This window comes from Ursus maritimus, unplaced genomic scaffold, assembly GCF_017311325.1.
Source record: "Ursus maritimus isolate PB19 unplaced genomic scaffold, ASM1731132v1 scaffold_11, whole genome shotgun sequence".
Lineage (NCBI taxonomy): Eukaryota > Metazoa > Chordata > Mammalia > Carnivora > Ursidae > Ursus > Ursus maritimus.
Genome location: NW_024423453.1, coordinates 6,007,019 through 6,078,935, shown reverse-complemented (window position 1 = coordinate 6,078,935; position 71,917 = coordinate 6,007,019). Strand labels below are relative to the sequence as shown.

The 71,917-nt window shown below is 44.7% G+C and overlaps 1 protein-coding gene across 2 annotated transcripts; it reads left to right on the top strand.

Annotated features, from left to right (window-relative positions):
- Positions 1 to 53,625: 53,625 nt before the first annotated feature.
- On the top strand, positions 53,626 to 68,625 carry PITX2 (paired like homeodomain 2). Of its 2 annotated transcripts, XM_040625830.1 has the most exons (4): positions 53,626 to 53,671; positions 54,153 to 54,290; positions 65,362 to 65,567; positions 68,055 to 68,625. In XM_040625830.1, exons 1-4 carry the CDS (start codon positions 53,626 to 53,628, stop codon positions 68,616 to 68,618), a joined length of 954 nt encoding a protein of 317 aa, XP_040481764.1. In that variant the 3' UTR covers positions 68,619 to 68,625. The 2 variants fall into 2 exon arrangements, with proteins under 2 accessions (XP_040481764.1, XP_008687655.1); XM_008689433.1 differs by lacking the exons at positions 53,626 to 53,671; positions 54,153 to 54,290 and adding an exon at positions 64,294 to 64,501.
- Positions 68,626 to 71,917: the final 3,292 nt, after the last annotated feature.

Sequence of the window (71,917 nt, the reverse complement as noted above, 5' to 3'; positions counted from 1 at the left end):
AATCACCAATAAAAAGTATAAAAATGTGGCATTAAAAGGACATTTGTTTACAGTATGAGAACTGGAAACAAGAAGGCAGTGTCGCTTTGTTCAAACTCAACTGGGAGCATGCATGTAAGGCAAACGACTCTCTACAAGTCCACGAATGACCACAAAAGTGCCACAAGTATTGATTGGGAGTTTCCAAAAAGAATGAACAAGTAAGCAAATTCATATATATGGAATCTTAATAATGAGGATCAACCGAGGATAAGCCTCATACATTCTTGAGCCTGTGGCCTTTTCTGTGCAGAGAAAAATAGAAGGGAAAAGGCCACAGGCTCAAGAACAAAATCTATGGAGAAAGAACTCTAGTACCTTAGGCTAAGGTGGCAGAAAGTTCACTCATAAAGACTTCCAGAGAACCTTCTGTTTCAGAGTTAATTTAGAAGACTGATAAATATATATATAATATATATATATATATATATATATATATATACTCTTTTATATAGTTATATAGAATATTACTTCTATAGCAGACACAAACCTGAGTGGGCTTTCCAAAACATACAAAAGCCAATAAAAAGACCAAAATTAGTTTAGGAATAACTTCAATACCAAATGAAATATGAAATGCAGTTCTAAGGCCAATAGGGAGCCAAGAAAGGCTAATTCTCTTCCATTCTGTTGGAAGAAGTTGGAAAGAGTTCAGGAAGGAAGCAGCATCTGGCATGAAATTTGGTAAGCTGGAGGGAGGCTGCTTCACACTGAAGACAGAACATGAACCAAAGCATGAAAGCAGGAAAGCACAGACATGAGAAATATTCCATTTTAGCTGGGAAATGTAACGTTAAAGCCAGAAGTTGGGGCAATCTTTATGACCTGGCCCGTGATAATAGACTTCGTGGTTGGCACCTAATTCAGCAAGAAATTGGCAATCCTCCAGATGACCTGAGCATCGGATTCAGCTGTCGGTGAAGTAGGAGGGAAGACTGGAGCTGAAGAGGCCATTATAATAGTCTAGGTAAGAAGCAGTGAATTTCTAAACTAGGATACAGGCAGTGAAAGGAAAGAAAAAAAAAAACAGTGTGAATTTATTGTGGATATACAAATGTGAGAACTGACTTAATTGGCAGAAGTAGGGTATTGTGGGACAGGCAAGAATAAAAGGAGACTCTCGGGGAAGATGGTGGGGTTTCATTCTGGGGGACTGGGAAGGTGGTGCCATTGAAATATACATTAAACTTGAGGGAGACGCTGCTGGAGAGAGGTGAAGGGTTAGGTTTCAGACAAGGTGAATTCTAAAATGCTCCCAATCCATCCCAATAAAGATTAGAGAGAGAAGAAAGAGGTCTGTAATTGGAGATGAAATATAAATTTAGGAGAGGGTAGAGAGAAAGGAAGAATGTTGGGAATAAGACTTGGGTTTATCTACATTTAAGGAGAAAGAAAATAAATTAGCGAAGACAGGCAAGGATGGTCCAGTACTAGGGATTTTCCATTAGACACAAAGTTTTTTTATTATTACACTGTGCACTCACACATGAGCACTTCAGCTATTTCTCTACACAAACAAAAATAAAAACTCATTTCCTTTGCTGTGATAGAACAGGATATAAAGACATTATTATGATCCATCAATTCAGGTTCACGACTTGCTAAATACATGGCTAGAATACAATCCACTAGAAAATTTTAAATTGCTCCACCACATATCATTTTTACATATAAGTTTAGTAGAATATTTTCTTTTGAATATCACTTATGATCACTCAATTATAAGAGTCGAAGGAGAGGGCCCTTTAGAAATAGTGTTGTTGAATATTGGAATAAAGATCCTTGAGCTCCTTGTCTTATGAAATAAGTCCTTTTGTGTGCATAAAATATAGTTCAACATTAAACATTTTCTACAAAATGGGGGACAAATCCCAGAGTAATCTTCATACAAAGTTATTTTAGGTGCCTAATGCCTGTAAAATTATAGTCGTACATTGTCCTAAAGTTGAGAGTCTTTCAACATTTTCATCCTAAACCCCGTTTTTCAGGGGCTTAGAGCTCAACTATAGAAATTTGCTTCAGGATGAAACCTGGAATACCCAATTTCAATCTGATCTAGTTATAACCATTGAAATAAAGACAAGAAAGTTTGCCTTATATCTTTCTCATTTGGCTATCTGTAGTTTGAAGCTTAAAAAAAATGTTTTCAGGCATTTCCACAACTTTTCATATTTCAAAAATTTTTATCTTTGGAATTTTGGGAACATTGCAAAAAGGATAAAAAGAAAATTTAATGAGTAATTAATGTCTCAAGAGAAGGATAAAGATGTGCTGAATCTTACACGGCTAACTCACCCTCTGAAATCCAAGTAAGGCCAGGAGATATTGAAACTCATTACAACCTAACATTTATTTTCAGTGAAGAGCTTTTATTGAATGAGAATAGAACACCCAACTGAGGCCTATGGCATGGAAAGACACGGGAAAATTTAACCCTAAACAGTTCCATGTACAGTGAGGTAATAGTCTAGATTTTTTTTTTTTAGTGTGGAGGGAAAAAACTCTACTCCAAAACAATGGCAGTAGCTTGTATCTCAAATATTTGTTTATTTATTTACAAAGGAAAGGTTATATAAGAAACTAGCTTTCTCTAGGGAGAAGGAAAACTATTTAAATATGAGTAATTATAAACCATTGTTATAATTAAGTCCTGGAGAAGGAGTGCCTAAGAGAGTGTTTTAACCACCTAAGAGTTATCCTACTTCCATAGCAACTAAATTAGTGTTTGGCAAGATGAGCCACAACACATGGGATCATTGCTGGCTTTAGTCATTCCTACTACACGCAGCCATATTCCTTCAGAGCAATCTGTGTTGGTTTGCATGTGATCCGGTGTCTCCCATCTTTTGCACACTCCACCTTCATTGATCGTACATACCACCTCAGCACCACCTAAAGTGTGTCCAGAGTAGTCTCCTCATGTCTGGCCAATAGCAGGGACCCTCAGCTGCTCCATGTTGCCTGGGCACTCCTTCCCTCATTCCCTCCCTCAAGTACCTCCATGCTCTAGAGGGGTCTTCAAACTCTATGTGCATCATGCATTTTGACTGCCTTCCATAATGTACCTGGGCCAGATCTAATAGGTTTAAGGTCAAGAGACAAGAAAGAAAATGAGGCCTTGAGAACTAAGATGTGTAAACTGACAGACAATAAGTTGTGTTGAAAGGTAACAAGACAAAAATCATTCCAGATTTTAATCTCCGTGCTGCTACCAGCCAGGTATTCTTCACCTGTCTGAGCCTGACTTTTCTCATGTGCGGGATAAAAACACTGGATCAGAAGATTTTTAACATTTTTTCTATCTCTAAGTTCTGGAATTCTAGTGGAAATAAGTATTTAGTTCAGTCAGGTACATTTTTCTCTTATGTAATCCAATTAAACTGACGCAGATACCGGTTTTCTGCGCCCCCCAAAGCATTTTACTGTCCTGACTAAACAGGATACTGTATTGCAAAAAATCAGACCTACTACTGAAGTTTTATGTCTTACTAATTCGTGCATGCCGAGACATTGGAGGGTTTCCTTCCCAGTACTAGGCAGCTGACCATTTGACCATTGCCTGACCACACAGCCAAACCTATAGGAGAAAATAAGGTCAGAGATCCTTGCTGAAATCCCTCATTCTTAAAGACTGGAAACTAACCCATTGGAAACTCCAGTAGCTTTTGTGGGTTAGCTGTGCATGTGAGATGCAAGCTTGTTAAGAACTTAAACCAAATCCATAATTTGATGTCAGCCAGATTCTTTTCCTTCCCATCCTTTGTGAAGTATGAACGAAGGGAATAAAGATGAGAGAAGGAAGAAAAAGAACCTGTGGAAGTTTGACTTGATCTTCAGCTCACTGTGAAAATGTACAAGGAATTTTAAAGTACCAGAATCTGACAGTGCTGTCTAAGAGAATTTGGCCACTCAGTTTGCTTATCTCAGTAGCTACCCAACCAGAATATGGTAAAAATTTAAAGACACACAATTAAAACAGATCCAGACCTTCCCCACCTTCAGAAACAGGTCTTTTTCTGCTGCCACCAGTTTATCTGGGAACCATGGTTCTGCTCCTACTTTGCGTAATTCCTGAGGTAGACTGCGGATACCCCTTCACACCAGGGAGGAAGGTTATGCCGTAAAGTGCTGAAATAATTCCAAGTGGGACAAAAGCAAGGATAGCATAGCAACATGTAAGGATGGGGCTTTTTCAGGAAGTGGGGGCAATCAGATCCCCAAACGAACCTCTGACCCCCTTCAGTGAAGGCCCATTTTGGAGACTGCAATGTGAACAAAGATCCCAGGCAACCATGTGCCTCTAGAACACATGGCAATTTCTTCTCTATTAAGCAGCTTTGAGGAAGTATAATTTCAACTGTGCATTGCGTTAGAGTATTTGGACACACCGTAAATATTGAAAACAGAGGGAATTTAATGCAAGGAATGGGTTACGCAGGTAATGAAATTGCCAAGAAAACAAACCAGAGAAAGAGAAGCAACCCAGAAATTAGGAAAAGCAGGAAGCCACTCCTTATGCTAGGAAAACAAAAGATGGCGGCGGTATGATCAGAATCCAGAGAATGGTGTCGCCCCAAAGAAGCTGGAATCACTGCAGCCTGTCCAGGAGAGGCTGGGGTCACAAAGGTCATGGAGCCAGCCAATGCAGACAGAGCAGAGAAATACCCTGGTTGCTCCTTTTCTCCAGCCCTTCGGTCTCCCCTAGCTGCCTCCTCTTGCGCAAACCCAGAAGGAAGATAGTTGCGGGGGAGTCTGAGAAATGCAGCCTGCTGGGAACAGCTTCCCTGAGGAACGGAGCAGAGCTGAGGAAGGGGGAGGAATGAATCTGCAAGCACAGTAGTAGTCAAGAACCAGAATGAGTAGTTTCATCTGTTTATTAACATGCATACAAAATGAGCACCTGCTGGACGCCTGGGTGGCTCAGTCGGTTAAGGGTCTGCCTTCAGCTCAGGTCATGATCCCAGGGTCCTGGGATTGAGTCCTGCCTTGGGCTCCCTGCTCAGTGGGAAGTCTGCTTCTCCCTCTGCCCCCTCCCCCACTGCTCGTGCGCTCTCTCTTTCTCTCTCTCTCTCAAATTACATAAATAAAAATACATTTTTTAAAAATCTTTAAAAAAAAAAAATGAGCACCTATGAGCCAGTCTCACTGGGACAGATACTACTAACGCAACAGGTCCCAAAGAAGTTAACAGGCTGTGAAGAGACAGATACGTAAGCACGTAAGCACGTAATTCTGACCCTACCTGTGAGAAGTGATAAGGTACATCAGAACTCAGAGAAGGGAGCAGCAGTCTGGGAAAGGGTGCTTTTCATTTGCTGAGAGTGCTTATTGAATTAATTCCCTTAGGAAAAATGTTAAAATGATGTATCTTGAATGGGAAACCCAGACTGTATTCTTATCGAAGAATCTTTTCCTTTAAAAACCCACGAAAAACTCCTGAAGAATTATTGTTGCTCTTTTTGTTTCTTGTTTCCCATGATCAAATGACTTCTGTCATCCTTGAAGGATTTCGACTGTCTCTGGAAAATGATGGCTAGAGTAACCCAACCAAAATGAGTATTGCGGTAAGGAGGCCATTAGGCTGGAAAGACACACAGCCAAATTGCCTTCGTAGACTACAAGTCAAGTAGGGGGTGGGGGGAGAAGAACCAATTCAGCCTTTGCAAATGTAAGGAGATTTTCCAGGAAAGCGACAATAATTTAATTACAAAAATGCTTCTGATACTGCTACCCATGAAATCTTTTTTGGCAAAAAGACTGACAGAATAAGTAGAGCAGGCTAAGTGACTACTGATTGGTTTGAGTTAGAGCCAGATTAAAGGTACTATTGTGGCTTTCCGTGTAGGGTGCTTGAAGCAGCAGCCAAATGTTCAAGCCTGAACCCTTCCTCTAGCATATAATCCAGGGCCACCATGTTCTGTCAAGACACATTAACAAGTTTTAAGTCAGCGGGCTGAACACCAACATTTTTCTCTCCTGATTTATTTATCATCAGTACAAAATATTAACATGAGTCTGACTGATTTCTAGGGCAAAAATCAAATGCGACCGCAATCACACTAGATGACATGAGTACAGAATGATCATGTTTAAAGAGCAAATCATACCCACCATAAAAAGCCGCAGTAGCATTGCAATCCCTCATTGCCCCTCAGTGCTCGGTGTTCTGTAGCCAGAGTCTTTAACGGCCCGTGAAGGCTGATAAACACCTCGTATTTAATAGCAGACTAAGAATGGCATCATCATTAAGTGATTTTTCAGCCCAAGTGTGGCTCCATTTATATTCAATTGCTTTAAAAAAATGATGCTTTGTATTTTACTGGGAACCATCCAGGTTTTTATTTAAAACAGAAATACTGAAGAAAAAAAAAACTAAAAAAAAAAAAAATACTACACAGTTTCTGTTCTGGGCCATTAATTTTTCAGTCAGATCTAACTATCATTTAATTGGTTCCTGATGCGAAAACTTGGATTCCGCTTTAAACGCTTGAAACGAGAGCATATAGAATAATTTGTTATGCTGAGCTATTCATCCCAAATGTCCAGGGAAAATAAACCAATCTCAAAATAAAACTGGGCTACCTTCTGTGATGACACAAAATTAATAACATAGTCTAAGAAAGAAATCTTGCATCTACGTTTGCCAAAAAAAAATCATTAGGGTCTCGACGACAAAGTAATATTTAATTCATATTAATGTTTAATGTAAAAAGAGGTCTGTTAACTAAAAAAACAAACTTTGTGAATATAAAAAAACAAACTTTGTGAAAAAAACAAACTTGAGAAAGCCTGACTAACTTAGACTCAAAATAATAATTCAGATAAATCTGCTTTCCTTGGGTATGTAAATGAATTTTTAGTACTTCTTATTTTTTTGTATTTATAGATGGATTGAAATTAGTGCTGACAGTATTTTATCCAGTGACGAATTTCCAAAAGGAAACTTAAACTTTCCAACGATTTCAAAGTAATCTATACATCGTCACTTTACAATGTGAAACCTAGAAAGGAAAATACTTTGTAGCTGTGACTTTTTCTTTGGTAAGCACAGAAAAATACCTATATATTGGATAAGCTGGGAATTTAAGCAGAAAAGTGGCCTGGGAGATCTGCATTGTAAGGTTTCTGTTCACAACAGAGTCAATTTGTAATCTGGCTAAACTAACCAGCTCAGAAAACAACCTCTGAACAGGAATGCCACACGTGCAGATAAGCACTGGTGAAAGAACTGCTGGTTCAGCATGAACCCAGGGCAACTTGGTAACCAGTCCGCGGGAGAGGGGCCAAATTAGTCAGAAAATGGCTCTGGCCTGAACGTAGCCCTAGAGGTGCTAAAATTCAAAATTCTTCCAGCTTCTCCCTCTTCTTTTTTTTTTTTTTTTAAGATTTTATTTATTTATTTGACACAGAAAAAAAGAGAGCGCACACAAGCAGGGGGAGCTGCAGGCAGTGGGAGAGGGAGAAGCAGACTCCCCACTGAGCGGGGAGCCCGACATGGGGCTCAATCCCAGGACCCTGGGACCATGCCATGAGGGGAAGGCGGATGCTTAACCCACTGAGCCACCCAGGTGCCCTCTTCCCAGCTTGTTAAGGATAGCTGGGAAGTCCTCGGCTAGTGACATGCAACAGTGCTAGCGATGTTTCTGTAGCTTCAAAAATCACAAAGTACTTTGTGGGTGAGGAACTCTCTTTACCACTGAAATAAAGTTTAAAGACAATATGGCTGAGCTGTTTGCCCGCCATTGAAACTGCCAGAGAAAAAGGAGACATCGTATACACAGTATCTTTCATTTAGAGAAGGTGGGTGTCAAGTTTCCTAGTCCTCCAAAAATGTTTTAGGAATACATTAGTAAAATTTATCCTTATTATTTTAACTGGAACTCCCCCCACCCAAGTCAATACTTTCTTCCAGGTGCAAAGTGCTAGTTGCATATGTATTTTTACAATTTTTTCTTCTGTCCAGCTCTGGATGGGTCATTTTCTGTGGTTTTCTGTTAGAGTTTTACATAGCAGTATCAGAAAGGTTTAGCAGTATTCGAAGCACTTTTTGTAATTAAATTATTGTCGTTTTCCTGGAAAATCTCCTTACATTTGTAAAGACTGAATTTGTTCTCATTCTTCTCTCCGCAGTTGACTGATAGTCTAAGAGGGCACTTTCGGCCCTGTGCCTTTCCAGCCTCATGACCTCCCCACCGACCCATCAGAATATTCGTTGACTTAACTATTTGTCCTGGTTCTTGACAGCAGCAGCTTCCAGTGGCAAGACGGTTTGTTAGCTTCACAACAGAGTCAGACTTAGTGCCAAGAATTTATCACCTGGCCTTCCCCCCAGACCTCTTCCACCTCCCGTGCTACCTAGATCGATGAAAGTGCCAGGTCACAAGGTAGGAAATTGGCTTGACTCAGAGACTCCTCTTACTTCCTCAACCCCCACATCTCATTGTCTGTTAAGTCCTGCCTGGTGGATCCCTAAATGCACCCCAGCTTCATTTCCTCATTTTCATCCTTTGCCAAGTGCCTTAAATGAGGCCCTTGTAATTTTTTATCTGGAGTATGGCAATCCTCCATTATTTTGTCTCCCTCCTTCCCTCTCTTCCTTTCCCTCTTCTGTTTTAACACTCATCCAGGCAGGTCCCTCTACTTGACAAAATCATCAATGGCTCCAATGCCGGCGGTCTCAATTCAAAACTCCTTGCAGGCCTTACAAGACCTTCTGGGCTCCGTCTCTGACCAAGCCACATATTGATTCCAGTTTGCATTTTCCCAAATATCTCATTTCCTTTTTCTCTTTGAGTCTGCTGCTTCCTCTGCATGAAACATCCTTCCCATCCTACCCCGTAGAATCTGCATAGAGAATTCCTTACAGACTCGGGTTCTCCTACCTCCTGTGGGCAACTTCCCATGCCCACCCATGGCAGGACGGCTTCCCCCGCCTTCTTTCTTGAGCTCCATTCCACACTTCCTTAGGACACTCACCCACTGCTAGGCCATTCGCAGTTATGGACAGCTGTGAGTTCCCTGAGGGCTGGGATTTTTTTTCTGATCTGTTTTTGTCTTCCTAGCCCCAAATCCAATCCTGAGAATTGAAGAGGGGAGGGCAGTTGAGGAAGGAAAGGAGGAAGAGAGAAAGGGAAGGGCGAAGAAAGGAAAGAAGGAAGAAAGGAAGGAAGGAGTTGGGAGGGGGGCAGAACCGCTTCCATACCCCTGTTAGAATAAATACTTTTAGCCCAGTGAGACAACCTACTACTGAAAAACTGACGCAGTAAAACACACAAAGAAAGGAACACACCCTTCGCTTACCCTGGAAGCTTGTGTGCGAGGCCTGAAAGAGACCTAAAAAGACATAGTGCAGTCCTTTCTAACAGAACTGAATCATATGCCGAGCTTGGTTTCTGAAACCAATGGTATCTAAAAGTAAGGAAAATAATGAGTGCCAGAACGGTGTGTGGGGGTAGATTTTTCTCCAAAATACACCCTAGAGATTGGAAAGGGAGAGGGAGAGGATCAAGGTTGACTAGACGTGAGGGGAGCCAAAAATCACCTTTCCCCCCTTCAAAAGGCAACAGAGAAAGGAAGGGGGGATTGTACCTTAATGGAAAAAAATTAACCACTCTGATTACATGTTACATATTTTTTCCTCGCTCAAATTTCAGAAGGCCAGGGGAGGGGCTGAAGGGTGTGTTTTTACTAATGATTAATCTCTCTCTCCCTATGTGGTTTTCAACCTGGCGACATTGTTAGACTTGGGGCAGGGGAGAGAAGAATTAAGTAGCCAAAAGTAAGTCTTCTCGGTCTCTACTAGAACATTATCCTTCATGAAAGTTTCCCTTGATTGTTCACTTTTACGTACCCAGTGAGACCCCTGCGCGCGAGGAGTTTTTTTCCTTTATGATTTGGCACCTAAACATTTTGTCTACTTACGGTGAAAAGTCATCAAATAAAGGAAGTTACAGAAAAGCATTATTATCCCCAAAGCAATTTATAATAGATAAGGCATCCGAAGTTTTGTCTGGTTTAAAAAAAAAAAAAAAACATGTTTCTGAGATGACCACTTATTAAAACATTTGAGAAAGCTACGAAAGTCTTATTCTAAAGGAGTCTGCTCTTCCTATATGGCGGAAAAAAAAAAAAAAAAAGCCTAAAGACGCAGCAGGAATAAATAATCCACAGTGATTTATTTACAGAGCCTGAAGTGTATGGTTCTGAACAAGATATTTCCCAGGGCTGCAGCAGCAAGCCTGACACAGCACCAGCCCCGTTTCAAGCTCCCAAACTACTTTTCACAGCCGTTTGCCTCTGTTGTCCTGCTACATTTCCTGCTCCAAGGTCAGTAACACTTCGTTTACTTCTTTCTCAGACCCGTATGTCTATCCTATCACACTAAACCTCTGAAATCTTCGTTTCAGTGATGTGGGTGAGACTGACCCCGTGTCGTCTAATCACCGGTCAATCCAAACGCTAATCTGTATTTTATCACTGACTGCCCCAAGTAAGCAATATACCTGCCTTCATTCATTCGCTCATTCATTCGTTCCACATATACGTCATGAGAAACTAGTATATGCCTGGCAGGGTGCTGAGTCCTGGTGGGCAAAGGTTAACAAAGGCTACCCTTCAATGTGAACCCACAGTGACAATACTGGGTTCCAAAGGCTATAAAAGAGGAAAACAGGAAGTAAGGACGCACAGAGGAAGAAGCAACCGACATGAATTCCTTTTTCCAAAAAGAAGTTTGCCTTCAAAGGCAAACCTTTAACTTTTAACTCCAGAAATGACTAGAATATTCTTATGTGCCATTGGATTAACGTTTATACTTCTTAAGACCTAGGTCTGTAAGATCATCTTCTATAGACAAAACTAAGAAGTAACTTAAAGAAATCATCTATATACCTGTTTGGAGGGGGACAGGAGGGAGGGGATTACCTAGGGAAGAGTGTAAACATGTATAAATTATTGAGAGATTTGCTTAGAGTGCCTGTGGAAATGTGATCCAAGTTCACATATGTGGTTGAGAATTAACAAAATGCCTTTACCGGAGGCCCTGCCAGAGCAAATTCGTGGAGACTCGTCCTAACTTACAGTGATAGAGGACTTAATGGGTTTTAAAGCTCTTTCATCCTCATTATCTCCATGCACCTAAGGGTTCATCCCAGGGTATGTATACTGAGGCACTCAGGGAAAGTAATAAATTCCCAGTGTGACTGGGGAAATTGAGGATCAGAGAGCCATGCTTGCAAATAACACATCCAGAATGAGCTCTCCTGTCTTCTGAGTCCTGACCAGTGTTCTTCTACCAGTATGACGCCTCCTACACTTCCCTGTAGGGCAGGGAGACTAATGAAATACAAAAACAAGCTTTCGGGTCAGGTCAATGGGATAGATGGGATTGTATCACAAAGATACGATGCAAATAAACTTGATTACTAACGCCCCCAGTGCTCCACTAAACAGCTGGAGTAGGTTTTTCCCCACGCTAGATCTCGTGCTGACAAAGAATAAACTTGAGAAACGGGAGTGGGAGCAGGGCATCTTCTTTAAAGACCTTAGAGATTTTGGAGATCAGTATTTCCTACTGTGGACTAAAGGAAGTCGGGGAATCACAGGGTGGTAAAAGTCAGTCTTGGAAGTGACTGTGATCAGTCCCAAGGATTCTGACCTCGTAAGTCTACTCACTCTTTCAAAACACCGGAGAGGGTTTGGTGTAGACCAGGATTCAGCCTGACCCATGACTCCGGGGAGAGATGCCTCCCTGGAGAGGGGTGGAGGGGAGTCCGGTGGTGATGAGGCGGAAGTGAGTAAGCTCAGCTGTAGTGCCGGTTACTGAATCTGGGACTGGACCAGAGGCTTGCGGACTGCATCAAAGGAAGGATTAACCCCGCTGATGCCGTGTGTGGGCTTGGCTTTTGTAATCGGCAGACCTAAAATGCCAGTGTCTTAAACAAGATGGAAGTTTCTTTCTCTCTCACGTGTCAGTCCAAGCAGTCCGGAGGGTGTGGCAGCTCCACGTGCCGGGAACCCAAGTTCCTCTGGCTGGTTGCTCGGTCGCGCCGGTGCCAGCCCCAGCTGCAGTCCTCCCAGCGCGCCAGGCTGTAGGCCGCAGAGAGAGGAGGGCACCAGGACGCGATCCAGAAGCTGCACACACGCTCTTGTTGACGTCTCATGGCTAAAATACCGTCCCTTGTGCACACCTGGTTTCGTGGACGGCCCAGCTAACAACTCCGCGACTATCGAAGCACGGACAAGCAGATGTGAGAGGACAACCAGTTGTTTCTGCCACGGACCCAAACCTGAAAAGCCATTTCTGACAAGGCTCCCTCTTTTCCTTCAATTCAGCAGCAATTATTTTCTAGCTCTTCCCTGTCATGAGGGGGCTCCTGTCCCATCTGAAGTGGGACCCCCTGTCTGAGGCGCTATGTCACCGGCTGCTCCCTAGAGTGGGAGCCACAAGCTTAAACATTGCTTGCAAAGACTCTGCTCCAAAGTGATCAGCCTCATGAATATATTACTGATATTTTTCAGTGCTTGCTCTTGAGACAGTCTAAGAATTAATTTGTAACCAGGAGAAATAATATCTGCTTGCATGTGACGGCGGTCTGGTTGCGACATCTGTCACCCCACCGATAGCCAGAGTTGATTCTGCGGCTGTGGCTGGCTTGACAGGTGTCCCCTTCCTCCCTCCCCGCTCCGTGTCTGTCCCTCCCGAAGCTGCGCGCTTGGTGGAAGAGGACGACCTTTGCCGATAGAGGCGGACCGTTCCTCCAGGAAGGGTATACCAGTAGAGTAGCTGCGTTCCCCTGCTAGAACCTCCAAACAAGTTCTCAAGGCCCGTTTGTAGGAGAACGTAGGGTAGTCAAGCTTCCAAGACTGCAGACACACCCAAACGAGGTGCTGCATGTGGCAGTCGGCCTTTTAAAAAGCTTCTTAGGGAACATCAATCCATGAGAAATAAATGGTCTCTGCTGCCTAATGGAGAAAGCATGTACTGTTCGTCATGTCAACGTTATCGTATCACTTTAATACTTGAGATATGAAAAAAATGATGGAAGTGTTACAGCTATTTTACGATAGTTTTAAAGTGATGGTGAAAACACATTTCCTCAATTCTCTGCCCATGTAACTATCTCAATAGGTCACTACATTAACAAAGGGAGAGAGCACTAAATCCGAGGTTAAGATGAATCATACCCAGTTCCAATGAAAATTGTGTTGGATGCATGTATGGAATGTATTTGGATTAATATTACTCACAGCTAAGATACCAAAGATACTATGTGACGGGAAATTTGAGGTTCTCACCAGTGTCCAGAGCGTGTATACATACCATCCAGTAGTTATGTTACATTGTAAGGGTGCTGTCAAATATCTCGTATGGCAACATTAAATATGGGTCTGGAAGCCAGTGAGAAAATCCCTAAACTGAATTTAGTTGAGAGCTTAACAATATAAATTGCAGAAGAAGAGAGAACCTCCTAGAGAAACTTCTCTACAATATAACACTACAAACAGCCATGCAGAAACATATTTCATGAACTGAGTGAGATCCCCTTGGCAGGCCATCTCCCAGGGTAAGCTGCAACATCTGTAACGTCTCCAACTCTGGGGGGAAGATGACATTCTCTGAATCCTGGAGGAACTGTGTTTTCCCCTTAGAACAAAAAGCATCATCCTAGAGCGTGGGCCCTGTCAGCTTTTTTACCACCGCCAAACCCCACATCTCCCTTCCTCCAAATACATATACTGTCACATACACACACACACACACACACACACACACACACACGCACACACACACAGCAGTCACCATGAAGGGAGGAATGTCTTTTTTTTTTTTTGAAAGCATAATTTTTAATGGGACAATCATATTACTCATTAACGCTTTTTGGAGTCAAATAATTAAGGTTATCTAACCACCTACTGGGGTGGTTAGACTCTTCCCCATTTATCTTTCCACTGGAAAAAGAACAAGGCATCTGTGACAGAGCCTGGCAGCTGCTTAACCTTGATGTCTTTCTTGGGAACAGAACTCTGATTTTACTTGGGCATATCATCCCCCCAAAATAAAAGATGATGTTTCCTGGCCTCTTTTCAGCTAGGTGTGACCATGGACCATGGACCAAAGTTCTGCCCACGAACACGAAAAGGTTCAGTGGATGATATCCAACAAGCCTGTTGAAAGGGTCTGACTCAGATGGGAGAGCTCTTCCTCCTTCTACTTTACCCTCCTCCTGATTTGCAGCATGGATATGATCATGGGGATTGGCGCACACAAATGGCTCAAGTGGCCATCTTGGACCATGAGGTGAGTCTGAGAATGTAAATCACACCTGCGATGGTATCTTAGGTAAAGCAGGCTTAGCTGCTGCAACAAAGGAACTCGAGACTGGGTGACGTGGGAGACAGATGATTCCTCTCTCGTGTAAAGTGAGGGCTCCCAGCAATGGGCAGGTTTGCTCCAGTCATTCAGGGACTTAGGCTCCTGGTGACTTCGTCATCTTTGTTGTGTGGCTTCCTAGCTATTACCATCGAGCCAAAGTCAATCAGAGGCCTCCTCTTAGGCAGACAAGGAGGAAACTGCTTACATCGTTGCTCCTCACATCCCATTGGCAAGAGCTTTAGCACACGGCCAAATCGAGCTAGAAGGGAGACTGGGAAATTCAGTGAACCTAACTGGAGAGCCGCGCCTCTGCTACAATTCCATTACTATGGGAAAAGAGAAGAAAAGAAACAGACTTTAATAAACAGATACCAGTCTCTGGACAGAAGGTAGGGTGGAATGATCCAGAGTCTGGGCCCTGATGACACCATGAGGCTGTACTCTATACTGATTACATCGACATTTCTTTTAGTTGAAAGAAAAATCAAGGTTTATGTTGTGAAGCCACTTTTATTTTGAAGGGGTTTTTTTTTTCCCCTTCTTTACAACCAAACATAATCTTAAATGGTACAAATGATCAGATTTTACCTTTAAACATAGAAACATTTTGGTTTATGAGTACAAAATACATACTGGTCAGTTAAACAATTACAGAATTCAAACTATAAAGGACTACTCTAATGAGACATTGGGGGCGATGGCGACAATTTTGAGTTAGCACTTAAAATGGAACTTTTTCTTATCTTGGCCAATATTACTTGTCCTTTACCTTGCAATACACCATGTGATTTCTCTGTGGCCTAAATATTAATAATTTTGATGTAAAAACTAAGATTCATTTTTATGTTTTTGTGATTTCAGAGTGAGGTATGTATATTTGTTCTAAGCATATCCCGCAAGAGAGCACATGTACAATAAAACTTGCACTTGGGGGACCACAAGCCTCATAAATAAAAAATTCAATCAGATTTTCCTCAATGCCTCAGTCAGCATGTTAACCCTTTAAGTGATTAGGGCTGCATTTAGCACCCCTCCCCACAAGATAAAATTGAAATGACTTAGAAAATGACTTCGAAATCTGCTTGTTAACTTCAACGGAGACTTTTAGGTATGGGAACCAGAAGACATAGGTTCAGGTCCAACCTACCAGAACTCAGATCTCTGATCTTGAGCAGGTCCCTCAAATGCCTTTGATCTCATTTTTCCGATTTATTAAGGCGAGCATTCAAATTAAACAATCTCTATAATCTTGCTCTACTTTACCAATTATTTTCCCAGTTCTCAAGATCCCCCGACACTGTGACGACAAGGCCAGGCTTGGAGCAGGGACAGCAAATGGCACAACCTCACAATAAAAACCCTTAGGAACATGGGAGTCGCCGTCGTGTTAGTCAGAAACGGTTACACAATTGTGTAAGTCATAGGGCTGTGTTTTCCACCCTCCATGACAACTTTTAGTAACACTGATAGTTACCTTTTACTGGAGTTTATTATTTGCCGGGTGCGGTGCCAAGTGAATTACATGCAGTATCTCATTTAATCCTCCTGACAATCCCATGAGGGTATTGATATGATCCCCATTGCACAGATGAGGAATCAGAGGCTTAGAGCAATTAAATAATTTGCCCAAACTACGCAGAGGGTTGACTAGAACTCAGGGCTGCCTGGCTCCTGAGGACCGGCCCTCCAGCGCTGTGAAGAGACGCCTGCAGGAGGTCAGGTGGTCCTGGCAAACTGCTCTCCTGACCCCACTCCTAGGCATGCCGTTTGAGTCACTCATATTTAATTACACCATGATGCCTCCGTAGTAAACATTCTTTGTGTCCCTCCGGACTCCATTCCCTTACTTCTCCTAATAATAGATGCGAACATTAATTGAGCACTTGCCACTGAGCTCTGCTCTTTAAATAGATTGTCTCATTTGTCTTCAGAACAATCCTCTGAGGTAGATACTATTATTTCCTCCATTTCACAGGGAAGGACACTGAGGTACAGAAAAGTTAAGTACGTTGCCCAGGCTACCCAGCTAATAAGTGAAAAATAAATGTTTGAACCTGGTTCTAATTCCTAAGTAAATAAAAATTGATAAATTCTGGTAATATTCTAAAATAACACACATTGAGCCTTAACAATGTGCTGGGCCCTGGGCTAATAATTCACATAAACCATCACGTTTAATCCTGTAAGGAGGCATTTCTGTTTTTGATGTTATTTGAAAGATAACGAAACCCAGGCAGTCTTGGGTAAGTCATGAGAGAAAGTCAAGCAGAGGCTGTAGAACAAAATGGTTACGAGACCAGGCTTTCTGCATCAGACACACAGCCGGTTAGGACTCCCGGTTGTGTGCTCTCAACTAACTACCTAATTTTGCTCTGCCTCAGTTTCCCCATATGTGAAATGGGTGTGTTACAAAGATTAAATGTGTTAATATAAGTCAAGCTTTCGAAAGAGTCCCTGGCACAGAGTAAGGGCATGTGACTATGAAGGCAAAATGAGTAAGAGCCCAGATATCGCCTTTTACCAACGAAGTTGCTTTATTTTTCTGTGCCACGGTCTTGGCATTCGCGGAAGAGGAACAACACCGGTACTGACCTCGCAGTGTTGTTCTGAGGAGGAAATGAGTAGCTATGGATTAGACCAGTGCATGGCACTGAAATGTTCTTTCACAGTAGTTGTTATTAGGATTATAGCGTTATTACCATTTTGATCCTTTTCTCAGTGACACACACAAAAAACCCGTCCTCTGCTTCAGCAGTGATGAAGCCGGCCCTGCCTGAATTCTTTTTCCTCAAGGGAGCACAAGTGATGTCTGTGGTGGTCAGCAATTTGAGTCCTTTCTCATGAGCAAAACATGCAGGTCCCAGAACGCCTTTGTCCTTAGCGATCACCCCAGGAGGACCAGAGTGCCTCTCGGTACCCGGGCATGAATGATACTCCCCACGCCACGCCGATAAGCACATAATTATACCCTGCCCTGAAATGTTTTCTAAGAACGTGCCTGACCTGCAGGACTGCAAATGTCTCAGGGCCAGGCCTTGACGTCCACTGTTTTGACGACTCCCGCGGCAGCCAGCTGTAGTCCGAAGTATTGACTGATCACTGGGTTGACTCACTGATACAAAGCCCGGCCATCCCAGCTGCTCAGCTGAGCGCAGGCGGTCCTGCTCCGGAGAGGCGGGACTGCGGGCGGGTTACAGGTTGCCAGGGCCTGACTGCCTGGGTTCGAGAACTGCCTCCTCCATTTTCAGAACATAGGTAATTTATCTCACTTCTTTGTGCCTTAAAAATCTCTGAAATAGGAATCACACTAATCTCTATTCGGAAGATTGGCTGAATTCATAATGTAAGTACTTAAAAAGGTATCTGGATATAATAAGCGCTGGATACATGTTAGCGTTATTGACTGGCTGGCACAACTAACTTCAACTAGTCTGGGCTGTCCAGTTACCTCACAGTCACGTGGTGTGTCCCGATCTGAATGTGGACTAGAAGGGAGCTTCCCTCCTTTTGTGGGTATAGGCTGTCTGTCCAGCAGGGAGAAAGCTTCCACCGCAGCTGTGCCCTGCCCATCACTCGAGCAGTGAATGTGTGCCAAGCGTACATACCTCCATGAATCATTTTGGCTGTTAAGAATCATTCACCAACATGACCTTCTCTTTTCTTCTTGAGCCATGCTAATAAGGCTATATCACTTACCACCCACACTTACATACACATGCAAAATAAAATTTAATCTTGCAACAATTATGTCATATAGACTTGTCCTTGGGCACTAAGAATAAGATCTGTTCTCTCTCTCCCTTATTCTGTCCATAAATATTTACTCAGTGTCCCACTGCCTAGACACAGGGCTAGGCACTATAATTATAACGGTGAAAATCATTTTAGACCAGAGTTTATAATCTGGAGGGATGAGGGACAGAGGAGATGAAGTATAAAGAGAAGAAAATAAGCAAACATAGGGGCGCCTCGGTGGCTCAGTCGTTGGGCGTCTGCCTTCGGATCAGGGCATGATCCCAGCGTTCTGGGATCAAGCCCCACATCAGGCTCCTCTGCTGGAAGCCTGCTTCTTCCTCTCCCACTCCCCCTGCTTGTGTTCCCTCTCTCGCTGGCTGTCTCTATCTCTGTCAAATGAATAAATAAAATTTAAAAAAAAAAAGAAAGAAAGAAAATAAGCAAACATAAAATCATGTGACAAGAAAGCATAGAGTTTCAGGCAGGATATGTGGGCGGGGAGGGGAGGCGTGGGGAGTTAAATAATTAGGTATCAAACTAAAAATCAGGATTTCAAAGAAGCCTTCCCCAAAGAAAACAGCATCTAAGCTGGACCTTAAGCAAAGGTATATTAATTCTCCCAAGTATTCCATTATGTGGGTAGAAAAACTGAGGCAGGACGACACCAAAATACAGTTGTAAAAATGCCCAAGAGTCTTAGGAATAAAACATTGTCCTGAAGACGTGGAGTTCTTTATTTCCACCATCACACCATGCTCCCTCCCTCCAAAAGATCTAAACATTTTAAGTTTATGAGTCTGACAACTTCAATGGCATTCCTTACCCAGGCTATAAAATTCTAGCCCTGCCACCACAGAGCTGTTTTTTTCTGAATTTCACAAACTTAGAGATAACACTGACTCTAGTTTTCTGGCTAGCAACAGTAATGGAGCCCAGGAGCTCAGTTTATATTTGAAGACTAACTTTACAACTGGAAAAAAAGCTGCTGCTTGTGAAATTCAGGCCAGGGGCTGAAGGTAGAGGAAGGAGCTTTCTCTGAGTTTCCCTACTTTGGGAAAGCTAGAACTTTCCACTTATTTTGTAAATCTTGAATTTCCCTTCAAAGTTGTGTTTTTGGAGACTTTTGTTTGTTTGGAAAGTGTCATGTCATAGCAATATCCACAAAAATAATAATAGAAATACTCTCATTTCAAAAATAAATACTCCGTGTGAAAAAAAAATTAAGGAATGATGGTGTAATTATTTTTCATGGATATTGACTATACAGTAAAATAAAGAGGTTGGATCAAGAGGTCGGCTTTGCACAAAGACATCAATACATAGCCCGCCTCATAAAATAGAGTTTATAAGTAAGATGTTTCCTATATTTCACACATATGCCTGTGTCCATCCTCTTGGCTCAGGTGACATTGTACCGGCATTCATTAACGGAGACACTTTACATGCCATGGTAAAAATGGGTCAACCAAAATAGTTAATGAAGATCCTTCGCCAAGCATGTGAAGGCTATTGCTTTTAGAGCCAAATCTGGTTGACTTCCACTCTTACGATCGTGTAATCTGACACATGAGACGTCCCTGCTCGCACCCTAATCCATTCCGTCAGACTGATCCTATTGGATCAGTCCAAGTGTATAAAGAAACAGAGAAATTATGATCAGAAGAGAGAAAGCCGTTATTTTGGCATAATTATAATCGGTAACCTGAGGCGTGCCAAAGTTAAGTCAATAAAGGTTATTTATAAAGCATGAGGTACCACAGTACTGTTAGGAATAAATAGAACCCAGGACTTCAATCCCTAACTTCAGCTAACAACTTTCTCAACTGAAAGAAAGAATGATTTCTGAAGTTCAAGAAAAGGAATGATGAGAAGAAGATCAGCGAGACCTGTATTTTACATTCTTTATTGAAAGGAAATTTTAGAAATGAAATGTGATGATAATAATCAGATGCTCACTCCTACAAGGAAGAACGGATTCAGGTCAACTTCTGCTTTCACCACCGGATGGTAAACACTGCCCGTAGAGCTGAATATAGACCCACGTGCATGGGAAGTACAGAGAAAGCTGAAGGTTAGAAAGCAAGTTCACTGAGGGGGATTCTTCTCTTTATTGAACACTTTACAGTTCACAAAGTTTCTTTTAATTTCACCAAAATTCATCAGGTGTCTTCTGTGTGCTGGCATTATTGTAGGCCTTCTGTTGTCAGTGGCCAACAAGGAAATCAAAGTCCTGTCCTGGCTGTCTTATTTAATCCTTGAAACAAACTCACAAGAGGTAGACATTATCCCTATTTTATGGTTAAGAAAAGTGAAATTTAACAGGATTAAGTGATTTTCCTAAGATCACAGAGCCATCAGGCTGAGAAAGTGGTAAGAATCTAAACACAGGTCATTTGACTCCTAGACCTGTGCCCTGTACAATAAATCACTCCACCTCCAGGGGGTGTCCTCGAGCCCTCTTGTGGCCCTTCTTGGAGCTTTTTCTGTCCAGACCACCTTTTGTCTAGAGGACCGCTCCCGCAGTCAACCAATTGACCTTTGAACAAAAGGTTGGACCAAAGGAAGAAAGCTCAGAAACTGGAGTTAAGGGTGGGGTAGAAGGGGGTGATGTAAAGAAAAGGGGGTAAGACTCCAGTCTCAACCCTTCTCTCATCCCCATGCCCGAATTAAGGGAAAATTGTCATTTTCCTAAAGTAGCTACTAATTGTGACATTAACGTATTAACACCTAGTTTTAAAGTAAGTTTGGCTTCCACCAAATCTGACAGTTGCCCAAAAAGCATTTAGCTGCTTATGTGCAGAATGCAAAAGTTACTCCTAGACTCAAAATAATTTAATATTCAGCCAAAAATCATCCAATAACAAATCCCATACTAGTGACTAATCTTTATGCTGAACATTAGGCTGGAGAGTTTTCAAACATTACCAAATCCCTAGGACCTTCCACAGACTCATTAAATTGGAAGTTCTGGGGATGGAGCCCCAGCTTGAGTTTTGTTTCAAAGCTCTCCATGTGATCCTGTGGTACCGGGAAGTTTGATAACCCCTGCCTTTCAGTGGTTCTCAAAGTGTGGTCCTGGAGGCCACGGCAGCACAGCAGGAGCAGCATTGCCTGAGAACATGGTAGAGATGCAAATTCTCGGGCCCCACCCTAGATCCAAGAGCCAAAACTCAGAGGGTGAGGCCCAGCCAGCTGCTTTACAAAGCTCCCAGGTAATTCTGGCACAGGCTCGAGTTTGAGAACCAGTGCCTTCAACTATTTTGTTAGTCAAGGAACTATATGATCGATCTAGCTGGACATCCAAAACACCTCCTAAGCCATTTCGTTTCCTAACATTAGAAGCAATGAACTTGAAAAAACTTGAAAAAAAACTTGAAAAAAAAACATACTTCGCACTTGAAAAAATGAGGGCCATAGTAGATAAATTTAAGCTAACTGAAAAAACACCTTATTTTTTTTTCTGAGTTTTCCTCGTATTTTTCATTGATTTTCCTTTCCTTCTGTGTCTAGTGATCAAATGCAGAAGCTTCCAGAGTGCTGGCCTGATGTAAATGAGTTCCCTTTCTCTTTAATTGCATGAGACACATGCGAGCACGGAAATATGACTTACAGATTTATATGTATTAATCTTTGCGAGAGCAGCATTCTCCGAGTATCATGCAAGCCTCACGTGACAGTGTTGGGTGCCACAGGCAGGCACGAGTTGTTTACATTAGCAAATACATTTCAATAAAAACACATGTTGGCAGTTAGCGCTCTCTCAGCTCCTCGCACAAGCCCTTCTGTGGGGAGCTAGACTTTGTTAGAAGAATTTTAAAAGTCCTTTTTTTTTTTTATATTTGGTTCCTAACAACCATCTGAAGATCTCAAAGCATTTAGGATATGTCAGATTTTCAATTCTCTGTCAAGACAAAGAGTTAATATGACTGATCCAAAACCATACAGCAAAGTAAGGCCATGCTTTGAATGAACATCTTAATATGAATGCTTTTTGGGGGAAGGCATAGGGGTAACTTCCCATTCAGAAGCCAACAAAAACAGCCCATGCTGTGGAAACTGGGACATAAATACTGTCGTTAAATGCAATTCTAAAGAGCTGAGGAATGTCATTAAAATGACGTAGGATGAGAACAAGAAGCCATTTCCATAGGCGGGACTGATACTCAGCTCGTGGGGCCAACCTGCTGGTACAGGATACAAATACTTCTATCTTGATTGGTAAAGAGTTGATGCTCTGAGCCCCCACGGTGGCATCTCCCTGCCGCAGCCAGCCTGACGCTTCCTCTCCCTTCCAGGCACTCCTGCCCTCCCCACCCCGATCCTGCAGCAGCAGAGGCATGGCCGGACAGCCCAGGGAGCTCCTGGGCCCTGCTGAAGCCCTGTGGCCAATCAGTGCCCACACCATAGAGTCTGTTGAGTGTTTCGAACATCACCCTGTGCCCGTCTAGGTCTCAAAATGACTCAAAGGAATGAAATCAGTGTCGGGTGATTGTAACAAATCACTCCTGTATTTAACTTCACACCATGTATCTTTGTACTTGAATGAAATGCCCTTAAGCATGTATACATAAAGTGGGGGTAGGTTCCTGCACACGAGGCCCTGTTACTAACAATAGCATTGGCATCGGCAGTGTTCGCCGTGCTCATCGCGGTGGCAGTCACGGTCACAGTTGTACTGACATTCCACCTGAGTGGCTTCTCTCAATGTGCACATCTTCTAACCAGAGAGCACTGTGGGCCACCAAACGCAGAAGAAGGCTGTTCTCCCATCAGACCAAACATATAAAGGGGCATACAACGGGTTGGGGGGGGGGAAATGCATCAAAATCTCAAACTTTAGATCTCGAATGTGAACACTTTTTTTTCCCCTTTCATTTCAAAACACTTGTTTCTGGGGCGCCTAGGTGGCTCAGTCGTTAAGCATCTGACTTCGGCTCAGGGCGTGATCCCAGAGTCCTGGGATCGAGCCCCGCATCAGGCTCCTCCGCTATGAGCCTGCTTCTTCCTCTCCCGCTCTCCCTGCTTGTGCTCCCTCTCTCGTTGGCTGTCTCTCTCTCTCTGTCAAATGAATAAATAAAATCTTTAAAAAAAACAAAACATTTCTTTCCACTGTATTGTAAGGAAGGGTCTCCCGGTGGACGTGTCCCGGCAGGCTGTGGGTGAGCTCTGTTGCACAGTCACAAAACAGGAGGGCCCCCCGATTGACCATCCCCACCCTTCTCTTTGGAGACTTTCTGGCTACTCAGGAGAGGGGGAAGGTGTGAAGAAGCACACGGTTCTATGCAGGCCAGCACAGTGTATAAACTCCTGCTTGACAGGACCTAACTGTCTGACGCAGGCTCCAACACAGTCACGCAGCCTCAGAAACTTTGTCAAGCCCCCGCCTCCCAAACCTGCTCATTCAGTTTTGCCTGTTGTCTGATCCACACCCAACAATTCTCTCCAGCTCTCCGTTTCCATTCTCTGCCAGCTCCCTTAGCTGGAGGCCTTACCGGTTCCCTTACTTCCCCCGTTCCATCCTTGACCCCAGTGTCCCGTGGCTTCACGTTCTGCAAGCTCGGGACAGTTGCTCCTATGCACACAGCCAAAGTTCCCGGAAGCCCAGCCTGAGCCAAGCCCCCAGACCTGCTTGCTGGGCAGGGGAGCCTGGTGCTGTGTGCGTCACTGGGACCTTTTCCCAAGAGGAACTGCTGACCTCAGGATCATGCCCTCCCCTCCACCTTGTGGTGCCGTGTAGTAGGCTAACCCCCTCCAAGCACCAGCTCTTTCTAAGTTCCCTTCTCAGCGCTGCGGAATCCGTGCCTTACCAGGGCCTAAATCATTCAGGGCCGTAGCGGTGAGTCAGAATAAGCATAAAAGAAAAGAGAGATTTTAAGATCTACGCAGCGGGGGGGAAAAACTATTTAAATAAATGTAAATATCCATAGTTTTCAGCATGGAAAAAGTCCACTTTACATACCCCTTTCTTACATAGCTGCAAATAAAGAATTCCTAGTCAAAAGAAGCCCCAAAGACATATATCCTATGGAAAGTTCTTTTTCTCCTTTTTAGGTTGCTCATTTATGAGAAATTCTAGGAAACGATATTAATTTAGTGCCCAAGACTTTACTTTAGCCTTAAGTCCTCTCATCCAAATTCTGATGAGGTTTACTGTGTAAAGAAGATTAACTTTAACATTTAATTTAAGTGCTCTAGGATTATATTATCCATAAATGTCAGTAAATAAGTATTATCTCTCTCCTTTGGTATATAAGATGTAACACTCCTGTACCACACTTGTTTTCCAATAACGGCTGGCAAGTTTGGTGTGGGGTGGGGCTTTTTTAAAAATGGGTGTGGAACCAACAATAGAGGTCTAAGATGCATCTGGCACTTAATTTCTTTTATTGTCTCCCATTTATTCTAGGCTTATATAAGCTTCGGGTTTTAGTAATCAGCCCCATAGTGACATCATTAATATTTCTCAAAGTAGGTATCTTTGTCCTTTAGATTTTAGTATTTCAAGTACTTTCTTTTTCTAAATCCCTGTTGGTGAGAAACACTAAATTAGATTTACCTGACCAGCAGGACATTGGGTCTAAAAAAGGTTGCTTATCAATTTATTTACCACGAATATCTTCTTTTTGCTTCTTACTATCACATTCCCTGTTGCTATGACTCTGCTAACAGATCTGGTTATAAATTCATCAAAACTAGTGCTTTCAAGAAATTTCCTGTGGTGCCTGGGTGGCTCAGCTGTTAAGCATCTGCCTTCAGCTCAGGTCATGATCCCAGGATCTTGGGATCGAGCCCCGCATCAGGCTCTCTGCTCAGTGGGGAGCCTGCTTCTCCCTCTCCCTCTGCCTGTCGCTCCCCCTACTTGTGATCTCTCTCTATCTCTGTCAAACAAATAGATAAAATCTTTTTTAAAAATTCCTATAAAATCATTATCTCCAACCACTGTCTTAAATCTCACCTCTACTAAAATTATTAAAACATTTGATTTCCAACATGACCCGAATTTCTCATTTTCTTTATTTGTCACTTATGTCATTTTGGAGTTCTGGTACAATATACACATCAAGGCTTTACTTCACTTATGAAATGCTTGCAGAACCTCCAGCAATCTTATTTAGTAGAAATATATTTGCAAAATAACATGTTGAAGATGTTACAAGGCAAAGAACTGGAATACCTAAAAACAAAAGAAAAGAGAGAGGAAATAACCAGTACTCACTTGATTTCTAACCAAAGCTTCACTTTTGAAAATGGTAAAACATAAAAGACCTGCTTTTTCATGGATTATCTTTAAAACTGAAATCGAGGGGTACCTGGGTGGCTCAGTCTGTTAAGCATCTGCCTTTGGCTCAGGTCATGATCCCAGGGTCCTGAAATCGAGTCCCGCATCGGGCCCTCTGCTCAGCGAGGAGCCTGCTTCCCCCTCTCTCTCTACCTCTCCACCCTGCTTGTGGGCTCTCTCTCTCTCTCTGACAAATAAATAAATAAAATCTTTTACAAAATAAAAAATAAAATAAAACTGAAATCAATTTCAATCAGTTGCCCCAAAGTGTATGAATAATAGCTACCGTTAATTAAAGCACAGTTTCAGCCACCTTTTATATGGCACTTCTGAGTGTCAGCTGCCTCTGGGACCCCAGGCCGCTGGTGGCTTCAGCTGCCTCCTCCTGGCCCTCTCGCTGCCGACCCCTCCCCCGGGGATCCTCCCAGCCACCTGGCCCCCCCACGCCTCAGCGCCACTCACAGCGCCTTGCCTCTCTCCCCCTGCACACCTCTCACCCCTCATCCCGTGCCCAGGACTCGTTCTCCACCCTCACAGGAGCAACACGGAAGTGAAAGGGGGTGAATACCCATGGAGTAAGCATGTGACCAATGCAGGCTAGGAAACAGGAAACTAGGAAAACGAAATTGTTTTCCCATCCCCACAGCCTTCCTACGATGCAACAGTTGCAATGTGTCCTTTCAGAAGATGAAGTTACGAGAGTGTCTGCACACCAAGTAGACACAGGCTGGGTAGTGTCCCCTTGTATTTGTCCTGCCTCCTTCCTCACCCCTTTCCCCTCCCTCCTGTTTGCCCAGGATGGCACTCCTTTATCACAGCTCTGTGTAAGAGGGGTGGCACAGGGCTCTGCTTGCTGGGAAACTTGGGCACACTAGTTAACTCTTCCTGCATAACCCAAGGACCGCACCTCAGTGGCGTGGGACAAGCGGCGCTTCATTGTCACCCACGACTTTGCCCGGGGGCTGGGCAGCTTTGCGTCAGGCTGTGACTGCGGGGCCGGCTCTGCTGCGAGCAGTGGGTCCGACGGGCCTGAGCTCCTTGCTGCAGGCTGGGCTCAGATCCGCTCCACGTGTACTGTGTATTACTCACGGAGCTCAGACTTCAGGATCAGTGTGGGGGTTCTTCCTACATCGGTGACAGAAGTGCGAGAAGGCAGGACCACAGCCCCTGCTTGAGTCACATCAACGAACATCTCCTAGACCAAAGCAAGCCACATGACTGAATCCAAGAGGGGAAGAAGCGTGCCTAGGGAGAAACTGCCAAGTTACATGGCAAAGGAACTGGGTACAGGTCACAGGTGAAGAAATTAGGCCAATGATGCAATCTACCGTATCTGGCGAGGACAAGCAGTTTTGTAACAAATTGAAAAGCGATCTACAGTTTACAGATGAAGAAACTACCATCCCAAGATACAAAGGAACATTCTCCAAGTTACCAGTTATGACTGAGCCAGGATACTAACACAGGTCAAGTCTCTCCGGCTCAGGAGTTCATTTACTCAGAAATCGCAATTGAGCACCGTGCGCCAGGAAGTCTGTAAAGTATTGGGGATACCGAAATTAATCAGAAGTATCATTCTGACTTCAAAGAGCTTACAGACTAGTGGCCAGACACACTGACATACAAGGACAACGTAATCAGGTGATTGCTATCACGGAAGTGTGGGCAAGCGTGGGAGACAGGGCACCTAAGCCCAACTCCCAGGACAATCAGAATGTCCTGTTTTCACGTTTCTCCACCACAACAAGCTGCTCGTTTCACAGCACAGCGTATTTCCTACCCACCCCAAGAACATTTGTACAGATAAAGTTACGAAATTCCAGCATGGTAATATTTTACTCCATAGGAACGCCCTAGGCTTTATAGAAATGTGGACATTCCTTCCCCAATCGAGATCAGTTTCTTGTACAAGTAATCAAAGATAAGGTAGACCTTCCTGACACACTTTCTTGTTTTCCCAGAATTTAGGCTTACATACCTGCTTGTGCTAATAGTCACAAAAGTTACTCTTTTTTAATCCAGAAGTAAAATGTTGTTTATTCAATATAATTTCAATTTATAGCAACACATTGTATATCTCACAACACAAAATATGCTGCAGATGTTTATGCCAAGATAACTGGCAAAATATTATGATTTATATTTTTATCTTCCTTTCAATCATTGCCATCTTTGTTCAAAATACTTAGAATGAAATTATTAATAGCAATGAAATGAAAGAAGATATCAGAGGAAAAGAAGGTTTTGTCCTATTATTAGTTACCACCCAGAATCTGCACCAGTGGTTTTCTATCCTGGCTACATAGCAGGATCAGAATTCATTAAAAAAAAAAAGTTCAGGCCACATAGACCAAAGAAATCAGAATTTCTGGATATGATCTGGACATCACCATTTTATAAAAGCTTCTTAGTTGATTATAATGACCACCAGGATTGAGAAACACTGTTCTTCTAAACTATCAACCCACATTTTCCTTATTATAATTTGGTTTCTTTCCTTAGTTAGGCTAAAATTGCTATTTGAGATATTAAGGTATATCCAGTATCCTCACTAAAAATGTTGTTTTAATACACTCATTCAACAAATATTTGCGGAGTGCCTGCCACATCCCCCATGCTACATGGAGAGGGGAGGCAAAGAGTGCCGAGCAGGAGCCATAGTCCCTTTCTTTAGGGAGATTATGGAACAAAAAAGCAAACATTTAACGAGTAAACAAAGGCTATTTAAAAAGTAAACCAAAATATTATAAATTATAAGTGCCATGAAGTAAAAGCCTGTCTGAGGGCACTACATGTAAGCTGAGATTTGGGGGATAAATGGGAGTTTAGCAGACATGGAGCTGGAGAAGGGGTTTTCCAGACAGAGGGAACAGCACGTGCAAACGTGCCGAGACAGAGAGTCGGGCTTGTTCGGGGAAGTGAACACAGGAGCCTGTGGCTGGGACAGTGTGCGGAGGGAGAGGGGCGTAGGCTGAGGGGCCCCCTTAGTTAGGGCCTCCGGTTGTGTTAAGAAGGAGGTAGTATTCTCTACGTACAACAGGAAGCTTTCAGATATTTGGAAACGGGGGGAGGAGGTGAGGGACCTCGACAAGATCCAATTTGCCTCAGTGAAAAGGAATGAGTGCTCCTCCTTAATCTTCCAGGAGACATTTCACGAGTCAAATGCTCACAAACCAGTGAGTGTCTAGTTAGTGGAATCATGTAATAAATTGTTTATGAAAATAAAGCCCACATTTGTAAGTCACACACACACGCACGCACCACTGTCACCTACCAGTCATTCATACTAGTGGTGGATCAGTTCACACCAATATTCAGCTGTTCTGAGGCGCCTGGGTGGCTCCATCAGTTAAGCCTCTGACTCATGATGTGGGCCCAGGTCATGATCTCATGGTCATGAGATCAAGCCCCATGTGGGGCTCCCCTCTGGGTGTGGAACCTGCTTAATATTCTCTCTCTCCCTCTCCCTCTACCCCTCCCCCTGCACATGCACACGCACCTATGTGCTCTCTCTCTCTCTCAAAAACAAAGAAAAAAATATTCTGCTGTACTGTTTCTTTTAATAACTAATTTTTAATATAGTGTTTGCTATTCTGCAAAACTGATAAATGGTGTTTGTAATCATTCTCTTTTATTGCCAACCCGAATTGCTGTCTTTGGTATCGTAGAACCCGAGTTCCTTCTGAAGAGGATGAAACACTTCATCCGTCTGCTCAGGAAAGGCAGTATCACTTTAAGCAAAATGTTGCTTTGATTTCCATTGATGAACATTAGGCAGTTGATAAATCTTCAAAGAGAAACTTATACCTACATACAAGTACGATGGATTTCTGATACGCTAATAGGATTGGTCCTATGAAGGATCCCAGGGAGATAAATATTCTGGGAACAAATGGCTTTTTTTCTAAATGACTGATTTATGGTTTTAATGACTTCTTCCAAGCCTTCCTTCGTAAATATGGTGCCTAAGAACAAATCACCAGGTGTGTGTTTAAATTGTCATTTTATGACTTAGAAGAATCTTCTATTTGTTCCTTCAAAAAATAAGTGTGACCCTTTATATTAATTTCCCAGGGTTGTCATAACAAATTCTAGAAATTTGGTGGCTTACAGCACCAGGAATGTATTTTCGCACAGTTCCGGAGGCCAACGTCCAAAACCGCTGTGTTAGTGCACTTTAGAGGAAAATCCTTCCTGACCCTTTCTAGCTTCTGGTAGGTCCTGGCATTCCTTGACCTGTATCAACATAACTCCAGTCTCTGTCTTTACATGGCCTTCTTTGCTGAGTCTCTCTGTGTCTCAAGTCTCCATCTTATAAGGACACATCACTGGTTTTAGAGCCCACCTAAAATCTAAAATGATCTCATCTCAAGATCCTTAATTGTATCTACAAAGACCCTGTTTTCAAAATAAAGGTCACATTCATAGCTACTGGGGGTAGGACTTGAATATATCTTTCTGGAGCACACAGTGCAACCCACTATATTCTTTTAAGCTCTGTAGTTAATATTATGATTGGCTATAATTGAAAGAACTCTCAAAATAATAGCATCTTAAACAAGAACAATTTATTTTTCTCTCAAGGTGAAGGTCAAGGGGGAGGACAATGTCCATATAGCTCATATATAGCCCATGCTGTCAAGGACTCAGACTATTCCCACCTTGTTTATAAGAGAATGGCCTCTATTCTTAGATTTGTCTCATGGACCAAGATAACTGCTGTATCTACCCCCACTACTTCTGCATCCCATGTACCCAGAAGGTGAAAAGATAAAGAGAAGAATACCTTTTATTTTAACAAAACTTAGTGAAAATTTTTCATAACATTACTGTTTACATTGCATTGGCCAGAATGTAGTCATATGGCAAACCTAGCTGCAAGGGAAGCTAGGAATTCTAGTTTCTATTCTGGCCAGACACTTGCCCCACTAAAAGTCAAGCATTCTATTACTGAAGAAGAAACAGACAGTGCTATCGAAGAACACCTAAACATCTCCACCCCGATGGCGAAATAACCTCCCAGGATTATTCTTAAAGAACTATACATCTTGAATACTATGTTCTGTAAAAAGTCAATGCTGCATAGAATCTGGATTTACTCTAAGTTTTGAAATAATCACATTTTTATAATAGTTCCCCTTTATTTTGTAGTTTTTTTCTTAATTACTGCCTATTTGCTTGTTTGATCTCCATAGAATAGTGTGATGCCTCCACCAAATGTACCAGTTAAGACGTTATTACATTTATTGACCAGTACAATAGTCGTTCCAATTCCCTTGATTGCTAATCCTTTATTGAAATACTATCCCCCAAATCTTATTGGGGTAACTATCAAAAATGACATAAATGAAAGCAAAGGAGCATGATTCAAGTAACAGGGGATTGCATCCTGAAAAAGGAAAGAAGTGGACTTAGGGAAAAAATAGAAGCAGCAGCGGTTTCCATCCCAGCAGGAAATGAGCGGTTCATTTCACCTCCAAAGATGGCCAACGACTTTCCGACGATGGAAACTGAAGACTGGTATCGGAAGTAGTAAGGGGACATCTCATCTGAGCTGACGAAAGAAAGAAATGCTTCAGGAGGTCCTATAATGGTAACATTCAGAGTGAATTACAGACCATGGCATTAACTGGGGGAGTTAGCTTCATGTAATATAAAGGGGATGGAGGAGGAAAATTTGCTCCACAAAATAGAATGTACTCGAATGAGATCAGGAAACAAGCCCCAGTAAGCCAGCCAGGGTAGTGGGTTGCCCTAAGTCCCTACTAGAAACCAAAAAGCTATGACAAAGAAATCCAGAAACGAAAAAGAGCTGGGAAGTGGGGAGACAGACGGTCAGAAGGCTCTACCAAACATAGATTCAGAAAACTCTTGTCGCGTGCTGCCAACCGCAACCACAGAATACAGTATCCTCTGGAACTTTGCCCTGAGGAACAAGCAAGCAGAGAGTATTTACCAAGTAGTAAGTGAGGAAACATGTCTTAATACCTTGATAGGAGAAGTTCCAGCACAACCTGCTAATGACATCCATTTACCAATAGTGAGGACAAGTCCCAGTGAGATAAAAATTAACTACTACTTTCTCAAATACATGTACTTTTGTACTTAAAGTACCATGTTCCTCACTTCATTGACCCACATCTGAGGGCTCTAGTGTTCATCCTAAAAATAAGATTGTTTTTTAATAAAACCAAGATCTAACTCATTTCAGGTCTTCAATATTTCTGTTCCTAGGCATACAACTTCTCCACTTACCAATGAAACCACTTTTTATTATTCCCTTAAGTCTAATTAGAGACACAATCCTCTTATGCTGAATCACTATTAAAATGAGCAAATCCATATCTCCCATTTATTAGCCTATGAAGGGAAATCCTCTGAATGCAGGCATTGGTAGAACTCGTGTGTTTCCAAAATGGTAGAGAGTGAAAGATTCTTTTCAGTGTCATTATTTGGAAGGCAGATTTCATAGTCCCAAAGATATTAAAAAAGAAAAAGTAGCTTAAGTAACATTCCAACCATTACCCAAAGTGGTAAAAACGGTTGTGTGATTAAAGAGAACTTCCATCTATTGTGGATCAGACACCCATCATCTGACCAGCTGTAGGTCAGATGATTTTTTCTTTCCTGAATGTTCTTTGTTTCCCCACATGTATAATAAGGGGAGCAAATCCCCTACAAACACCACAGAGTTCACATAAAAATCATATAAGGAAACAGAGGTGAGGGCATTTGGTGCAGTACAATGTAATATACAGATGCAAGATGTTCCTATTTCTACAAGAACGAACACTTTCCTCTAGGAGTATTTTGTTCACTCTGACTCACCACAGGACCAGTGTAATTGCCAGAGTGTTGAGAGGATTTTGTTTTATGTTCATTGTTATATAGTCCGTGTTCCCATTTCATCTTTTAGGTCTTTATCTTGATTCTTTGATTTGTTTGCTGAATTTTCATTTTGCTTGCTCAGGAATAAAAATCTTCTGTTTGTGTTCCCTCCACTGCACGGTTTTCTCATTCCACAGCATGGACTTGTTGGTGTATCTTTAACGGCTTCTTTCAGGGGAGCGCACGGGCTTCCATAAGGAGTGACTCCGGTTGCTCTTTCATTGCTGATTAACTTAACAAGTTTTAGACCGGAGAGCAAGTTAGTTCAGTGGATGAATTGGCCGAAGAGGGGAGCGTGGACCCTCAGCCTTGCACTCTGCCTTCGAACACCGGGAAGCATTTGAAGCACATACTGAGACACAGATTTTTTTCCCTCAAACAAGACCCCATCCAACCTGGCCTAAGATTTTCCTGACAATAGTAATCACATCAGTTTTTCTGAGGAACTTCAACTTGAGTACTGAACCAAGGAGTAAGACAAAAGAGTCAACTAATGAACAAAAATACCAACTTTTTAATGAGACAGACTGGGTTAGAGGACCTAGCTTACTGTGAGAACAAAATGAGTTTGCTCATTCCCAATGTTCACTCTTGCTCTCAGAACAGCCCACCCGAAGGAAAGTGAGAGACCATGAGGCAGACACACTCACCCAGGCCACTGTCTCCACTTCTCCAAGTGGAGAGAGAAAAGAAAGACACCAACTCCCCTCATGCTCAGGACTTGTAATAGAAGAGTTCCCCATAACCAGGGAAACTTGAGTAATGGCTATCACTGGGCAAATATATCACCAGGAGGAGGAAGGAAATTGTCCAAAGGTTGGGAGTACATAGAGACCATCACTCCTCACAGAAACCAAGAATCAAAGGAGATATTCCTCTCTAAGAAATACTAATAGCTAACATTTATTGTGTTCTCGCTATGTGCTCAGTGTGCTCTAAAAGCTTTATGTAGATTAACTCAGTTGATCCTCACAACAAGCTTTTCCTATAAGGAAAAGCCCATTGTTATCTTCATTCTACAGATGAGGAAACTGAGGCAAAGAAAGGTTAAGTAACTGAATTAGAGAAAAGAAAATCATGTCCAAGTAGAAGGCTCACTGGAAGGCAAAGCAACATTTTACCACCTATAGAAATTCACGGACAGTCCTGCCCAGATGGAAGAGTTTCTTTTCTTCTATATTTAGGATTTCTATTCCCAATACAGCTAGGGCTGTAAGAAAATCTGGACACACAGTGCTGTTCATGAACTGGGCTGGCCTTGATGGGTATGACAGGGAGGGCAGGAGGAATGTTCTATCTTCAAAATGTCTCCCCCTTCGGCTGGTGTGGAATCTGCAGGATGTCCCTGCTGACTTCTCTGCTGGAGTTAATGCATTCAAAGTCAGTTGTAAAAAATAAGTGTGATTAAAATGGGGTAACGATGAGTTATAATCAACCTTTATCTCCTTGCAACATGTTAATGTGAAGGTGGGGATTAGCTCGAGGTAAAGAGCCCTGAGGAATGAGAAGGGTTGAAGATGGCTGAGAAGAAGGAAAGAGAGTTCTCAGGCTGGGGAGCTCAGTGAGAAGGGCTCACGGGTGTCCGGGAAGCAGTGCGAGGGCACCAAGACTGGGAGTGTAAACGCAAAACAGGAAATGGTCCGCCTCCTTCTCACACCTTCACTTTATTTGACTTGATGTTCCCAAGCCTTTTGAGGGGGAAGTTTTCTTATAAAATCCCTATCATTTGCCAAAAGGTCATTATTGCCTGTCTGCGGTAGAACAAGAACACTCATCTCTCCCTGAAGCTCTTCGCCTGTCTACTGCCACCAGATACCCATTCACCCTGAGAGTCTGTGAAGTTAGACATAACAAAAAAGACATCAGTTCCATGATGTGATATAAATTTTAATATATGTAAAATGTATGTAAAATATACACATATACATAAAAATTTGTAAATACATACATGTATGTATATATACAGATACATATAATGTATGTAAATATATATAAATATATATATATTTATATATATGACATCAGTTTTATAAAATACCAGTTCTTCCCTTCAATGTATTAGTTTCCTGTGACTGCTGTAACAAATTATCACGAACTGGGTGGCTTGAACAGAAATTTATCCCCTCACAGTCTGGAAGACAGAAGTCAGAAACCAAGGTGCTGGCAGGGCTCTACGGTAGGCTCTAGGGGAGAATCCTTCCTGGCCTCTTCCAGCTTCTGGTGGCTGTCTGCATTCCTTTGCTCCCTTGGCTTCTGGCCACACCACTCCAATCTGTCTCCATGTTCACAGTGTCCTCACATCAAATTCTCCGCTATGTCTTCCCCTCTTCATTCAGTCTCTATTTTTTTTTTCTGCCTTTCTGACAAAGCCACTTTATTAGACTAAGGATCTACCCAGATAATCAAGGATGATTTCATCATCTCAAGGTTTGTTTAACTTAATTACATCTGCAAAGAGCATTTTTCCAAATACAGTGACATTCACAGTCTCCAGGGATTAAGATGTAGCCATATATTCCAGGGCACTACCATTCAACCTACTCTATTCCATCAGAAGAACAAGGGGAAAAAAAGGGGAAAATAAATGGAGTCATACACTATTTTAGAACCTCACCCCATGCCACCTAATCAAGAAAAATACTAAAATGAGAGATTGTACAGCGAAGCCCTGAAGAGCATACCAGAAAAGAGCACTGGGTACCTGTCCCAACAATTTTGACAACCAGGCGTATGATCTTAGATGATTCATTTATGCTTTCAGGGCCTCAGTCTTCTAATCTGTAAAAGAGGCGTTGTTTGGATGTTCCTTGAGTATCTTCTAATCTCAACATCTTATGATCTTACAGAAAATTCCACACATATTGTAGAGCCCGGCATGCACACTGTTAGACCGGACAAAAGTAATGTTATCATTCAGCAAGCACTGCTGACTGCCTTCTCTTCGCCAGGAAGAGGGAGAGGCCTCAGTACATCAATATATAAGCTATTGCACTCAAACAGTCACTAGAATCTCTCAGTGATGCTAAAATGAACAAGCCTGCACAAAATTAAACTGTTTTATACAAAGTCTATCCTACCCAAAAGGAAAAAAGAAGGAGGAGGAGGAGGAGAAGGGCAAGAAGAATAAACCTAGCATAACTAATCAGAAGCAAAGCAGCCTGGCTGCCACCAGGCATACCTGGTTTTGTTCAGTGCTGGGGAGACACTGTGCTAGGAAAGAAAGCGTGTGCCTTCTGGCGATTTAGTTCACTCTGAAATGGATCCCAGTTCTCTGAGATCTTGAGAAAGTCATTTAACCTTCCCGTATCTGTCTGCTTTTGTGGAAAATGGGAAAACCACAAGAATGCCATGGGGAAATAGTGAGAATGCCAAATGGAGTGGGTATGGAGTCATTCAGTGGCCGCGGCCTGGCATATGCTGTTTCCTTCTGTCTGCCCTGCCCAGGAAAGAGTAAATAGATCTGACCTTAAACAAAGCTGTAAAGTGTTTGAAATTCATTTTCACCTGCTTTCCTGTACTTGTCTTTTCCCTCTTCATGGTAGCCCTTCCAGGCAAGGAATTTGTCATTTATCGATGTTTATTGGACAATTCTGGAAATTACTCATACCAAAATGTTACCTGTAGCAGACTTCCAGTTATTCTGTCTCTAACTGTGGAAGGTATGTCTCAGAATATTGGGTTGTGAGCAAGAAGATGACAGAAGACCAGGGTGTGAGAGCAAAGAAGCGGATTCTAAAGTCCTCTGAAATGAAGCTCGGCCCCTCCGCTGACCCAGAGAGGACTCTCCGTTAGATAGTTTAGAATTGCACTCAAGGACTGAATGTAACAGAACGTTGACTCCCCTCTTCCTTACGACGTCAGGCTGAAAGCCAGAAACTCATTCTAATCTGCTGTGATTTAAATAAAATAATGAAATTACATATTCTTAAGAAGAGGAGGTCTATTACATTGTCACATTCTCCTTCCCCGAATTTACTTATGATGACCACTTCTTCTTCCCCAAGATCTCAAGATGTATAATGAATGCTTTCTGAAAGAAATGTATGTCGTGTTAATATTTGACACATTTTTTAACGCCCAAACCTTCCCCACAGCTCTTATCCAAGAGGACAACGAATCAGATTTCTTGTTTCTTTTCATATAAATACGTTTAGAAAGCAAGTAGCAAAAGATGCTGAATATAATCAAGACCAGTTAATGTTTATATGGAACACTGTATTCATAAGGAGAAAAAAAATTTCATAAATTTTAAATTTGTTGTATTTTCAATACAGTTTCAATACAATAGCTTAATTACCCTGCTCTTTTGACATCAAGTATTAAGATGAATGAAAAGGGATTATTTTTACCTTCCCAAGACCAAAACAATCTAGTGATTAGAATTGGCACAGGATATGTCATCTGAAAATATTCCAATGTGTCATTTTATGCTACTAAGACTATGTCACTTATTTTTTTTAATTGGTCTGAGACAAGGAGGTTTTCATTAACTCTTACCAACATTGTTCCAAAGAAGAGTCAGCTTCAGATAAAGCCATATACTTTTTTAATTATGTGTAACTGTGCCGAGGTATTCTTGGGGAGAAAAAATAAAAAGCTCCCTCATAACCCTTACTAAGAATCTTACCATGGGGACTTTGCTCTTATTTAAATTAAGAGTCAATCCTTTATTAAATATATTCTAACTAGCTATTACTATTATAGGAAAAGCACCTCAATGAATGAGGAGATTAGGGGTAGGAAAGGCAGGGAGAGTCTGAACTGAGTTGCTTGTTCTTTACAATTCATCAACACTTCAGAGGATGCTTTATAAAAATATAAAGTGCTATTTTTACATTTTAAGTATTATCCTATATCGAACGTAGAGTGCTGTTAAACTTTGTGCCAGAGCTTAAGGACTTGCCGAGCTTACTAGGAAATGAGAAAACATCTTTGGTAAATAAATTACAAGTATTTAAAGGATTTATATTTCAGTTCTCTATATGAGTCAGAGAGTTCTCCCATTCTGGTTATCATTTATCCCATTCTTTATCTGTTTTTGTTGTCAAAATTATAAGCAGATAGAACTTACAGGAAATGTTGATACATAGAATATGTATATATGTTCATAAATATTTATTCACACGTTTATACAGGGTGACCTACCTATAATCGTAATGCTTTACATGGACTGCCTATTGGGAATATTTAAATATATATTTTTTTCCATATATCTGGAAAACAGAATATGGACAGAATATGTTCATAATTTTGTAACTCTTTTAAACTGTCTTTCTAAATTAAAAAGGGTGAAAAATTAAATGAAACAAAACACTCGCATAAAGTTTAATCATTTAACTTCTAAGTAGATAGCTCTGATTTAGCTTATGATGACTTATCTGTTATAAGCTTTTTTTAAATAAGTATGAACTCAAATATAAAGAATAAAAATATGGCTAGAACAATAACCTCAAAAAAATCCATTGTTCAAAATAATAATGAAACCACAATCAATGACTTCTAAAACAATGAGATATTTTTCAGGTCAACAGTAATCTTTATCAACTAACACCTGATAGTAAAAAAAAAAAAGAAAAGTGACGATTATATCACAGTCCCCTTGGTTATCAGTTGTTTTGAAAGTCTAGACTCACATCCCTCTCTTTGTTTTCAGAGATCTGGTAGGAAATCAGACATAATAAATCAATTAAAATCAATGAATTTTACCCACATCAGTAATTCATCGTATTTTGGAGATAATTAAATTTTTTTCATTTCACAAAAAAATGTTGATTTTTGTTGTTTTGTCCCTATTCCTCAACTCCACATATCATGTCCTTGTCTTTCACTACCTATAGGTCATAGCCAGGTTGGCAGAGGCCAATGATCCAGTAATAAACAGAATAAAGAAGTAGGTTCCTAAGGGGCAGCAAGGACTCTTTCACATGGTAATAGAAGGGTAATTTGAGGGATCCCTTTCTTCCACCCCAGCATCATGGCTCAAGTTCCTCTGTCCTGGCAGACTCCTCATTCTACGTGGGCTGTATGACCACCAAACTTGGCACTTCTGGGATGTAGCCTCTTTTGACGAACTCTCACAAATGTCCTTACCTGTGGGAGATTCCAGTCTGCTGGTTTGGTGGTAAAGCAAAGCGAAAGCAGCCTTGAACCTGATCTAAATCCTCATCCTTGCATTCCTTCAAATTCTTGGAGCCTTCTATGGTCAGGACAAGCTCACTGATGGGCTCACAGCTTCTCAATGAAATAATCCTTGGAGGGACCTGGAAATAATGTTCTTGCCCAGTTTTTCCAAATCTCCAAAAAATATGTTTAAAAGGAAAAAACTAAGATAGAGACATTTAAACAAATCACAGCATTTCTTACCATACAAATGATTATAATAAAATGATTGGGGAGGTAAGAAATTAACTTCACCTGTGGTTAAAAGTTAACTTTCAATTTAAAGGTGTAATACTGTTTAGGGGCGCCTGGGTGGCACAGCGGTTGCGCGTTTGCCTTCGGCTCAGGGCGTGATCCCAGCGTTGTGGGATCGAGCCCCACATCAGGCGCCTCCGCTAGGAGCCTGCTTCTTCCTCTCCCACTCCCCCTGCTTATGTTCCCTCTCTCGCTGGCTGTCTCTCTCTCTGTCGAATAAATAAATAAAATCTTTAAAAAAAATAAAAATAAAATAAATAAAAATGTAATACTGTTTAAATTCAATCTGGGAAACAAAAACCTCAAAGAACAGTCTTCTACAATTAATCTGCAGACCATTTTACTCTCTACTCTCTCATTTCCCCCAACCCTGCAACCTACCAAATCAGCATAACCATCCCTCTTTTCTTTCCTTTTTCTGTGATCATTTGCATATAATTAAAAGATTTGGTTAGTCTTTTTTTTTTTAAACTCAGCTTATGCCCATTGAAGATCCAGAAATATTGTTTCCATCATCTAGAACTCAGCTTCAAAAATTACCACAAAGTGAATCTACTAAATTAAATGAATCATCTGGTTGAACCACAATTCTACACCCTAAGTGTGCCTTTTTTTTTTCTCATTTTAGTTCTGTCATTCCTTTTCCTTTCTTGATTTTTTTTCCCGCTATTCAACACATTCCTGTGCACTTGGCAAAGGTGGAGAATGAGGAAAGCATATATGATTTGTATGTACCCTTTCAACACATAAGAAGACAATAAAATATTTCAAGCTGAAAAGCATTATTTTCATTTCTATTGACTTTTGTAGATTCTACTTAAGTTTTGTAAATCAGAAACAAGTAGAATGACATTAATGCTTTGGGAAAAGAGGGATGAGTTGTCAACTGTGGCAAAAAAGAATAAAGCACTGCAAGGATCCAGATTTAACTCCTACAGTTTGCAGCTGCTCTCCAATGGGAGAGGAAAAGAATACAAAATGTTGGGGTGCTTGGGTAACTCAGTCCATTAAGCATTTGCCTTCAGCTCAGGTCGTGATCCCAAGGTCCTGGGATCCAGCCCCACATCAGACTCCCTCCTCAGCAGAGAGCCTGCTTCTCTCTCTACCTCCGCCGCTCCCCCCGCTTGTGCTGTCTCTCTGTCTGTCTCTCTCTCTGCCAAATAGATAATTTTTTAAGAAAATTTTTAATAAATACACACACACACACACATAATGTTCTCCATAAATACATTCTTGAGAGAATAGAGTCAATACTTCAGGGGTGAATGAGGAAAGCAAACATCAAAAAAGAAAATGAGTAAGAATCCTATTGCTTCTGATTCGTACACTACATTCAGGAAAGAGAACTTATTCACATAGCAAAAAATGTTGGACTATGTGGCTTTGAAAGAAGAAAGAACATTTACGCACAGATAAAGATAATGATGGAAAAATCATACTTGTTCCAGGATTACTCCAACATTTTCTTTCAGGACGTTTAAACATCTTTCAGTGAATCAGTGATTTCAGTTTCTTGAAGTCAGACTCGGGGAAACGTACTAAACACACCTGTGAAAAAACACACTTCTGAACAGAAAGGCAGTTTTTATAACATCAAGAGTGACATAGACAAAATGATCAACATCCTCCCAAGAGTCAGTGTAAATATCAAAAGCGCTAATAAGCGGAGGCGGAGCCCTCATGACAGAAGGTGTGTTATGTGTACAATTTCCAGATAAGAATGAAATCACGGCACTTAACCAGTAGCAGCCGTGTTAGTTACATGTAATATTTGAAAAATATGACAACATCCCAATCTGCTCAAGTAGCTCTCGTGGTAAGGGTGAAATTTTATCAACATTGGTTAACTTATGGTGTATTAGAAAACTAGCAAGGAGATAAATGGATGGATTAAAAGATAAACTACTCACAGGCAGACAAACAGAAGGACAGATAGAGTTACAATCAAACGTGTACTTTACTCAGACAGAAAGATAATAACCAGCCCCAAGAAGTGACGGGTCTGCTAGGAAAGCCTTGAACATAGAATTCTCTGACTTTGTTTTTAATTTCGTTTTCACAGTGTCCTACTGCATAACTGAGGGTCAGTCTCTAAAAGTCTCTAGGACACTGTGTTCCATCTGTTAAATGAGGCTAATCATATTTTCATATGGTTTTTTTTGAGGGTAAAACATATATGAAATATTTGAGAGACTCTGGAAGAAATGACCTCTACTAATTGGAGCTATTTGATATGACATCATTTTCTCCAGTAACTGGAGTTCAGTAGACAGACAGGCAGCGTGTATATGAAATGATGAAGCATCCGAATGCATTATGAAGGGACCTTAGGGGGTTCTTTGCTGAAAGGGTGACTGGCTATCTTTCTGGGTGTAATTTCAATGTAAGCTGAGGGAGGGGGTCACCTTCTAGATCCTTTCTAATTCTTACTGTCTATGGATCCTAATTTCTCTTGCCCATTTAGAAAAATGCTGACCAAGAGACCCACAAGGTAGAGATGGAAAATAAGACTGTGCTTGCCCTCAAACTGTACTTTCAAAAACACTATAGAATTACGAGGATAGTCTGGATTCCTGTGACAGCACAGGAGGAGGTCCCCTTTAAAATAAACTCAACTACCAGTTTTCATTATATGAGCCACTCCTCAGGCTACCTCAGTCTACACACAGCGCAAAGGAATAAGAGAATTTGGGCAGGAAACTGTACTCCTCTTCCATTTCTTCTTCTCCTGTGCTTCTTAAAATTGGGAAGCCACACATACACTTACATTTATCTATCCCTTCTGGAAAAGGTTAAAACGAGCCCATTTAAAATCATTTTCGATAATGGGACAAACTTGAATTGGGAACAACCTTTTGGACCAGTACGTGGTCTGCTGTGATGAAACGGACCTTGTAGATGGCTCACTGGCGCTCTGTCCTGGCTCACATTCTACCACACTAGCCTATGGGCCTGCTTTGGTGTCCACAGACGACCGCGTCCTTGAGATCATTACCTTTCCCCTGTATTTGTCTCCTGACACCCATCCACCGAGGTTTCTTCTTCAGCACAGGATGTCAACTGCCTTAAAATTTCAAATGATTTTACTACAGTAACAAAGGTATTAGGGTGCAAACTAGGCAGGTAGGTAATGATAGGTAAAATCTCATTTCTTCTTTGAGTTTGGCATGGTTTGGCACCAATAACCAGATTGCTAACAGGTTTTTCTACATTTCCCTGCCCCATTCCATCTGCATGTTCTTGCAATGTGTAAGTCCCTATTACTCAGTCCTTACTTGCATTTCTCTTTGGTTTTAGAATAAAACCACTCAAGCCTCAATTTTGACATTTTTTTTCTCCCTTGGAATATCTAGGAAGAGTTCTTATAAACTAGATGTCTGAGATCTTATACTAGGCTTAGGCCAAACTGACAATCTGAGCACTAATTTTCCTACTGTTCGGAAATATCCCTGAACTTATCTTTCTCTTTCCTAGAATGACCTGCCCAGGACAAATAGTAGAGATTGGTTTTTCTGTTCTCTTTAATTCAATCATTTCTCTTTTCCTCCTTTCTAGCATGTAAAACATTTCTGACTTTCTCCGTCCCCCATGTAATGTATTTGCTTTTCTTATCTCTGCACTTTCTTTTGTTTTTTCAAATGTTCCACATGGAAGTTCTGTATTTCTTTCCCCCAGAGGACTCTAACCCTCCATTTATGGTCACCATCAGTTCAGTGTACTAATTAACATTTGGGACGTTGGAGATAGACAGATCTAGATTTAAATTCCCACTGTGCCACTTAACACCTACGTGATCCAAAGTAATTTCCCACTCATTCTGCACTCCAGTGGTTAAAAGCTAGGTGACTGTGCGCCAGTGACATAATGACTCCAAACCTCACTGCCCCCATTTGTAAAATGACAGTGCCCACCTTATAGCGTTGGTGTAAGGAATAAATACGATGATGAACACAAAAGTGTTCAGCATGACTGCTAAACAAGCTGAGCACCTGTAGATATTAGTTATTATTACCATTATTACTAGCGTAGGTCCGCACTGTGTATACCAGGTTTCTTGTCTTCACTTTGTCCTCAACACAAATGCTATTATTTCTTAAACCCAGACTTCATCATACCTCATTAGCCAGAGGCTTTCGCTCATGGTTCACATGAAGTTTGGAGTAGAAATCTGGGGGGGGGGGGACCTCCAAGCACGGCCAGACATTTTACACAGTCACAGCCATTAAACACATGTGCATCTGAGTTTCGGTGAGTCCTCCCTCGTCCCATCTCCTCAGTGCACTACAGCTTATAAACAGAGCAGCTTTCACCTAAATACACCAAACCCTAAACACTGAGATTATGATAATAAGTAAGAGAGCTGCGACTACAAAACATCATTGAAACTTTCGATAAAACCACACAGTGAAGACCACAAGGGGAGAACTGACATACACATCAAGCGCTTCGGGATCCCACAGTGGGGGAGGCAGGCTCCAATTAAAGAGAGATGCAGGATGGGAGATCTGACCGCTGCATCAGTCACTTCACTGACTCAGCTCAACTTCCAATGTCTCCTTCCTCCTTCCTTGCTCTAAAATCCATTCCTCCACACATGAGAGCCCATCGAAGAGCATATCTTCTGTGAGAGAAGCTGTTCCAGTTGCTGCAAACTCTTGCTAGAAGTTCCCAGAAAGTTTACCAGGTACATTTATAGGATGATCTGGAGTAAAGCATTTCAAGTACCGATTATTAGACAAGAAAGAACTTAGCTTTTTGCTTTTGTTGTTTGAGGTGGTGGTGATGATGAAACCCAACCCATATCCCCCAAAAGTAAAGGGAACATACAGTCCTACAAATTATTACTTGTAACAATCAAGATGGAAGTTCTGAGCTGAAAACTGGGAGCTGAGTTTATTAAACTAAGTGTTTTTTGTTTGTTTGTTTGTTTTGTTTTTGTTATTTGAAAACCAAGCTGAGGCTGGTAGAGAAGCCATTTTGAAATCAGCACAGAAAGTTGAACTTTCCTATAACAAATGTAGACAATGATGCCGAGCCTGGTAAAGACTTGCAAACCCTCGCAGCCTTTCCAAAACAAAAACAGACACAATACTATACTCCTGAACAGTCAACTTAAGGGGTTTACCCAGTTCAGGGTGTCTCTGTGTCTCTACTCTCTGAAGTTGCCTTCAGAAATTAAATTCTGCATAGCTGCTTTTAATGGAAACTCAGATTAGTCAAAGTACATGAAATAGATAAGAGTAGTTTGTGTCTTAATTCCCACTATTATAAATGAAGTTAAACCACTGTAGACATTGGGGGGTCTTCTTTTCAATGATGAACCCAAGGTATTTATCCTCCTTAATGCCAATAACCATGTTGACATATCCTTTCCTGTCTAATTCTGCATGTACTAAAACTAGGTGGTTACAAACAAAACCCCGAGACATAATTTGCATTTGAATGAAATAATCCTGAAATTATTCTCCTTTTTACTGTGGCCTTACCTGCCGTTCCACAGTAGAGGTTCCTGTGGGCCTCCCCCTTGCAATGACTCAGTGCAGATGACGGCCGGCGCTGACTGAGGAATACTGAACTTGGGGATTCTGATTCCGGCTGCAATCTGTACCCCAGTCTACTACATTAGTTTCTCTTTATTCACAGTGTGGTAGAGAATGCAGGTGGAGATGCTGTGGGCACATTTGTGCACATGTTCAAACTGCTTCGAAAATGGAATGGGCGAGAGAGTGGGTATCCAACTTAAACTCAGACAGGCATTTCAGATTTCAAGAGACAACTGAAAAGGGAACATCTGTTAGATCCCCTGGGTTGGAGGGCAGTGTGTGAGTCTTCATATCTCTGAGTTTGTGCACATTGTGGAGACGGTGGAGTCTTCCATCCTCAAATCTAAAAACATTGAGAGATTTCGGAAGGCCCAGATGTGCCAAAGGTCAGAGGGATCAATATACAGACCTTACCACGGAAGGGGTGGGGGGAGGTACGAATAGAAAATCACTACAAAAGGGAAGCCAATGAGAGGTAAGGAAATTTCTGAATAATTAAAAAGTTAAGAATAAGCAAACTCAGTTGCCATGGGGGAAGGAGATGGGGTGGGAGATACAAAAAGCAGTTGATGTGGTAATTAAGAATTTGGTGAGAGCCTGGGCAGGTCACCTCCTTTCTCAGATCAGAGCCCCATCAGAAATTCTTTCAAGTGTCCTTCTGCGTCGCCAAAGATGACAACAGCAAATCAATAAGTGCTTGAAATGAAAGGGGTTGTTGGCGAGCCCCCAGGCTACAGATTTCCGCCGCCAGCCTTTTCTGAACTCCTAGCGTGCCTTTGCACCGCCTCTCTTAAGAAGAGCTACCTTTTATTCCTATTCTCTGGACGAAGGTAAGTGCTCAGTTAGCATATCTATTAAATGTCGGCTCGAGTTCCAGCTCTCCGAGCGCGCGGAGAGAGCGCTGCTGCAGCTCGCCAGCCGCCGGCGAGGCAGGAGGACACGGGAAGACTGGCCAGGCCGTCAGGTGGGCCACAGGGCTCCGGGGCTGGCCCAGCTTCTCCCACGATTTAGCACTGCGGGGTTACAGCCGGACGGTCTCTGCCAGAGCAAAGGGCCTGAGCGACGGCGGCCACCCCGGCGCTCCTGCTACTTCATTTATTTACAAGCAAGCACAAAATCATTAACAACAGGAAAGAACCAATGCTCCAAAATTAACGCTCGGAATCACCGGAAACTCCGTTCTGAGTTCCAGACTCCGGTCCGTTACCCTTCCAATATTCGTCCCTCCCCTAGTATGTCTCGATTTAACAATCTTCCCAGAGCCCAACATCCCCGGGACGTTTTAATTAGGTAATTCATTAGTGAGTCAATACAGACATTTATATATTCTTTTAGCTCGAGTGGTTAAGTACTAATTTCGAAATGATCATAAAACACCGGAATAAGCAACGCATAATAATTTTAATTTATATGCAAATCAATTGGTTCATCTCAATGCCTTAAAAAAAAACAATTATTGTATTGTAGCATCGGGAGTACGGATCAAAGCCCCCCGAATGGACAATTCGGAAAACGGACCAGGACTAGGGGGAAATTTTAGAACAGCCAACAAATCAATAATGTTTGAGGCCGTTAAACATCTCTAGCCATTGGTATTTACATACTCGCTTGTTGTCAGATAAGGAGCTGGGGAAATTGCTTGCCAGGGTTGAGATCATAATCCAGAGTGAAGAAAGTAAATGATAGCAAGCACCCTGCCACTGCGGGCTCTAAAATAGTACTGTACCTTTCCCAAATGCTGACTCTTGGGTGAGAGTGGGTTGGTGGAGGTCAGCCCACATTCGTTCTTGGTTTTGCCCCGCTTTGATCACAAAATTCTGTGTCTTCCCCAAGCTTCACAACTTGATTCTTGCTCTAACAGTTGTCACCTGCTTCAAAATATTAGAGGGAGGGGTATAACTCAGAATCTCACTAAAAATTCTCTGAACCCATTTACCCAGTACGACTCTTCTTATGCTGGGGGGGGGGTATGTTTAATTCCCTGTGTCCTTCCACATATTAAATTAGATAACCAAAAAGACAGGAAAAAACGGCTGCGGGAAATGATCCAGTGCACTGGCTTATTGGAAGGTTATTATCTTTAGACATAGCTTAAAATTTTGGAAAAGTAAAGAGAATGTATTCTTCCGGGGAAAACAAAAATTTGAGATATTCTAGAACAGTGAGTCTCACTGGGGATTACCAGAAGATCCACCGGAGTTGTTTACGTCAAAGTGTAACATCCTTGAAATTCACAGATACAGAAGGTCAGTGTCTCCCCACCCCCCACCCCCCACATCTGCAGGGCAGGGAATTGCTTGCTTTGCTTGGACGCTCCCTCCACCCCCTTCTAATTTGAAGTAATCGGAATCTGAATACAATCGCCATGGCCCACTCTTCCATTTCTGCTCTGACAAGGGAAAAACCTGAAATCCATGTCTTAAATCAGCTCGGTGGTTTGTAGCCCCCCAGCACCCTGCCTCTCTGCTGCATGCCTAATGTATTCCCTAGTGGTTCTGGGCATTAATTAGTTGTTTAATAGGAGTATGACTAAAAATGTAAAAGAAGGATTAGGAGCGTGAAACGTATGTCCAGCTCCTTCCACACACTCGAGGAGGGAATGAGAATCATTCTGTATCTTCTATTTCTCCAGGAGCCATTAGCATTTCCCACCAGCTGCTCACTTCAGCTGCACGGGCGCTGGGCGAGGCGAAGACCCAAAAGCTCAGCGCGATGTCTGAGGCGGCCGGGACTGGGGTTAACCAGCCCCTGGCGGACGAGACTCCAGACAGAAGGCGGGGTGAGGGGAACGTGAGCTTCCAGGAGCCCCTTCATCCCAGCCCGGGTTTGCAAACCTCTGAATCTTGCAAGGGGGAGGGGGTTGCACGCGCTTATCTGCGCGTCTCTCCCTTTCTCTTTCCCTTGTCTCTCCCTGAGTCTCTGAATCTTCCTGTCTCTGATTTTCTCACTCTTTTCCCACTTTTCCATGAGATTCCTCATCCTCACCACCAGATGAAAGGAGGTCGTTCTGCTATGAGCGTCTCTTAATCTCTATAAAATGAAAAGAAAAAAGGGAAAGGACAGTAACCCATTACTCAGGGGATGGGGAGACAGCAAAAATCGTTGATGGATAGAGATGAAAATGTCTTTCGATGACTACGTTCTCTGGTTTGCTATGACTTTAGATTTCAGTTGTGGGGCTTGTTGAAGAAATTTGATTTTCTTGATTCAGCAGGATTTCAAACACCAGAAATAAAAATTCTCAGCAACAGAGGGGAAATAAAAATAAAAACAGCACTTGGGCATTTCCCCCTCTTTTCTCTCCCCTTAAATAAAACTGTCTTGAATTTCCAAGGGGTAAAGAGAGAAAGTTCGAGTTTTCATGGATGTTAGGTGGAGGTTAGAAATGGCTTTAAAATGTAGATCTCTCAGTCAGTTTTCTTCGTGGCTGAAGAGGCTAACCCTTTCCATAAAATGAGTCCATCTGTCGACTGTTAGCTATTTCAAAGTGAAGGGATTTAGCACTCAAAACAAATTGAGCAAGTTTGTTTGCCTGTTTTTACTGCTAACTCAAATGAATTCAAAACACGGAGTAATTCAAGAAAACACATAACATGTTCCAGACAGCCCCCAAACGTAGGGAAAGCCCAGCACCTATGTGGTAACCTGGATTATTTTAAACACCATGCTTTTTGTAATGTATATATTTGTACATGTTCTCCCAACAAGTCACTATATTTTCCTAAAATTGAGAGAACTGGTATACTGATTTAGGAAGAGCAATACAACTTTTAGAAGGAAGTTTATTCTCTATCGAGGACCAAGGGAGAGGGTTCTTTAATGGCGGGCCTGGGAGAGTGTTGCTCCCATGCAGAAATTAATATTGATGGGAAAACCAAACCGGGGGCTATGATTGCTTTCCGCCACTTTCCATAACCATACATTAACAGGACGCCCTTGAAATTGAAAGAACTTTGTCTAGTATGCCTGGCAGAAGCCTTCACACCTGGTCTTCCAGACGGATCGTATTTATAGTCCTTACACCCATAGGCAGGACAGAGCAAAAAATATCCTGCTGGCTACCACAATACACGCCCTTGCTCCAATCAAGAAATCGGAAAATCAGGGTTTAGAAGTAAGGCACACTTTTCGAGGGAAAATGACTCCTCTAACTTCACGTGTTCTTCGATTTTTAGGAGCAAATGTGGATTTGAGGGTAGCTTCCCTTTCCACCCCCACCACCATCACTTGCAATTCAATACCATGCTCGCCAGGAACCTTAACCTCGTCATTTTAAAAAATGAGATATCCATGACCCGGGGTGAACTTGTTGAGCGTAGGTACAGCAGAGGAAATTCTAGACTCTATCAACGCCCGAGCCTTGCCCAACGCAAGGCTTCTTTCGTGTACACTGGTCAGTGCGCGACCGTGCCCACCTGCGCACGGACACCGGGTGCAGCGTGCTTGGTCCACCCGCCTTGACCTCGGGCGCGGTGTCCCGGCCGCAGTGCTGGGCCAAACGTCTCGGCCTTCCCTGGCTGACTAGTCCCGCTCGCTCCGGGCTGTCGCCCTCCTAACCCTCTTCCCCCCCCTTCTTACCCCCCCTCCCGCTCGCCCCACTTTTCCAGATTTCTCTTCAGTCATCCTCTCTCACCCCCAATCCGCCTACTCTCACTCCAGCCTCCTGTGCGCCCCTCACTTCACCACCACCCCCACTCCGCAATCCCCCGTTTCTGTGACCTCCTCTCTCAACCCTGCAGGCCTGCAAGAAGGTGACAAACAGGCACTCTTATACACCCCACATGACTCGCCCCAAACAAACCCATGTACTCTGTCCTTTGTTCCATTTCTTGGGCCACTTTCCCTGTCCCTTCCTCCTTTTCCGTCCTGGTTTGCTCCCCAGGAGTACGTTTCCGTCTCCCGGACGCCCTGGTCCTCCCCCTCTGATTTATTAGCGCTCCTGGTTCGGCGCAGATTTCCTTTTTCTTCTCTTCCATCCCATCCTCCCCTCCTGTCCTCCTTTCCACAGTAGGATTGCTTGCGCCTGCCGCTCGTCTGCTCCTGTCTCAGAGCCCTGCCCGGCTCCCTGCCCCTCCTTCGCTCTCGGGGCTCTTCCTCCGGCTCCCGGCTCTCCGGCCAGCCGGCCTCGCCTCCCTGCCCTGCCTCGCTTCTCGTCGGCCCTGCCCGCTCCCCCCGCGCTCGCCCGAACGCTTTGCTCGCTCCTTGAACGCCCGCCGCGCAGCCGGGCTCGGCTGCCCGCCCGCCTGCCACTGTGCAGTGGAGTTTGGTGGAATCTCTGCTGACGTCACGTCACTCCCCACACTGAGACCGAGCTGAGGGAAGAGAGAGGGATGAGAGCGAGGGAGGGGAGAGAGAGTGCGAGACAGAGCGAGAAAGCTGGAGAGGAGCAGAAAGAAACTGCCAGTGACGGCTAGATTCCCGCGGCCACCGCGCACCCGTGGACTCCCTCGGAACTTGGCACCCTCGGGAGCCCCGCAGTCCTCTCGGGCTCGGCTTTCAGGCGCTTGCGGTGCAGTGTGCGCCTCGGCTCGCTGGAAATCTCCCCGGGAAGCGGTGGGACGCGGAGACATCAGCTCTCTCCCGGTAGCCGGTAAGTGGAGGCCGTCTCTTCCGCAGGGATGTGAGATAATGCGAGTTTGGAAATTTGTTCCACTTTGGAGAATCTTCACTGTAGGTGATTTGTGATTCTTAGGGCTGCCTTTTTCCCCCCGAAGTAACTCAGTTGGCAAACAGACCTTGCAAAAGCCCTGTTCCTCCTGTCCCCCAGTCGCTGACACTACAATCTATGGGGTTGCTGAAGTCGAGTGGGAAGCGAGACCATGGCTGGCATTTAAAACGAGGTATCTTCCCTTAAATCTCGGTGCCAACACTGCAGGGACAAATCCTCAGGCTGAGGATTAGCATTCTCGAGATAAAGGGCCGGGTACAAAGTTTCAGCTACTGGAAGATTAGCCCCCTTCCCATTGTTACCAATTGGAAAAAAGATTCCATCTTAACTGGCAGTTAGTGACCTCTCAGGCCCAAGCGAATTACCTGGGAGCCCGGCCTGCATGCCAAGCTCACACAATTACTTCGGATTATAAATCCTTTAAATTGATCACCAGTCAGCTCCAATCTTGCTCTTGAGGAGATACGTTTTAAATGGTAAAGAGGAGAGGACTATTTTCCAAGTGTCGAGTAAGAAAAAAATTATGTTTCTAAATCTGGGACCTATGGTTCTCTTTTAATTCCAATTCAATGACTTTACTTTCCTAAGTAATTTAGAAATCATAGGGTAGTATGTTATTTACTCTTTTTTGTGTGTGAGAGTATTCTGTCTTACTAAAGTAAACTAAATTAAACAACTTTTACTGTTATGAATTAAAATAATAGAGGCACTCATACATTCTAAAATATTTGTATGAAAACACAATCTAATTTAAGGAGATTCCCTTGCATTTTTTGGCCATTAATAAGAATTAAACATGGTTTTAATATAATTTTGGAGGAAATTTATCTAAAATTCAAATACCAATTATGTCAAGGAAACAAAGCACATAAGTAAAATAGATTGAAGATTTTTATTGGTGTAACATAAAATAAGCATACAAAGTTTCAGTAATCAAACATTCCCTAAAAATTAAATAGCGACTTCATTTATGGAATGTTTTACTTTACCTCAGCAAAACTACACTTAAATTATTCAGGTGCTTTGTTCCTCAAGTTGAGCTTGTTTGTCTTCAAGTGTTCCTAAAGCATCAATATTAATTGGTTTAAAAGAAGGCTTAAACTGGCAAAATACAGAACTGTGTTAAGCAGTATTTTAATTTCCTTAAATGATTACCCACTGCAAATTAATTTACTGGCTAATCTCACCAATTTAGTTCATTTAAAACATATGTTCTTGTGCTGTTTATTTTTAAACTTCCCATTAAAGATTTTGTTATGGAATAACAAAATAAATGGAAAGGGGGGAAATGTGAAAGGATTTGTAATTATTAGAACTATACTTTATCCTGCAATTTCCTCTTATGGCAATCATCAGAAATTATTTTTAAGAAAATTGTTTTATTTCTTATGGCTTTACTGCCTGCCTTGGCCAGTGTGGTTCAGTGTGCTGCACTAACTATATGGGGCTTTTTAGCATACTCACAATAGAAAACTCAAGTTGGCCAAAACAAGATTGCCTGGCATATACATTCAAACCGGGACATGAACTTCTGGGGTGAGAACAATGTCTCATCAAGAGAAGTTGTGCATCTTAATTTGTGAGATTAGCGGTGGAAGCTGGTCCCTAAATCCTACAGCCAAATTTGTCTAGTAAGACTTGTCTTCCTTGACACGGCAAGTTTAAGGATCAGCAGGTGGGAACTGGAGGTTATTTTTAAAAACTATTTTCCCTAGTTACTTAGATTCAATTCATCTAGTAGGCCTGGTAATTATATGAAGCAAAAAAATAAATAAATAATGCAGGTCTCAGGGCTCATTTTGACTGCAAAATAAATCCCCAAGTCACAAGGACACTTAGGAGTGAGCTAAGGAACACGCCTTGACCTTCTTTTCAGTCCTTAGAACAGAGTTCTTGAAGATTTGTTTTGTATTGCTTTGTTTGGTCTTCAGCACTGAAGCTTGGGAGTAGGAGGAGAATGTGTAATAATTGACTGACTTTACACTGAGCGACCCCATCTTTTTCTTTTGTATATTTCATTCCTTAAAAAAAAAATAAAAACGATTTGCAGTTACCATCTGCAATGCTTCGGCTACCCGCTAATAATGCAGCCAGTTCAGATGTTAAAAAAAAAAAAAAGATTATCGAATTGATGATGACATGCAAATTTCCCCTGAAATTATCATAAGTAAACATTTGAAGTCTGGACTAATAAAATCCCATCTGTGTTACTTCATATCGAGTTAGTAGAAAGCTGTGATAATGAATTTTGTAATATCTCACGAACAGACATCTCAATCAGGGACTAATCCTGTGATTTTACTGCAGAATCACTAAATCTGGAGCCGCCAAACTGCTACTTCTGGGCCCCCAGGCCTGCAAGGATCCGCAGAGCCCCCGCCCACGTCCCAGCTAGCGGGTGGGGGGAACCCCTGGGTCCCCACCCCGCAGCGCTGGGCAGCCCCTCCTCTAAGCAGCGACCTTGGCCAGAGGCCCCCCCACGAGGCCCGGCTTGTTCCAGGAGAGGCCGGGGAGCCGGGAAATACGACCCAGGCAAGAGCCAGACCCACAGCTCTCTGCCCCACCTCTGTTCTTGGGCCAAAGGGGCAACGCCCGCTACTACCCTCAGCCCTGGACCCGAGCGAAGTGGGCCCGCCCGCCGCCGGCGTACCCTGGTTAGCGTGAAGAGAGGCAGGCGCCGGGATCCGAAGGGCCCGGAGCCTGAGACTTTCTTTCTTTCCTTCTGTCTTTAAAGCGGCAGCGGCTCTTCTACCCACCCCGGCAGGGTCTCTTGCCACCCACCTCTCCCGGTCTGCCTGTGGCGGAAAGGGGGGCGCGCGTTAAACGCTTGGCTCGCTGCGCTGTGGTTGGAAATTTGAAAAAGATTTGGTTTGCCGGGCAGAGTCGGCGGAGCCGCTCTCTACGAGTTATTTCTACGTCCTTGGTGGGAAGAAAACCCTCCGGACGTTTGCCCCATTCCCCTGTGTCTCATTCGGTCCACCCCGTTTCCCTCCTCTGCGATCTTAAATCTTACTTTAGGGTAAATAAATGGCCGGGTGAGTATCTCCAGGGAAAAGTGTGGCTAAATATGGAAAAGTGGCTCCTGATGGATGAGAGGCCCGAAGCCAGCTCGCTCCTGGAGCACCCTAGGCCAAGAACCTTCGAGTCCCGTTCATTTCAGAATTGCAGAAGATCAAGGACAACTGCTGCATAGGACAGTTACAAGTTGACTCTGATATTCTACAAAGGTTCATTGAGCTCCTCGCTCACGGGAAGCACTGTGCTTAATGGTGGCCTTCCACACATCTTCCTCAAGAGACAAGTCCTCTTCACTCACCCCCGAATTTTGTAACTGCTAAGTTTGGCCCCGTGTTCAGACGGGCTCTTAACCCCTGACACAAACATCTCGTGAGTAGCTCCACAGCCAAAGTCCCCCAGAACACGACGGATTTATCCGTCAAGAGCGCCGGGGCCCAACTCTGGAAGGAGAGGTCCCCTCAGGTCCGTTCAGATGTCCAGGACCAGGCGCTAGGTGGGGCTGAGGCTGTCGGGCCAGAGAAACACGCCCGAAACCCAGCACAGAGTAGGCGCTTCACAGCGAATTTGAAGTTGTCCGCCCCACAGGTAGCCTCCCCGGAGCCCTGCACGCTCGGGGACCGCAGCTTCTCACAGCTCTCCTTCTCTTTTATTTTGCAGACAACGGGGAATGGAGACCAACTGCCGCAAACTAGTGTCGGCGTGTGTGCAATTAGGTAAGAGTCGCTTCTCCTGCCCGGGTCACCCGACGGGAGACCGCACCGCGCGAGGGCGGCAAGAGGGCACCGGCCCCTTGGCGAGGCAGCGGCGAGGGGTTCTTCCAGTAGGGGCCGGCCGAGACAGAAAGGGAATCAGAACCGGGACGCCGGTGGCCTCCCCCGGGGTTGGGGGTGGGGGAGGCTGTGGATAGGGAGGGAGCCGCTCGCCGCGTCCCGACGGCCCGGGTCTACCCCACCCGGAGGGAGCCGCTGGCAGCGAGAGAGGCGCGGAGAAGAGTACGCCGCCCTGCGCCGGGCTGCCAGAGGGTCCGGGAGACGGGAGTGCCCTCCGCCCTTTCCTCTAACTGGGTCTTTGCTCTTTGTCCCTCTTTCTCTTCTTCGTCCTGCTCTTCCCCCACCTCCCCAACACCCCCGCTTCTTTCGGCCGCGGTCCCGGGCGTCTCTCTACCCGCTTGTGGGGCGGGCGCGCGTGGCCCAGGCGTGCAGCCGGCGGCCGTTGAATGCCTCTTCTCCAAAGACTCCGAAATCAAAAAGGTCGAGTTCACAGACTCTCCCGAGAGCCGGAAAGAGGCGGCCAGCAGCAAGCTCTTCCCGCGGCAGCATCCCGGCGCCACTGGTAAGGCCGGGAGCGAAGCGCAGGCCGCGCGCAGGGCACCCGCCTCCGGGCCTCTGGGCTTCGGGCAAGGCGCACGCGGGCGAGGCCGCCACGCTCGGCGAGCCTGCTCCTTGACTTAGACACTTGGCCTCTGGGTGGGACAGGAAGCAGCCGTCCCAGGGACGTTAATTCCTTTCCCCGAATTATACTGCACTCCTGAGACCAAACACCTCTCCCTCTTGCTCTTTCTCGCTCTCTCCGTGTGGCCTGAGCTCCTACCATTCCCCAACCTGCCTCTGTGCCTCTAGCTGGCGCGGAAAAGTAGTCCAACAGCGACCTCTGTCGCCCGCCATGTCCCACTGCGCTCAGCCCCACCAAGGGTGCACCCCGCCCCTGCAGCTCTCAGCCGTGCCCCGCCCAGGCTTGTGGGTGCGGGGTTTACCGCGGAAGCGAAGCGCGGGAGGCTTGTGTTGGCAAAGATTCGCCTGGCCGGGAGGTGAAAGCGCTCACTGGAGCCCCGCAGAGCCTGAGGCAGCGACTGAGCGCAGCAGCCAAGGCTGTACTGAAATGTGTGCCCCTGTTGACGCGAACCTACCTGTTGTGCAGGTTGCGAGGCCTCGGGTCTTGGTGGTGTCGTTGCGTAATTAGCTGGTTTCATTGTGGACGAGTCGAGGGACACTGCTGCTCAAAGGCTGCAGGCTTGTGTAAAAGTTAAAACGTCTCCAACCCACTGCACAGGGCTTTGTGAAGTGAAACTTACCCTTTAGTTGGGGGGGGGGGTGAGGGGACAAGCTTTCCTTTAGAATACATGAAAAAAACCAAACTTAACTGTTCTTCTATTCTCCGGGTTTTCCAGGTTCCTATAATAATAAGTGCTTAGCCTTAGGAAGTTGTTGACCTTTGATAGTGTGAGGAGATAAAGCCCCCCACCGCCCTCAGCCCCTAACCCCCTCTTTCCGGATTAAAGTGTAAGGATACAAATGTAATGTGTGCCGGAGGAGGGCGAATTGGGACCCCCGCCAAGTAAACAAACCATATTACTAAGAAGAAAACAAAGGCCCTGCATTCGGCCTTCCCAGTAAATCTGAGAAAATTATCATTTGTCTAAATAAAACTTCTCAGTGGTCTGGAGCAGAGCAGTCTCGACACCACAATATCGCGAGTCCTCCTGCTGGGCCAGTTAAACGCTCACTTGTCCGGGATTAACCCCATGGGGTTAAATGGGGCCATGCAGAGATAACGTCGGGTGATTTCTGTCATTAAGATTGTGTTAAATTCTTCCTCTGTTTGATAATAGGTCGTAAAAATAAATTATTAGACCGGAGTATGTTTGGGATATGGTTAAAAATCAAGAACACCGATGACTCCCGGGGAAATATTTTGTGCAGGTTCAGTCCTGTCTCTGGCCAGACTGGGGGAGCACCCAGTCTCGCTTCGCCTGGCGTGGGCTGGCAGCCACCGAGTTGAGGCTGAGGTTTCCTGCTGTGCTGGGAGCAGGGGCGATACAGAATGTCTTCTATCCCCACCCCAACCCAGGGCTCCTAGAGCTCAGGAATAGTTTCTGAGGACAGGTGGTCTCCATCTAAGCTAGGGAGGCAGGGCCCTTGGAGGAGAGGCTTGAGATGGGATGGGGCCTCCTAGGTGGGCAAGAAGATGCGGAGAGCCGGTCCTTTCTGCTCCTGTCACAGTCCCCACTCGGTCCACCGGGCATTCACTTTTGATAATTAGCTGGTAAATAAAAAACTAGAAATAATGAACGATTGTTTTCTTAACCATTACCTTCAGGCCAGGATTATTTTAGTGCATGTGAAAGGCGCTTCCTCTACACTGGCACCCATCTGTTTTCTACCTTTTGGACTGAAGAGGAAAATTGCTGCCTAAACATGTTTAATGCCATTAATTAGAAGAGGCATGTGATAGGGAGAAATGCTGAAAATCTTTATTTTATTGGCTTTTAGGGATACGGCAGACAAAAAAAAAATCACACATGAGTAGGCAAAACTACAGTGCCTCGGAAGGAAGGTTGCCAGAGTCCCCTCTACTGAATATAAGCAGTTAACTTATGTGACATGCAAACTCCTGGCCACAGCCTGCTTTTAAAAGAAAGATTTTTCTCCTTTTTTTTTATAACCTTTTTTTTTTTTTTTTGCTTTCAAAAAGAAAAAATGTTTACAATGACACGCAGTTTGCAAAAGGAATCATGATGCTTTATATTGGCACAACCCTCTCCTCAACCCCCAAAAAATAATGTGTCCTCGTTGAAGACTGAAAACGGTCTCTAAGTAGAAGGCTCCAACTCTGCGTTCCTTCCCAAGGAAACCCTCGTCCCCTTGATAGCCATTGGGCTGACCCACAGCCTGGCTGGAACCCTGAAACTAGAGGGGGCAGGAGGTCGGCTGGGGGCCAGGGTTTTGAGAGAGGCTTGAAAGAGGAATGGCTAGGCATCCACGTGGAAGGAGGAAGAGTTGTTAAGTTAAACTGTACCCCCAGAAAGGAGGGGCAGGGGTCTGCTGAGAACGTCCCCCTAGAACAGAGATCCTTGACTTCCTTGCTTTGGGTGTCCCAAAAGAAGCCTCTTTGCTGAAATCATTTCAGGAAAGGGAGGGAGTGAGCCTCCCCTGTCAGTAACCCTTGAAGTTTCGGGGCGGTGGCTCCGGTGTGCGGGCTGACATCGGACCAAGCTGCCGCCCCATGATAGCTTCCGCCACCGTACTTGGGCGGGTACCTTCGCCGGGCCTTCCCCAGAGACGCCATTAATTTTTCAATAGCTTTGGCTCAGTGGATGAGCCGCAAGAGTCTCCCCCGAGTCTCTGGTGTGCTCAGACTTCCTTCCCTTGGGAGGGGACTCCGAGGCCCCTTGTGGCGCCCCTAGCCGCGACACACACACTCTCAGCCAGCAGCTAGGTTCCAGTCTTCTTCAGAGGACCCGGGTAACCCCCGCCGCCTCGGCGGCAGCAAACCCTCCATTCATTCAATCAGCAAATGTTTGCCGAGCACATACTACGTGGATCGCTAATGTCCCCCCTGCAAGCAAATAAGCCGGTTTCCCTTGGCCGTCACGAAGCAGCTTTCGTGCTAGCAAGGATCCCGGCGAGAGCCGTCCAGACCATCTCTAGCCAAACGCGAAGCGGTGGTACGTGCGGCCATGCTTGGGGCCTGAGCGCTGTCTGGAAGAAGGGGGACGTTTAGAGGGTAGAGGGCTCTTAGCGATGAGGCCCGGGGCAAGGGACAGGGGCAGTCTCAGAAGGGGCGTGGAGGTTGAGGCAGGAGAGGGGAACAGGGTTAAGGAGCGGAGATGTTCATTTTCTTTTCTACCGCCTCACCCCACCCCACCCCGCGCCAACTCTGGAGCTTATTGGCAGAAGCTGCCTCTGCGTTTTGTGGGGTTTTTTCCCCGTCGGGGGAGATGGTGCCAGTTGTGCAATAGGTAGTCAGTCCCTGCGGATCCCCGCCCGCAGAGGTAGGCTTTACAGGCCGTCCGCGTTCCTTGCTACGGACACCAAGCGCGCTCAAAGTTTTTCGTAAGGCTGATGGGGCTGTTACTCCGCACCGCCCGCTGTTAATGTATGCGGCAGTTGTTAGAACGACTCGGGAGGGAAAAGGAAATGTATAACGAAAGCTTATTCGTGAGCAGGAATATACTAATGGAACAATCTGATGTCTGCTTAATCCTATGTAAAAAGCTTTGTCGTCTTCCTAATATTGACTGAATGGGTAATTAATGGCTCTTCATCTAGGCGAATACCCCGTAATCCAAAGATAGGCAAAAGACAATAAGCCCAAGGTAGAAGACAAAAGGCCCAACTGTGGCCGTCACCCCTTCCCCACCAGGGTCTCCAAATAGGAAAGTTTCCTCTCAGGAGAAAAAAAGCAGGAATGAGAGAATATAGGTACGTTTCCTAGGCTGGACTTAACCACAGAAACTGGTCGCCCGGGTCAGTTCACGCCTCTGGTCCCCCACTCCCGGTCCTTCTCTCTTCATTTCTTTCTTCTCAGTTCCCCTAGGGAATCAGCCCCATTTGGAATCTGATGAGAACCTTTTCCCCCAAACCCCACGTTTCATTTGGGGAAATGATTGATAACAGCGGACCAACATACAAGGTCCTCAAAAGGCTCTGGCAGAGGTTGAACCCCTTTCTGATCCAGGTGGAGACTCCTTTCTTTTACAACCTAAGGCAGAGTCTGGACAGACTAAAATAGTTGGGAGGGGAGGAAAGAAATTAATAGAAGGAGAATGAGCAGCAAAATTGTGTATATGTGTTAAAGAGTGAAAAGGAGTGATGGAGTCAACTTCATTGTAAGGATCTGACATGAAGAGTGCCCAAAATTCTCCCAGCATGTTTTTAACAGGCTGACATTTTAATTTAAACCTTTAGAAGTAATATATTACTTGGGTTACTACGATGAGGTGGGTTCTTTTTTTTTTTTTTTTTTTTTTGGTCAGCTGACAGCTTTTAAAATATTATTTCGCTAGGGAAATAAAAGCTTCATCTCAGATTATAGGTGGGTATTTTTGGATTTATGTGATTTATGGTCACCATGACAACTAATGCTGAATGTTAGCTACCAGCATGTCTGGGAGAGGGAAGACAGAAAGAAAGGAGAGCAAAAGAAATAGAAAAGGGAGACGGACAAGAGCTAGAGGGGAGAAATACAGAAAAGAGAAAAAGAGGCGCGTTTTAATCCAGTTTTTAAAAGTGACTTCAGTCAGTCCCTTGCCAGTTCTCTTCTCTGGACCTGGATATGAATATCTCATTCTCTTTTATCTCTCTCCCTCTCTCTCTCTCTCTCTCTGCCCCCCCCCAATCTATCTCTATTTCTCCCCTACGGCTGACACAAATTTATACCATTCTCTTTATTTGACTTTTCCACAGCTAGTTGTTTTCAGAGATTAAATGATGGCCTAATAAACCTGTTGTGTTAACAAACTAATGTGAAAAGGCATATAGCACATGGGATGGTTTCAGAGGCATCCCCCCCACCAGTCCTGCCTCCTCTAATCCCTGCTTTTCTCTTCTCTTGCCAGTATGGGGGTACCTCCCCCTGTCCTCCCCCAGCACCCCTAGCTCGTTACTCCAAAACTCAAGTGGTTGAGTGTGTAGGACTAAAATCTGGATGCCGCTTGCAGGGACCCAGAGCATGTGGGTGTTGCTCAGTACGTGCACAGATTTATGATTCAGAAAAGAATCTGCCCCTTTTTACAAACCAGCACTTTTTAAATCCATTTAGAGAATGGGGTGGGGGGATCAGCCACAGTAAAGTTTTTAATTTCTGGGCGCTTCCCCTTCGTGGCTGGAGTGGGGGGGGGTACAACGAAGGGGACCTTTCCAGCTCGATTTGTGTGTGCAAAGAAAGGTCACGCAGAAAGAGGGGCGGAAGGGCCACTTCTTGGGCAGGGTGCAAGGTCTCCATCTGACCTCTGCGCCTTACACCACACACGCACGCACACACAATCACGCCTGTCACGGGGCTCTGAGCTGAGTCTGGGCGGGCCACGGCCTTGAGCTGGCCTGGACCAGAGCAGGTCTCCCACCCCTCTATGATCTGACAGCGCAGGGAGACATCCAGTTGAGCCATCTTCCAGGTGAGCTTTGAGGACAGATTTTTTTCCCAAAAATTGTGGATCGCTTGGTTGGGTATCAGTCCATACCTGGGCCACCGCACCCAAGAGTTTGGCTGCTCAGTTCAACCAATCTGGCCGCGAGGGCCAGAGGGGCTTTGCGCAACTAACACTAAAGAGTGTGAAATTAAATAAGACTTTAAGACTGGTAATCGGTGGCAAATACCAGCAGCTCAAAACACGCCTGACCCCGTGTCACACATTTCCCTCCTCAAGGGTCTTGCTTTGAAAGAATAAGCAAGAAAACCCAACTGAGAATTCCTGAATGTCTTCAGATTCGAAAACCCAAACCCGCACTGGACTTCCTTCCAGGGATACCTTACAGCACCTCCAGTTTCCTTGAACTGACCACCCTGATTTTTTTTTTCTGGATTGTTCATTTCTGTGACGGAGGCTAGGAAATCCTAGAAATTTCTAGAACCAATCAAACAAGAGTGTGTGCGTGGGGAACGCAAGGGTAGTGCTCAACCTGCAAAATACATGGGATTAATTTCAACCCCTTCGTTATCTGTACTACCAATATCTGTGCACCCAAGTTTGTTGTCAGTTGTCTCCAAAGTTGCCCACCACCACCACCACTGTTCCCACTGAGAAGTGATTCTTAGTTTCCCACTACTCGCTTTTCACCATCTAGACTTTTCATGTTGGTGTACTCCTACCATCCATGCAGTGAATCCCGCTGGGCCTGAGAAGAGGGTCAGGCAAGCTCACCATGTGTGAAGTGATAAGGAGATCAGGAGAGAGTTGAAACTCCGAGTGGAAAAGTGCAAAGAAGCGCCTTACTGGCTCAGTTGATGGCTGGGGGTGGTGTTATGTATTATGTATGTGCATATCTAGATAGATGATTGATTGATTGATTGATCGTTATGGTTATGTTCTTTCTTTAACCAGAGATCTCCAGATAATTGTCTTTATTCTCCACTTGACTTTGCAATGGATAGATAAAATTTAAGATTCTTCATCTTTTTAGGTTTTTAGGCTGCCTGGAGATCACCAGTACTTCCAATATCTCCCACAATTTGGCACTATGAGGAGTTGTCACTTGCCCTTGGGTTTTTCAACCACTTGGAAGCTGATTTGGAGACTAGGTCTTTCATATGTGTATTTGCCATGATGTGAGTTCCTTAGTCAACAGAGTCACGGATTTGAAATCAAAATTCTGAGGGTTTAATGAGACATGGGCTTCAATATCTAAATGGTTCTGTAGAGCTTCTCAGCTCTCCTGAGTAAGGAGTTTTGAGAAACACCCAGAGCCTCCGCCAAAAAATCGCAGCTCTGGGGTTTGAATCTCAAAGAAACTAATACTAAGAAAGAAAGTATGCTCACTATGTGGGGAGTTTTTCATTCTTTCATGTGATGGAGTTTCTTCATGAGAGGAAGCTTTATGGGTCTGGTATTTTGGGGATCACAGCTATGCTGAGGCTTAAAAAGAAGAAACTGGAATATGATTAGTAAACACATTGGGCAGAAAAGAGCTGGATTCATATTGACTTAGTTATAGGTCATCGGCTGGCAGTGCAATGGGAGGAAATATTTACTTTACACATATACTTTATGATCTTGGGGGAATTAGAGGAAATTCAATAAGAAAATGGCTAGAAACATTTAAAACCCTTATTTAAAAGACTTAAGCAAATTAGAGTCTTATCAGATTAAAAACCACTACAAATGTAAGAGCATTGTCTTCGGTGAAACGCTGTGGGGTCTGAGGAGATTCTCCGCCAAATCTCAGGGATAAAATGCGTCATTTAAGCACCAGATAATGAGCAGAATGTAAATTAATTTAACCTTCTTTACCAACAGGCTCCTGGTGTAATATGTATAATTTAGTGATAAGATTGCAGGACCTAATATAGCTGGATGTATGAGCCTTAGCTAATGCAGACCTGTCACATGAGGATGTGTTCTGCAGTGAGCAGGTGTGTGTATGCTTGAAATGGGGTGAACTGGAATAAAAGGTTAAAAACAGAAATGCTGATTCAAACCTTACTATAAAGAAAATTCCTCCTTGCAGCTATATTTTTCTTAAAGTGCGATGATACTTCTGGGGAGAGACTGAAGAACAATTCTCATTTGGTTCCTTTGATGGCTCTCAAGCATGTTTAAAATGGGGGGAAGAGTAGCAGATAGGGTTTAGCAGAGAGAGCCAGGCAAAGGAGAGACACATAGGTTACAAGCATATTTGTAGTCCATTTCATCCGCCCTGCCCCAGACTGCATGCATTTCCCAATCTTGTGAACAGGGACAAGGAGGGAGTTTTCTGAAGCTACCTCATACTGGTGTTACAAATCATTGACTGTAATGTCAAACAAATACACATTCAGGGATGATAACACTAACTCCACAATAAAGCAATCACCAATGCAGAAACCCAAAGGAGATTAGTTTGTGCTCTCCTGATGACCTAAGCAGAGGACAAAAGGACTTTCCAAAATTATTTTGAATGGTATGTTTGTATTTCTTTAATTTACTTGGAAATTAAAGTGTTTTGGAAATAGTGCTGTAAAGAATTGGATGTCCCCAAAGGTGGTTTTTTTTTTTCTTTTTAAAAAATAAATGCAAAGGCTTTGCTTTTCCTAGCTGAGTGTTCTCCTAGGCTTTTGCCCTTCGCCCCCACCCTACTGCCTCTGCCTGCTTGGACTTTAAAGATTCAACAGCCTTGAGCTCCCCAGGAAAAGAAAATGACTGAAAAATTATCCTTGAAATCGGTTATTTGGCAACATTCTTAATTGTATGGAAATTCATTAAAGCATATTTTATATATAATTAGCTCAAGGTTGTTGATTCTGCAGGCTTTATGGATTTGAATCTGATTGATAATAAAGTAAACAAGAGAGTCGAATTTAAAGCGGACTCTCTCTAGGGTTAGGACAAGCTTAATACAGTGTACAAGGAATTTGAAAGATCTAGGATATGTGTCTTAATCAACGCTAAGTAGAATGGATAAGCTTTCAGCATTTTGAAAATGCTGGGTTAGGGTTTCTATTCTATTGTGTATTTTCTGTCTGGGGACTAATAAGCATTACAGAGAACGTGATCTGAGGCGACTTTTTATTCTTGTATAAATCCAGAGTGAACCACCAAACAGTTGTTCGTTTAAAGTCAAGGTAATTTTCTTTTGACGGGTCCATTTGCTTCTCGATTTCTAATTTATTAGCCTGCCTTCTCAGGGCTTTGTCTTCTTTGCAATTAAAGTAAAGCTTCTTCAGATTAGCGCAGCATTCACTTGACAGGCTGTTTGGAAAATTTAAGCTCGGAGAGGTGATTTGTTGCTGCTTTTTAAATTTTCTGGTTTTAAGTAGCATGTCTCCTTTCCATCCAGGAAGAGAAAAACATCTCTCAATTGGAATTGGATGTAGTGAGATACAAAAGGAAGGGGTGGGGAGGCTTGTTGATCCTCGTACCTTTCAGCCCTCGACCTTTCCGCTCCTTTCTCCCGAGCCTTTTACTCCCAGCCTCACCTCTCTACCTCCCCGCCTGAACTAAAAGCCGGACGATCTTCGGCCGGGGCAGAGGAGAATTCCCGGGAGCCGGCCGGTGTAGACTCGGTGGGCACAGTGAGGTATTAGCCCGGCCCCACACAGCTGATAGGTGCAGACAGGGCTGTCCCTCCGCCGCGCCTCGGGGTCTCCTGATTGGTGCGGAGCCACGTCACTCCCGCTGGGCGAAGGGTCTGGGAGGAGGCGGAGGCTGGGAGGGTCGGGAGGGCCGCGGCAAAGTGACGTCTGGGCACCAGGAAGCCCGCCTCTGGTTTTAAGATGTTAGGCCAACAGGGAAGCTCGGAGCCGCAGAGCTTGTCCGTCGCTCGCCTAGGTGCCGGGAGTTGAGCTGCTGCGAGTCGGTGCTCGGGCTCGACGGCCCGAGAGGGTGTGCGTGTGCGCGCCGCGGAGGGTGCGCCCCGAGGCCCGCGCCGCTGCCGCAGCCGCTGCCGCCGCTGCGGGGGATCTAATATCAGCTACCTGTCCCTGTCACTCTTGACACTTCGCTGTCAGGGCCGCCGCGCGGGGGGCGGGCAGATCGCGAACGCCGTTAGCTTTCCTTATTGGAGGGGTACTTGGGGGAGGGAGGGAGGGAAGAAAGGGGTCTTTGCCCACTCTGGTTTCGCTTTGGAGCTTGGAAGCCTGCTGCCCAAAGACGCTCCGAGCTGTGCCCTCCTACTCACATCCCATGTCTCCGTTTGCCCGCTGACTTTCCGCCGCCGGACCCTTTCGCTAGAACCTTCCGAAGGAAACGGGGGCGGCTCGGTTCAAAGACTGAGCAGGGGTGGTGCTCTCTGGCTTTGCCCGCGGCGGCCACAGCGGGGAAACTCCGCGCCTACAGCGCAAAGCCGAGCAGGCGGCGGCGGCCACGGGGTTTCGGCCGGGCGGCAGCCCAGGACTTGTAGGGCGGCGCGCTCCTTCGTCCATGAACTGCATGAAAGGCCCGCTACACTTGGAGCACCGAGCAGTAGGGACCAAGCTGTTGGCCACCTCCTCGTCTTCCTCCTGTCACCATCCCCAGCCACTGGCCATGGCTTCAGTCCTGGCTCCCGGGCAGACCCGCTCCCTGGACTCTTCCAAGCACAGGCTGGAGGTGCACACCATCTCTGACACCTCCAGCCCCGAGGCCGCAGGTAAGGCGCCGCGCGGCCCCGCAGACACCCGGCTCTAGCCGCCCCTGGCCGCTCGGCCCTTTGCGCCCCCAAGGAAGTCGGCCCCTCCTGGGGGAGGTGTGGTGGGAGTGGTCGTTTAGTCGGCTTCCCGCAGAACTTCCGGAGCCAGGATTCTTTTGGCCCCAAGTTCCTTTCGCCCTACCTCGACCGCCTGAGGTGGCGCAAACGACGCGAGCCATTCTCCTACTCTTCCCTATTCCTATCCTGGCCTCCCGAGGTTTTCTGGGTCACAAAAATCCCAGCAGCTCCATTCGAAGACGTTCAGAGGCCATCCCCCAGGCCCCCAACCCGGTCCCCCTGTTATCTCGGCTTTCAGCTCCGGAGAAGCTGCGCCTGTTAGAAAAGTATTTCCGAAACTGCGCCGCAGAAGAAGCGGTCTTTCTAGAGGGTAGAAAAACTTGGGTGGGTGACCGAATCCGCAGATCGACCTTCACTAGCCTTCCGAAACCGCGTCGAGATCCGAGAGGGCTCTGTAAAACGAGCGCGTGCGGGTGTCCGGGGAGATTTGGTGTGTCTGCGCAGAGGCGTGTAAATACACTTGAAAGCAGAGGCTATAAAAATGAATGTGCCTTTACTCTGAGATAAACATGTAAATAAAACGTGCGACGCTGGGGGAGGGGAGGAGATGGGGCGCTCACACCCACACTCACGTCTGCACACCCTACAGTCGCAACGCTCCCCGCGGCCCGGAGAGGCCGCTCACACGCTCCTCGCCTGCCTGGCAGCCCATCTCCTCCCCGGCCTCTGCCGCCGGGTCCAGCTGGAGTTCGCGGGTAGCAGGTGGACATGCCGACGGGAACCTTTGTGTGTTTCGTTTTCAGAGAAAGATAAGAGCCAGCAGGGAAAGAATGAGGACGTGGGCACCGAAGACCCGTCCAAGAAGAAGCGGCAACGGCGGCAGCGCACTCACTTCACCAGCCAGCAGCTGCAGGAATTGGAGGCCACTTTCCAGAGGAACCGCTACCCGGACATGTCCACGCGCGAGGAAATCGCCGTGTGGACCAACCTGACGGAAGCCCGAGTTCGGGTAGGACCCCTCGCGGAGCCTGGGAAGGCTAGGAAGGAAACCATTGTAGAGGTGCAGGCCACGTAGACCCGGAGGGGGTGTGGAAGGCGGCGTCTCCCGGAGGGCGCGGGTGGTGTGCGTTTGCAAAGGCAGAAGGCCTCTCGGCGGCCCCGGTTTCGAGGTTACAGCTCCCCCTTACGAGAGCGGCGGGAGGCATGGCGCGGGCGCCCGGAGCGGCACCGGCTCACCGCCCCGCCACCCCGAGCCCTCCCCAGCTGGGCCGCGTGGCATTCCCCAGCACAGGGCATTGTGTTCCCGGCTTGCAGTCGCCAGAGGAGCGCTAGTAAGAATCCCTCCCAGACCAGGAGGCGAGAACAGGCTCCGACCTGCGCGCTTTGAACAAGAAATACCCGCCGGAGACATGCAAAGTTTGGTCCTCCTTGGGAAACTTTCGCGCCCAGCCTAGCCCGGCCTTTTCTGTCTCTACTCGGCTCATCCTCCTTACACAGTCTTTGAGGTTTTTCGGCCATTCAGGTCTCTCCCACACCCTATCCCTTAGTTTTGTGATCTGCGGAAGCAGTTTTGATACACACCTACTATCCTGTTAGTCCTCTTAGAAAGAAAAGAAAAAAGAAGAAAGACTTTTCGGTTTGGTTTATTTATCTTTTCTCAGGAGATTGTTACTCATATCCTTCTTCCCAATAATAGTTTTATTATTTTTTTTTTAAAAAAAGGGGGTGGCTTACCTTTGTAGCAAATCTGTACTTTATGGATTGGCAAAAGTGAACTTAAATAAATTAACAGTAGCAACATCCTGGTTTATGCTGGTCAGTGGAAAACTCCAAACGTGTTAGGATTCTGGAAGCAGAAGCACACATAGCAGGATCCAGAGGCTTTGCTATTAAAAAAAGGAAAAAAGAAAAAAAGCGGGGGGGAGCTCTGGATAGAAAAGTAGAGCCCTCAGAGCAGAGAAGAAGAAAACATATACTACAATAAGGATGAAAAAAAAAAAAGACCAAAATCCTTTCCCAAAGCAGAGGGAATGAAGGCACTCTCTGGATGGCATTTCAGTAGGATATGAGGCGATGCTGGTGGATAGCAGCCGGGATGAAGTTGAAAATGGTTTTAGTTTAACTGCCCAGAGCTAGAACTCTGGCTCTCTGGCCCCGTGGTTTTGTGCAAGGTCAGTGTTTCATTAGCTCTCCTGTGCATCAGGGGATCCGGACTTGCACGTACTCTTCTTGCCAGGGCAAGGTTTAGACGGCCTAGGGTGAAAATTGCAAGTAATTAAAAAAACACAATCAATGTCTGGGGAATCCTTCGGAAAAGACCTCTTCCCCCCACCCCCTCCGGGTTTTCTGCAGTCCCTCCCAAGTTCCCTGCCACTACAAGGCTGGGCTGTAGCTCTCTCTAGCTGCCTCCATCCAGGCCCGCTTCGTGTCCAGCCAAGTGGGAGTGAAGCGTGCTTTTTTATAGCAGTCGGGTGCAAAGAGGAAGGGGGATAAGAAGGAAATCGAGAATGAAAGGGAAAAGGAAAAAAAGCGGATTAGGCGGCTGGGCCCGGCTGAGATGTGTAATGTGAAACATCACCGGTGTCAGCTCTGAAATCTGGGGCCAGGCCTCGCTCCAATACACAAAAGCCACAGTCTGGGCGACGGGCTGGCCCGATGTGGATTGAGAGAAGGGTTGCGTCGGGGCCACCGGACGCGGGTGGGGGCTGACCGGGTTAGGCGGCTGCTTGCAAAGCCAAGCAAACGGTCTGGGCCTGGCGGGAGCAGCGCCGGGCCGGGGGGCCTGGCCTGGAGTGGGCGAAGGGTGAGAACAAGCCGAGCAAAGGGAGGGGGGGTTGCAGAGCGACCCGTTCTGGGTTCCCAGAGATTTACAAGCCAAGCTCGTGGAGTTTAGGAGGCCGAAGGGAAGGTGGTCTTTTGCTTTTTGATTCCTTATTTTGCTAGGCGAGGATGGGGGTCGAGGCCTGGCACCAGTTGTGAGAGCACGGTCTGTGGAGTGGGGGGCGGCAGGGGATGTCTGAGACAGGAGGGAGGAGCTGTGTGAAAGAGAGCCCAGGCCTCTGGTGCCCTCTCAGCCCCTTGTCCTCATCACTGTGTCTGTGGCTTTGGAAGGGAAACAAGCTTGCAAGGAGGCTGGGTAAGGGTTGGGCGGAAAACCCGCTGCCCCACGTTTATTTTACAGTAAGTGTTTTTGAATCCTGAGGAGGGCCTGGGTTAGTGAACAAGCCACCCACAGGCCGCCAGGTTTTTGGATTGGGGTTTGTGGTGCAGTTCAGAGCCTGGGCTCTCAGGCCTCGCCCCGCCAGGCCTCCCTGGCTTGGATGAGGCTCAGGCAGCTGGGATCCGAGGGGCAGTGGGTGGTTGGGGAAAATTTGGGGGGTCCAGGTATGTGTGTGTGTCTGTCTCTTGGAGGTGGTGGCTTCTGGTGCTTTCTGGGATCAAGGTTTTATTAATCCTCTCTGTGACATCTCTTTGCTCCCTTGTCTTCCACCCTCAGGTTTGGTTCAAGAATCGCCGGGCCAAATGGAGAAAGCGGGAGCGCAACCAGCAGGCCGAGCTGTGCAAGAATGGCTTTGGGCCGCAGTTCAACGGCCTTATGCAGCCCTACGACGACATGTACCCAGGCTATTCCTACAACAACTGGGCCGCCAAGGGTCTCACGTCAGCCTCTCTGTCCACCAAGAGCTTCCCTTTCTTCAACTCTATGAACGTCAACCCCCTGTCGTCACAGAGCATGTTCTCCCCGCCCAATTCCATCTCCTCCATGAGCATGTCATCCAGCATGGTGCCCTCAGCTGTGACCGGTGTCCCGGGCTCCAGCCTCAATAGCCTGAATAACTTGAACAACCTGAGCAGCCCCTCGCTGAATTCCGCGGTGCCGACGCCCGCCTGTCCTTATGCCCCGCCGACTCCTCCGTACGTTTACAGGGACACGTGTAACTCGAGCCTGGCCAGCCTGAGACTGAAAGCAAAGCAGCACTCCAGCTTCGGCTACGCCAGTGTGCAGAACCCGGCATCCAACCTGAGTGCTTGCCAGTATGCCGTGGACCGGCCGGTGTGAACCTCGCCCACAGCACCCGGATCCTAGGACCATGCTGGATGGGGCAACTCTGCCCTTGAAAGACTGGGAATTACGCTAGAAGGTCGTGGGCACTAAAGAAAGGGAGAGAGAGAGAAGATATAAAGAGAAAAGGAAACCACTGAATTAAAGAGAGCTCCTTTGATTTCAAAGGAATTTCCTCAATGTCTGACATCTTTCACTAAAAGTATTTCCAACAGTTGCAAGGACACACAAATGTTTGACTGGATATGACATTTTAACATTACTATAAGCTTGTTATTTTTTAAGTTTAGCATTGTTAACATTAAAATGACTGAAAGGATGTATATATATCGAAATGTCAAATTAATTTTATAAAAAGCAGTTGTTAGTACTATCACAACAGTGTTTTTAAAGGTTAGGCTTTAAAATAAAGCATGTTATACAGAAGCGATTAGGGTTTTTCGCTTGTGAGCAAAGGAATGTATATACTAAATGCCACACTGTATGTTTCTAACATATTATTATTATAAAAAATGTGTGAATATCAGTTTTAGAATAGTTTCTCTGGTGGATGCAATGATGTTTCTGAAACTGCTATGTACAACCTACCCTGTGTATATCATTTCGTACAATATTATTGTTTTACTTTTCAGCAAATATGAAAAATGTGTTTTATTTCATGGGAGTAAAATATACTACATACAAATTGGTCTGGATTCTTTCTGCCCTCCTCTGTCGCCTGGCCAGGGTTTCTCAGTCACTGCTTCCTAAACAAACCAGTTCCCTCTGCCCGCCTAGTTAAACACAGTAGGCAGCAGGACTTATTTAAATTCGGTAGAAATAAATTATAGTCATTCATCAGAAAGTAAAAATAAAAAAGAAAAGCCACTCCCAGAAAAAAAAAAAAGGCTGCAAAGTCTGGTCTTGTCTCCCAGATTTTTCTTTGGCTTAAACCCAGAGGATTCCATTATTGCTAGCAAATAATACAAGAGAGAAAGAAGAAAGGAGAGAGAAATTTAGGAAGTATGTCAGGTTGGAATGACTCTCAAGTATTGTTCTTTGAGGGGGGGCTCTGCACACCCAGTAAATTGTTATGGAGAATTATGTGTGTATGTATACACGTACAGCTTATAGACGTTCCTCTCAAGAGGAATACAAGGAAACACCTCGAGTTCAAAATATTTAGGCCTCCACGTTTACCTTTCAGGCTTAAGTAGAGAGATTCTTCATGTTATATTGCATTCTATTTCCAAATCCTTTCGAGACATTAAAAGAAACAAAGACCATTTCTAATAACTACAGCCCTTCAGTTTCCCAAAGAGCCCAGGGGTTGAGAGGTTATAGAGTGGAGTTTCCTGAGTCTTGTAGTGCGATATGTAGTTGAGGCAAAGGTCACGCTCCCCATGTTTTGTTTTAAATAATATTGACCCATTAATTCTAAACCTGCTTGTTCCCGAAATTATACAGGATTATGGTTTGCAAACTGCGGGACAATGAAGCAAATCAAGATGAATTACAGCCCTGGCCCTCCCTCCCATCTTCTGACATCTAAACGGGGAATGAGGTCGGTGTGAGTGTTTAAAAGAACTTTAAGCACCCGCTCTTCCTTTGTTGGTGGTTTTCAGCGTTTTTTTTTTTTTTTAATGTGAAATTTGATTTCGTAACAAATCGTAGCAAATACGACTTAGTCCGAAGGAATTCATTACCGAAGCGCTGGGGGAGGGCGGTGTAAAGGGTAAATTCTGAGGTCCTTTGCTATTCTGGTCACCCTCCTCCCCCCAGTGGGGGAGGACAAACACAACCCCGGGGAATAGGGAGCGAAAAGTAGCCAGCAGTTTTCTCTGAGCCGAGAAAACCTGTGTTTTTGCGCTTAGGTTACTTTTATCTGGCTAAAACTTTACCTACAAGCTTTTGAAGCTCAGACACTGAGTCTTTGTTCTGTCTCGGACTGCTGCTGCCACTTAAAGAGATGGCAGATAATGTCCCCGATTTAAGATCAGTGCTCAATGCACATTAACTTTCTTTCTTTCTTTCTTTTTTAAGCTCTGCCTCTAACCTACGGAGGGATCACGCGGCAGTGGGGGGCAGATAAAAGCCCTTTGGTCGAGGGTCACCTCCATCCTTGTTGTTCACTTGAGAGCAGTGGAGAGGAAAACGGTCCCCACGGGCGGACTTTGGCTTCTGGCTAACGAGACCTGCTGGGAGGATTTGCATCTCCTGCAGGTCCAAGAGTGACTTGGGAGAGCTGGATACAGGAGGCGGACCTCGGCCTAGTTTGCTGGCTGAAATAGAACTCTATTTCGAGGCAATCAATCAATCTGCAGAAAACAAAAATGGAAGTCGAGGTTTGGGAAGAGTTGTCTCATCCCCAACTAAAGAGTGGTGCGGGCTGGGGGCGGAGACTCGGGACTGATGAGAAGCCCTTTCTCCCACCTCAGCTCCTTTCCCTGGACTTCCAGAAGGACGAATTACCCTCTTCACCCCTCTTGTTCCCCACACCCATCCCGCTCGCCCGCCGACCCTTTTCCGCCCCTCTTTTTCCCTTCAAGTGAGAAAAGCCTAGTTCCCGAGCCAGTGGAGTCGGTCCTCTCGCCCCTCCCGCTCCCACGCGGGTCCCCCCTTCAGCCATCGCTACTGCCACCACCTCGGTTCCACTCAATCGATTTTTGCTGCATGTCAACACTTATTACCGGTGAGTGTGAGGGTATTTTTTCTCCTTCTCTAGGTCTCTTAATGATTTCTGAGCTAGTTGTGTATTAAAGTGCTTAAGGGAACCTTTAAGGTAATCTATAGCATGAACACCAACCTCCTCCGCTTGGGATCAAAGATGGCGAGCAGAGGTCGGGCCCCCAGGAGCCCAGGCCCCGTAGGCCTCAGCCCTCTGCCGCCCACCTCTGCGCGCCCAGAGGGGCTGGGGTACTGGGCCAGGAACCCCGCACCGACAATTTGCGGCTTAAGGGCTTTCTCCTCCTCTCTCCCCCAGTCACCCCTCACCTGTTACTCTAAGCCTTTCTCCCGCCTGTCCTCGGTTTTTAAACTTTTAAAATTCCTAAGGCCTCAAACTCTTCATTCCCCTAAGAGCGAATTCAAATTGGTGGAGACCTGGGAAAAGGTGTATATGGCCCACGTTTGTCTCAGTTTCCTTCCAGTTCCTATATCTGAGTTTTACTGCCCATAACTTGGTTAGAAATTTAATTTTAGAAACTATGTTGGGCAACCTGAGCCGTGTAGGCGGTTTGATTAGGAGGCAAATCCTCCCCTTCGCCTCCCGGCCCTGCTCTTTCTTCCACCCCCACCGTTGTCCTGTGAGGTGCTGA

Coding starts and splice junctions, on each gene's coding strand:
- PITX2 (XM_008689433.1), top strand. CDS start 64,294: ATGAACTGCATGAAAGGCCCGCTACACTTGGAGCACCGAGCAGTAGGG. Junction 64,502..65,361: donor CTCCAGCCCCGAGGCCGCAG/GTAAGGCGCCGC, acceptor TTTCGTTTTCAG/AGAAAGATAAGAGCCAGCAG. Junction 65,568..68,054: donor TGACGGAAGCCCGAGTTCGG/GTAGGACCCCTC, acceptor TTCCACCCTCAG/GTTTGGTTCAAGAATCGCCG.